Source organism: Pseudophryne corroboree, chromosome 6, assembly GCF_028390025.1.
Source record: "Pseudophryne corroboree isolate aPseCor3 chromosome 6, aPseCor3.hap2, whole genome shotgun sequence".
Taxonomy (NCBI): Eukaryota; Metazoa; Chordata; class Amphibia; order Anura; family Myobatrachidae; genus Pseudophryne; species Pseudophryne corroboree.
The window spans coordinates 19,195,347-19,267,435 of record NC_086449.1 but is presented as its reverse complement, the minus strand read 5'-3'; positions in this window follow the sequence as shown (position 1 = coordinate 19,267,435).

Sequence of the window (72,089 nt, the reverse complement as noted above, 5' to 3'; positions counted from 1 at the left end):
GTATCTTGCACTCTAGGGGCATATTATATGTATCTGGCACTGTGGGGGCATATTAGGTGTATCTGACAATGTGGGGGCATATTATATGTATCTGGCACTGTGGGGGCATATTATGTTTATCTACCATTGTGTGGGCATATTATGAGTATCTGGCACTGTGGGGGCATATAATGTGTATCTGGCACTGCTGGGGGCACATAATGTGTATCTGGCACTAATGGGGGCATATAATGTGTATCTGGCATTGCTGGGGGCATATAGTTTGTATCTGGCACTAATGGGGCATATAATGTGTATCTGGCACAGTGGGGCATATTATGTGTATCTGGCACTGTGGGGGAATATTATGTGTATGTGACAATGTGGGGGCATATTATGTGTATCTGGCACTTTGGGGGCATATTATGTGTATCTGACAATGTGGAGGCATATTATTTGTATCTGGCACTGTGAGGGTATATTATGTGTATTTAATACTATGGGGGCATATTATGTGTATCTCGCACTACGGGGGCATATTATGTGTATCTGGCACTGCACTGCTGAGGGCATATAATGTGTATCTGGCACTGATGGGGGCATGTAATGTGTAACTGGCACTGCTGGGGGCATATAATGTGTAACTGGCACTGCTGGGGGCATTTAATGTGTATCTGGAAATACTAAGGTCATATAATGTGTATCTGGCACTGCTGGGGCATATAATGTGCATCTGTCACTGCTGGGGGCATGTAATGTGTATCTGGCACTGCTGGGGCATATAATGTGTATCAGGCACTTCTGGGGACATATAATGTGTATTTGGCACTGCAGGGGGAGTATAATGTGTAACTGGAAATACTAAGGTCATATAATGTGTATCTGGCACTGCTGGGGCATATAATGTGCATCTGTCACTGCTGGGGGTATGTAATGTGTATCTGGCACTGCTGGGGCATATAATGTTTATCAGGCACTGCTGGGGACATTTAATGTGTATTTGGCACTGCAGGGGGAGTATATGTTTCGGGCACTACTGGGGACATATGTGTACCTGAAACTATACTGGCCCTGTCTGAATTTTTACAGCATACAGGATTGGGTCAGCACCCCTGTAATTTACAGCATACAGGGCCAGTGTAGCTTTATTTTAACAGCAGTACCCCAAATTTTTACAGCACACCGGTCCAGTGTACTTTTATTTTAACAATAGCTGCCGTAATGTGTAAAAAGGGGAGACTGTCTGCTGTAATGTGTAATAAAGGGACGCTGTCTTCCGTAATGTGTAAAAAGGGGATGCTGTCTGCCGTAATGTGTAAAAAGAAGACGATGTATGCCGTAATGTGTAAAAAGAGGATGCTGTATGCCATAATGTGTAAAAAGGGGGCGCTGTCTGCCGTAATGCGTAAAAAGGGGACGCTGTCTGTCGTAATGTGTAAAAAGTGGATGCTGTCTGCCGTAATGTGTAAAAAGGGGATGCTGTCTGCCGTAATGTGTAAAAAGGGATGCTGTCTGCTGTAATGTGTAAAAAGGGGACGCTGTCTGCCGTAATGTGTAAAAAGGGGATGCTGTATGCCGTAATGTGTAAAAAGGGGACGCTGTCTGCCGTAATGTGTAAAAAGGAAACGCTGACTGCCGTAATGTGTAAAAAGGGGACGCTGACTGCCGTAATGTGTAAAAAGGGGACGCTGTCTGCCGTAATGTGTAAAAAGGGGACGCTGCCTGTCATAATGTGTAAAAAGGGGACGCTGTCTGCCGCAATGTGTAAAAAGGGGACGTTGTCTGCCGTAATGTGTAAAAAGGGGACACTGTTTACCGTAATGTGTAAAAAGGGGACGCTGTCTGCCGTAATGTGTAAAAAGGGGGCTGGCTGCCGTAATGTGTAAAAAGGGGAAGCTGTGTGCCGTAATGTGTAAAATGGGGACACTGTCTGCTGTAATGTGTAAAAAGGAAACATTAACTGCAGTAATGTGTAAAAAGAGGACACTGTCTGCAAAAATGTGTAAAAAGGGGACGCTGTCTGCCGTACTGTGTAAAAAGGGGATGCTGTCTGCCGTAATGTGTAAAAAGAAGACACTGTCTGCCGTAATGTGTAAAAAGAGGATGCTGTATGCCGTAATGTGTAAAAAGAGGACGCTATTTGCCGTAATGTGTAAAAAGTGGACGCTGTTTGCCGTAATGTGTAAAAAGGGGATGCTGTCTGTCGTAATGTGTAAAAAGGGGATGCTGTCTGCCGTAATGTGTAAAAAGGGGACGCTGTCTGCCGTAATGTGTAAAAAGGGATGATGTCTGCTGTAATGTGTAAAAAGGGGACGCTGTCTGCCGTAATGTGTAAAAAGGGATGCTGTATGCCGTAATGTGTAAAAAAAGGGGATGCTGTCTGTCGCAATGTGTAAAAAGGAAATGCTGACTGCCGTAATTTGTAAAAAGGGGATGCTGTATGCCGTAATGTGTAAAAAGGAAACGCTGACTGCCGTAATGCGTAAAAAGGGGACGCTGTCTGCCGTAATCTGTAAAAAGGGATTCTGTCTGCTGTAATGTGTAAAAAGGGGACGCTGTCTGCCGTAATGTGTAAAAAGGGGATGCTGTATGCCGTAATGTGTAAAAAGGGACGCTGTTTGCCGTAATGTGTCAAAAGGAAATGCTGACTACCATAATGTGTAAAAAGGGGATGCTGACTGCCGTAATGTGAAAAAAGGGGATGCTGACTGCCGTAATGTGTAAAAAGGGGATGCTGTCTGCCGTAATGTGTAAAAAGGGGATGCTGTCTGCCGTAATGTGTAAAAAGGGGATGATGTCTGCTGTAATGTGTAAAAAGGGGACGCTGTTTGCCGTAATGTGTAAAAAGGGCACGCTGTCTGCCGTAATGTGTAAAAAGGGGACGCTGTCTGACATAATGTGTAAAAAGGGGGACTGGCTGCCGTAATGTGTAAAAAGGGGAAGCTGTGTGCCGTAATGTGTAAAATGGGTACGCTGTCTGCCGTAATGTGTAAAAAGGAAACGCTAACTGCCGTAATGTGTAAAAATGGGACGCTGTCTGCCGTAATGTGTAAAAAGGGGATGATGTCTGCTGTAATGTGTAAAAAGGGGACGCTGTCTGCCGTAATGTGTAAAAAGGGGATGCTGTCTGCCGTAATGTGTAAAAAGGGGATGCTGTCTGCTGTAATGTTTAAAAAGGGTACGCTGTCTGCCTTAATTTGTAAAAAGGGGATGCTGTATGTTGTAATGTGTAAAAAGGGGACGCTGCTTGCCGTAATGTGTAAAAAGAGGGACTGGCTGCCGTAATGTGTAAAAGGGGCTCTACCTGGTGTAGTGGCGCTACTCTGCGGCAATATTTGAATAATGGAGACCATTGTGCACCGTAATATGAAATGGTATTATTTTGTGGCCACACACCTTCCCCATGAAGCCACCACCTATATTATTTTTGCACGCCTACGATGCGCACTGCCTCTATTTTATATAAAGGGGGGGTGGCACCAATGCTGTTTCTTGCATACAGTGCTGAAATGTCTAGTTACGGCACTGGAGGAACTATATGGTCTGGAATACCCTGTCTTCTGTTTGAGCAGGATAACTCTACAGTGGGAGGTGGGGTATGCCACAACTAAAAAAGAGTGATTGGCAATTGTGCAGCTAACACTCCACAGTTGTAACTGATCACCATACTTTTGAGTGGCTGCAACATTTCTTGGATAAAAAATTAAGACTATTGTGGTGCAGTTTTGCATTTCAGGATGACTATTTGGACATTGTTTACCAACAAGTAAAGGACCTCTACAATATGGATCTACTGTAAAGGCTACAATCAAAGCCCCCTATGTAGCTATGTTTAGCCCCAAGAGATGTAGGACCAGAGCCAAATCTCTGGGACGTGGATTGCTGGTGGCCTACATGGATGGAATGGGTAATGTGGCCAGAGACCTGACCCACATGGCTAAAATGACAGCTGGGACACTGGTTGATGCGTGCCATTTTTAAAAGAACTAGTGAGTGCTAAGATCAATTTTAAAATGTATTACTGTTCTTTCTATGTCCTCTTTTCTGATTGGTGGACTGTGTTGTCCGTCTTTTCAGAGAGGAAGGAGGAGGGCTTTTCTAAAAGGAACACTACATTGCTGCCTGCTTCTGACAGACTTCCTATGTGATTTCTGCAGACTGAGGGCTTTAATTTAAGAAAACAGAACTTGGGCCAAAGGATTACACCTTTCCTTTCTAACATGCAGGCAAGTCCTAGAGGTCCCTTTCCCTTACCTCCTCACATAAACCCCTTTCTTAAATCAAGTAGACAGGCTTGGTCCCAATGTTGGAGTCGTGACTGTCAAATCGGCCCACAGGTCTGTGTTGCATGGAATTTGTTTCCTCACAACTGGATATTCCACCAGTGTTGTGATGGTCCCATTCCTTTTTGTGAGAAATGGAAAATTTGAAAACTTATAATGTCAAACTCCACCTCAACAACCTTCCATGTTCCCCTGAGGTTCTATTTAGCCAACTCAACAGGTTATGATCAGTAAGAACAGTGGATTCTTTCCCATAGAGGTATGGTTGTAGTATATTTAAGGCCCAGACTATGGCTAGACATTCCTTTTGGATAGTGGCATAGGCTATCCTTCGGTCAGCTAGCTTACGAGAAAGATACATGATTGGGAGTTTTCTACCATCTTCTCCCACCTGGCTCAATACTGCCCCAAGTCCATACTACGAAGCATCTGTCTGCACAAGTAACTTTATATTGCTGTCAGGTGCAGCCAGCACTGGGGCTCAAGTCAGCATGTGTTTTATGGTGCTAAAGGCTTGCTCACACTCACTGGTCCATTCAATCTTCTGAGCATATCTCTGTTTGGTCAAGTCATTTAAGGCCTTGGCCACAGTGCTGTCATTTGGTATGAATTTTCTGTAATATCCTGCAACTCCAAGGAAAGCACATACTTGCTTCTCGTAGACAGGTCGGGGATAATTTGCAATTGCCTCCACCTTTGCTGGATCTGGTCTTATATTGCCTCCTCCAACCTGATGTCCTAGATACTGAACCTCAACTATCCCCATCTTACATTTATCTGCATGTATTGCGAGCTGGCCTGTCTGATCCTCTTGAGCACTTCTGCCACATGAATTAAATGCTCCTCCCATGTATGGCTGAAGATGGCGATATCACGAGGTAGGCTTGGGTGTAATCTTGACATCTCTCCAGTAGGTCATTCAACATTTGCTGGAATGTGGCAGGAGCATTCTTCATCCCAAAAGGCATTGTAGTACACTCAAAGAACCCTATGGGCTTGATGAAGGCAGAATGCTCCTGGGCTTCTTTGGTAAGTGGGATTTGCCAGTAACCCTTGCTTAATTCCAGCGTTGACATGAACTTTGCCCCTCTAATCCGGTCCAGCAGCTCCTCGACATGGGGCATAGGGTAGGCTTCAATTGTGGTTACTTCATTCAATTTGCTATAGTCCAGGCAAAACTATGGAGTCCCATCTTTGTTGGGAACCAACACAACCCCAGTTGTCCATGGGTTTTTAGATGGCACAATAACCCCCAAAGTGAGCATCTCCTTCTTCTCAGTCTCTATCTGCCTCATAACATCTGTGGTCATTCGGTAAGTGACTTGTCGGATGGGCTTACCACTCCCAGTGTCCACATGGTGAGTGGTCAGTTGAGTTCGACCGGTTTGACAAGAAAACTGGGTTTGTTCAGCCTCTAAGATCCTTTAACATACAAACAGAATTTGACAGCAGATAAGAACCACTTGGCCCATCTAGTCTGCCCTTTTTTTTACCATATTTTTATCTCAAAACTTATTTGATCCTTATTTCTTTGTAAGGATATCCTTATGTCTATCCCATGCATATTTAAATTGCTCTACTGCCTTAGCCTCTACTATCACTGATGGGAGGCTATTATACTTGTCCACTACCCTTTCTGAGAAGTATTTTTTCGTCATTTTTCTCCTGAAACTCCCCCCTCCAGTCTCAGTGCATGTTCTCGTGTCCTATTGCTTCTCTTCATGTGGAGAATGTTTCCCTCCTGGACTTTGTTAAAACCCTTGATATATTTGAAAGTTTCTATCATGTCCCCCCTTTCCCTTCTCTGCTCCAAACTATACATATTGAGATTTTTTAGTCTTTCTGTGTATGTTTTGTGATGTAGGCCATGCACCATTTTAGTTTTCCTTCTTTATACATTCTCTAATGTATTAATATCCTTTTGAAGAGTTGGCCTCTAGAATTGAACACAATATTCAAGATGAGGCCGTAACAATGACCTATAGAGTGGCATTATTACGTCTTTCTTTCTGCTGCTGATTCCTCTCCCAATGCAGCTAAGCATCTGACTAGCCTTCCTTGTTGCTTTTTTTACATTGCTTACCTGCCTTTAAGTAAAAAAATAGTAACTCCTAGATCCCTTTCCTCCTCAGTAGTTTCCAGTAAAAGGCCATTAATACTATATTTAGCCTTTGAATTATTGAGACCTAAGTGCATGATTTTGCAATTTTGGGCATTAAACTGTAATTGCCACACTCTTGACCACTCCGCTATTATATATAGATCCTCAGTTATTTGTTTTAAGCCACCTGGTGTGTCTACTCTGTTGCATACCTTTGTGTCATCGGCAAAAGGCATACTTTCCATTTAATGCCATTTGCAATGTCACCAATAAAGATATTAAAAAGCAATGGTCCAAGTACAGATCCCTGGGGTACTCCACTGGTAACATTTCCCTTCTGTGAATGCACTCCATTTAACACAACTCTCTGTTTTCTTTCTTGCAACCAAGATCTTATCCATTCAATAATCCTAGTATCCAATTCCAAGCTTCCAAGTCTATTTAGCAGTCTGCGATGTGGAACAGTGTCAAAAGCCTCACTAAAATCTAGATAAGCCATATCCACGGCTCCACCTTTATCCATCACTTTAGTCACAGTCAAAAAAGTCAAATAGATTTGTTTGACATGATCTCCCCCCAATGAATCCATGCTGTTTGGGATCCTGTAAATTGCTGGATTTGAGATAATCTACAACTCTTTCTTTTAAGAGTGTTTCTGTCACACTTCTGGTTCCGGGTTCATGCTGTGAACAGCGTGTCCGTGCAGCTCCCGGGACGAACCCACCGCAATCAACTTGTAACGGCTCCCCGGAGCCTTCATCGACCAGGGACGAACCTCCCCACTCTCCCCCAGTGCATGGAGAAGTTTCTTGCTCCGTCCACCTCCGCCCGCACGCAATTGTTTCGGTAGGAGAAGCGCCGAGCAGAATCAAAGATGGCGCCGGACACAGACTCACCGCCAGCGTCTCCGGCACACAAGAAAGCTGCTCCTGAAACAGATAAGTCTGCCACACAGAGACACCCTGATTCCCCAATTACACACTCTGATTTGGCCCAAGCTATAACGGCCACAATGGGACCTCTTTTATCACAGGCTGTCAATGACATATCCACACAGCTTAAAATCCTCACCCACAGAGTGACCGCAAATGAGACACATATGGGGAAAATAGCACATGACATGGCAGATGTGCAGCACGACATAATACGCTTGCAAAAGGAAAATTATCACCTTTTAAATAAGCTTGATAATATTGAAAATAGAACCAGGAGAAACAATTTGAGAATAATTGGTATTCCTGAATCAGTGAAAGACACTGCGCTGGAGAGTTTTGTGAGCAACACGCTACCGCAGCTGCTTCATATCTCAGACGCTTGCAAAGATATTGTCATAGAAAGGGTACATAGAAGTGGCCCCAACCTGCGTCCCGCGGACACCCGTCCCAGAGTGGTCATTCTCCGCTGCTTAAACTACCTCCATAAGCAAGCCATTTGGACTGCCTCTAGACAAATACGCCCGCTGTTATGGGAAAAAAATAAGTTGTTAATATTCCAAGACTTCTCCCCTGAGCTCACAAGGGCCAGAAAGGCCTTCTCACCTATTTGTGCTCAGCTGGTACAGATGAAACGAAAATTCGCCCTCCAAAATCCAGCAAAATTACGTATATTCATAGGGGATTCTTTCTATGACTTCTCCACCCCTGGTGACGCGGATGCATTCCTCAAAGATGAAGCTCAAGGGCACCATGATGACATTTCTGACACCACATAGCAATTTTAATAGTTATCAGAGTCTGCTACTATCCTCCTGAGCTCAAACTACGAGTGACTGCTTAGTGGATATTTACCTCTGTTGATCGACATTTACCATTGATGATTGACACCATTCCTCCGACCATCCACCCAATCTTTGCAGACCAATCTTTGTGAGTCTACTCAGGCACAAGCACCTCCTTGTTACATTTGTCTTTTCTGTCATTATTACATGCGTAATTAAGTATTTCATAGGTTGTTGTGCTGCCTTTTGATGTCACTAATGATATACAGTTCTCAGTTGCAGTGTATACTCATAACCCCTTCTCATCATTCCCTCCTCATCCCTCCCTTTCCATTATACCTCCTTCCCTCCACCCTCCCCCTCTTCCCACCCTTCCTTTTAATTCAGTAGCATATTATGTTTACAAAAGGTTTGTTCCCTCCTCCTTGGTGGGTTTGCCCCGAGCAGCTAGGTTCCACCCGAAGTTATCCCTTCCTTTATACTGATGAATCGGAAGCTAGTATGCTGGTCATGCCGTCAAACACCTAGGCTTCCTCCTAGTGAAGTCCTATACAGGACATTATTGCAATATGTTTTGTCTCTCACAATTCTGTTATCTCTTCTCTTTCTCATCTATCCCTTTCCCTTCCGTCTATACACTTCTACCTACCTAAAATATGGCATACGTAGCTCCATCTCTCTGTCTCCCCTCTACATGGTAAATTTTTCTTATGACAACCTCCCACCTTAAGGTGGGCTCTCTGAACGTGGGCGGCATAAACTCCCCAGCCAAGCGTCGGAAAATCCTGCAATACCTGACCAAGCAACACTTAGATTTAGCATACCTACAAGAAACATACCTGACAGATCTGGAGTCGAACAAACTCGGCACCATGGGCTGGACGGTTGTTGCGGTAGCTCCCTTTTCTTCTAAGGCTCGTGGAGTTATAATTTTAGCCAGATCATCCCTACCTCTAAAGGTGACCAGGGTTACACCCGACCCTAATGGTAGATTTATCATAGCCCAAGCTATCTTACAGGGCACATCATATGTACTATGTAACATATACGCACCCAACACCTTCACGAAGTCATTTTTCTCCACTTTGATAACCAAATTATCCCCTAATCTTCAAGACAGACTAATTATTGGGGGGAACCTTAATCTTATCTCATCCTCACTCCTTGACCGATCCAACACTACCTCTAAACCCACCTCTTTACCAAAATTCGGGATACCACACTTTGCCTCATCCCTCCAAACCACAGATGTCTGGAGAGCCTTCAATCCTATTGACAGAGAATACACATGCCTCTCGGCCGAACATGGTACCCTGTCAATAGATTACTTCCTAATTTCACACATCCTAATCCCTGATATCATTTCCACTAATATAGAATCCATCTCTCTCTCTGACCATGCCCTTATTTGGTTTGATCTCCAACTCTCACATGACCCCTCTACCACAAAAGTCTGGAGATTCCCCACCCATCTATCACACTCACAATCATTCTGTGAAGCATTAATGGAGAAATGGGATGAACTTTCAGCTAATAACATATCACACCTCACCTCTAATCCTCCAATTTTTTGGCAAACTGCCAAATCAATAATGCGGGGCATGATCATTTCTTACACATCCAGATCCAAAAAACATATAGCCTCATCCTACTTACAACTACAGTCTGATTTAACATGCTCATTCCAAAGATTCAAGACATCACCCTCTCCTGAAAACAAAGATTCATACACAAAAGCAAAAACCAAATTTGAAGACCATCTTCAAGTTCTAGGTGATAAACATCTGTTTAATATAAATTATAAATACCACAAATTTGGCAACAAAACAGGCAAGCTCTTGACCAACCTACTTCATGGCTCTCGACCTCCTGTGCTTATACACCCTCTAAAAACACAGGAGGGCAAAATAACAACCTCTAACCAACAAGTAACTGAGGTGATGAGATCATTCTATGAATCACTACACTCTGCCCCTACTTCTTCCCCTCTTACAGACATCCCATCCCAGGATGCATCCCCTCCTTCACCCACATGCGAATATCCATCACTCCCTACCATTCCACAATCTCTTTCTGACACCCTGATGGCACCCATAACGGACGAAGAGATCCTTTCAGTTATCAAACATCTCCAACGAGACAAGGCCCCAGGCCCTGACGGATTCTCAGGCGAATTTTACAAATTGCTAGCCCCCAAAATTATTAACACTCTAGTACTGCTATACAACCATCTCCTCACAAATCTACACCCCCCACTCTACTTCACCTCAGCAATAATAAAAACCCTACCCAAACCAAATCGCGACCTGTCTCTACCTAGTTCTTATAGGCCTATATCCTTGCTCAATCTTGACTACAAAATCTTGACTAAGATCCTATCTAACCACCTCCAACCGATTTTACCCCATATAATCCATCAAGACCAAACTGGCTTTGTTTCTGGCCGCCATTCGGTGATAAATCTGAGGAAGGTCTTCTCGGCCATCCAGTACATGAATACTTTCCCTCCCTCCAAACCAGCTATTATTCTATCACTGGACGCCGAGAAGGCCTTCGATCTTGTCCTATGGCCTCACTTACATCACACGTTACATAAATTTGGTTTCCCTAAGAAATGTATCGATATAATATCAGCCTTATACTTAAATTCTACCTCCCAAATCTCCTACAATGGATTCCTCTCCTCTCCCTTCCCTATAGCTAGAGGCACTAGACAAGGGTGCCCGCTATCACCCTTACTATTCAACATAGCCATTGAACCTCTCGCAATAGCCATCCGTAACTCGACCAATATATCTGGAATTGCTATAGGGCCCACGGAATTAAAGATTTCTCTGTTCGCAGATGATATGATTCTATTCCTTTCCGACCCCTCCTCCTCAGTACCACATGTTATGTCCCTTATCTCAGTTTTTGGCCAAATTGCAGGCCTCAAAATAAACGTATCCAAATCTGAAATCTTACCCATTAATGGCCCGCCCTCCATCATTCAAAATATCTCATCTCTCTCGACCTTTCACCTAGCCAAAGAAGGTATAAAATACCTAGGAATCAATATCCCACCGTCCACAGCCAACATCTATAAACTTAACTACACCCCCTTACTAACTAAAATAGCCACTCTTTATGATAACTGGAAGGATCTCCCATTATCACTCTTGGGTCGCCTCGCTGCTGTAAAGAGTATTATTTTCCCCAAATTTTTTTACCTCATTCAAATGCTGCCACTCTCTTTGAAATCCTCAGACTTTACCGCCTTTGACAAATTAACCTCCAGATTTCTATGGAAACATAAAAAATCCAGAATTTCACTGACCAAATTACAAAATCCCATCAAACAAGGAGGTCTCAAAGCCCCCAATCTCCGCATGTATACACATTCGGTCATGTTCCGCTACATCTCGGATTGGATTTTGGAATCCTCCACATATACAGATGTATATCTTGACATGGCCATGTTTGCACCCTACTCCCCATGTGCATTACTCCGCTCCAGTAAGCAAGAAATCCCAACACATATATACAACAACATCATTTTCACGGACACATACAAAACCTGGATCTCCATCAACAAAATCTTACACCGAAACAACTCTACATCCATACACATTCCACTATGGGGCAACCCAGGGTTTCCCCCATCCTTAACCAACTGCCTGTACCTTGAATGGAAGGCCAAGGGACTGTCGACAACTGCAAAAGTCTTTGACCCAGGGGGGAATACCACTCTCTTTCTCCACCCTCCAACAGAAGTACCAACTTCCTAACTCCCAATTTTTCATGTTTCTTCAAGCACGCCATTTCGCAATATCTCTTCATACACACACTTTCCATGCAGACAAACAAGATCTCATAATCTCACTACTCCAATCTCTGTCACACAGACCGTACAAGACTAACCTTCTTTATCCTAAACTGATGCTCGCCAGGGACCTTGCCTTCTCCTCATCAAACACAGCTAGCTGGGCTCAAGATATACCAATGGTCTCGAAAATCACTGATCTATGCCCTACCCTTAACTTAACAATGCGTTGGCTTAACTCCTCCTATTTACAGGAGGTCCACTTCAGAACTATCCATAGGGCTTATATATCCCCTGCACAGAGAAGCCACATGGTTTTGGAAGAATCGGGAGACTGCCCAAAATGCTCAGCACACCAAGCCAAATTTCTACATTCCTTCTGGTCATGTGGAAAGATCAAAAAATTCTGGCACAAAGTTATAGCTTACGTCAATAAACTATTTACTGCCAAGGTAAAACCTGACATCCTAGCATGCTTATGCGCAAATTTCACTAATTGGAGAATTGGTCCACATACATCTCAGATCAATCCTCTACTTACTATCATAGTCACAATTGCAAAAAAGATAATCCTCATCCATTGGACCACCAAATCCACTCCATCCCTTAATGAGGTAGAGCAGAAACTAAGACAGCTCTTTCTCTTTCACAGAAGATCTTTGATTTTGGCCAGAGGTGAGAATCTTTCCAAATTTATGAACAAATGGCACTTCTATATTCTATCTCTACCGGAAGACGTGAGAACATCACTAACCAAAGTGTTTGACATAACTCAATGGTCTTGCCACTGAAGTATAATGAGCATTTTGTTTTCTGTTTTTCAAAGTACAGAATCCATTGTAGGTTTGAAAGTTTATCACCCTCTGTACAATATCCCTCCCCGCTTCCTCTGGAGTGTCGCCCAGGTTCGGAGAGCTCGCCCCCTCTTAGTCACCTTTCTCTCATCCACACGGTTACCAACCCTCGTAGTATATTATCTGACAAAGACAGACAAGTATAATGTGCATTCCTTGTGATGTCAATAAAAGTTTCTTCAAGCACAAATACACCTAGGTAGAGCTATACTTCTTCTCTGACCTTTTTTCCTTTTCTACCCTTTTCTATTATCTCTCTCTTCCGCTCTTTTCCTTATTATCCCTATTCTCTATCTTACCTTTTCTTTCTCTCTATATATTCTTTCATCTCTCGCCCCTTTTTTATAGGCATACTCCATACCATCTAGTTTTATGGAGTAACACTCTAAGGCTACTATGTTTTGCAAAAGCCATTAAACATCCGGCAATCGCCTTCTCCAAAATCAATTCAGCAATAGCTCTTTCACAGAAACGGACGGCATTATAGTGACATGCCAGCCACTAATAGTGACAAGTATCTAGCTTGTAACAATGTTATGTTGTACTCTTTACTATATAAAAATGTTAAAAAGGGTTCCAGTTTGAAATGTCATGTTACAACATTGCCGTTTGGAGTTGTTTTTTACTATTTTAGTTATTGAAGTGCTTAATCGTCATATATTGACATCAAGATCCATTTTCAAACCGAGAACAACAAGATAAGACTAGCCTAAAGTTTTACTATTGTATATCCCCTGCTCCATGTCTCATTGAATACAAATGTTGCATTATGGATGTATACCATTAATAAAAATAAAAATTGTTATATAAAAAAGAGTGTTTCTATCAATTTCCCTACTACTGATGTAAAACTCACTGGTCTGTAGTTGTTTGCTTCTTCCTTGCTTCCACTTTTGTGCAGTGGAACTACGTTCGCTCTTTTCCAGTCCTCTGTAATTACTCCTGTAGCTAATGACTGGTTGAATAATTCTATCAATGGTGCTACCAGCACCTCTTTAAGTTGTTTTAGTATCCTTGGATGTATCCCATCTTGCCCCATAGATTTGTCCACTTTCAGCTTTGAGAGTTCTGTTAGGACCTTCCCCTCTGTAAATGTACTTGTTTCATTTTCTTGCATATCCCTGCAACTTAACTGTGGCCCCTTCCCCTCTCTTTCAGTAGTGAATACTGAGCAAAAATAATTATTAAGATGATCTGCTATTACATTGTCTACCTCTCTGTCTTTAGTTTTATATTTCCGCATTTTGTTTTTCTCCTTTTGCTTATATACCTAAAACAAGTTTTGCCTACTTTACCCACTGACTGGGCCATTTTCTCCTCAGCTTGTGCCTTTGCACATCTGATTACCTTCTTAGTCTCCTTCTGTCTAACAAGATATATCTCTTTGTCTTCATTATTTTGTGTCTGCTTATATTTCCTAAATGCCATATTTTTTTCTTTCACAATATTTGCTACTTCTTTTGCAAACCACACTGGCTTCCTTTTCCTTGTGTTTTTCCTAACACTTTTGATACAAAGGTCTGTTGCCTCTAGTATTGCACTTTTTTAATGTTTCCCACCTCTCCGGCACTGCTTTCAAGTTCCTCCACTCTGCCAAAGAATTGCTTACACATTTTCCCATTCCTACAAAATCAGCCTTCCTAAAATTCAACACCTTTGTTTTTGTATGGGATGAGTCAGTCTCTGTCTTTATGCTGCATCATACTGCTTGATGATCACTGGATCCAAGGTTTTCACCCACTTTTACATCCAATATTCTGTCTCCATTTGTAAGTATTAAGTCTAATATTGTGTCTTTCCGAATAAGCTCCCTCACCAATTGGTGGAGGGATGCTCCCTGAAGGGAATTTAAAATGTTTCTACATCTAGTGGAACTAGCAACAGACACCTCCCAGTTTACATCAGGAAGATTAAAGTCTCCCATGATTATTACCTCTCTTTTTAATGCCATATCTTGCTGCGGGGCCACGTTCAATTCTTGTCCCACCTGGACTGATTACACTCTTTCCTTCTCCTTAGTAGTTCCAAAAAGTTCAGGCAATGGATCAGTTTATGGTGTCTCAATCAGACGTCAAAATACTGTCATGGTCACTACTAGACAATCTCGATAAGCCTTGATTCAATTTATATGGAAGGTGTGCAGGTACTTCTCTCCCTTATCCAGGGTTATCAAATAATTGCCTGGTCCGTTGGGCCTTACCACTGTATATGGCCCATCCAGCTGTCTTGCAGTTTCTTTCTCCACACTGAGATAAACACCATGACCATTTGCCCCAGATGTAACTCGCAGTCTTGAGAGTGGGCGTCATACCTTTCCATAAGTTTCTCTTCCCAGAGGTGCTCTTGGGTTAACTGTAGCAATATTCTCATTCGTTTCCACATGTTCTCTAAATACTGTAAAATGGTCTGCTGGTGTTCTTGAAAACATTCCTCCCAACTTTCTTTGACCAGATCTTGAGGAACCTTTACTTTTTGGCCATACAAGAGTTCAAACAGGGAATATCCAGTAGATGCCTGCAGTACTTTCTGATAAGCAAATTGAAGCTGTTGCATGGCTCTCTCCCAGTCCCTCCCCTCAGACTGTACATAAGCTTGTAGGATTCTTTTCAGTATTCCATTAAATCATTCTCAGAGTACATTAGTCTATGGATGGTAAGGGGTGGTCCGAAGAGGCCTATCCCCTGCTTTTCCCACAGGGTTTGCTAAAGTTCACTTTGAAATTGTGGCCCTTGATCTGTGACTACTTTCTGTGTTTATCTTACCAGACTGAAGATGTCCATCAGTGCTTGTGCAACATGTTCAGTGTCAATGGTTGATTGGGTCACAACCTCAGGGTAACGTGTAGCAAAGTCCACCAGCATTAAGATGTACTTCTTGCACGTATGACTAGGAATAGCTAATGGTCCGTCTAGGTTTATGGCAACATGGGCAAAGTGCAACCCTATAAAAAGTAATGGGTGCAGTGGAGTCTCTGGCAGGTATCACATGTGTTCCAATACTGCTTAACATCTCTAGAATTCTCTGGCTAGAAAAATTCCGCAACAGTTGAGCCATTGTTTTACAGGGGCAAAAAGGCCATTTGTGTGGATGTCATGGGCAAGAGCTAGTAATTGTGCTCTGTATTGTGAAGGTACCACCAACTTTTTAGTAGGCATGACTGAATCCTTTCCAGGTTGAGGAGTGACTAATCAGTACAGTAATTCCTCATCCCACACTATCTTGCTTCCATTGGCTATTTCCAACCCCAGGTTAGCTGCACTCCTCAATTTACTCAGGGAGCAGTCAGTGCGCTGGGCCTGTTGGAACTCACTCTAGTCTACTGCCCCCAAGTCTACCTCTAAAGTACTGGACAAGGGACTGGAGTCAGTCACCATTGGTCTCTGGGTAGGTTGGTTCTATACCATATCTGTCACCTGGGTCACTGCTCTTTGTGTTTGGCTTCTGGTCACCACCTGGATGAAGTGTGTCACCAGTCTTTGTCCCAGATCATTGCCAAAGTTGTCCTTGGCTGGTAGCCCTTTGGTACTCCAACCTCCATGATTCCTTGGTCAGCTCCCCAGTCAAGATGTATCTTGGCAATGGGGCCTTTTGTCCCCTGGAAGTGGCAATTCATACATAATCTCCAGGAATCACCCGGGAGGTTGGAAACAAGTCTGACTGAATCAACATGAGTGATGCCCCAGAATCTCATAGGTCCTGTAATCACTTTTTCTCCACTGTCACAGTATGTAAGTGCCTTTGCATGTTCCAGGGAGTATTTTGCTCCTCCCCCAGAACCAGGTCCACAATATACACCCCATCCATCATCCCATCCACATTTGACTGGAAGACCTCCTATCCATAATCTTCCATATGGGAAACCACAGAGACTGGAGTCGGTCTAGACCAAGGGAATGGCCCTGTCATGCTTGGACAGTCACTCCAAATGTGCCCTGGTTGGTTACAGCATAACACTTCCGAGGTTCTGGGTTTGCCACTCTGAATCTGGGCATCTCATAGCAATGCTTTTTATAGGGCTTCCTTTATTACTATCATTGACCTGCGGATCTTTGTCAGGGACCTTTTCCACTCATAGGGATCTAGTACTACTTGCTGCACTGAACTATCTTAATTGGTACGATTTACCATATATTCATCAGCCCATTCTTCAGCTTGCTCAGGTGTACCGGCTTCTTGTCCATAAAATACTCCCATACGTACCTTTGGTGCTATCTTAATCATTAGTTGTTCTACCACAATTAGGTTGATGATCTGCTCCACAGTAGAGGCCTGGCTTCTTCAAGCCATTTTTAGACAGGCTTGTTGTAGCTGTCTAGCAAACTACTGGTAGGAAGCAGTACCACCTTTGTTCAGCATCCTAACTTTGAGACGATAAGATTCTGCAGTGATCTGGAACTTAGCTAGCAATGCCTTATTTACAGTATTCAGGCATAGACTCCACATTCCTGGGGAGTTAGAGAGTGGTAGGATTCCAAAGCCCTGCCAGTGAGACTAGCGCCCAAGTACTTTGGCCAGTTAGCTGGCTCTATTAAATACACCCCAAAGAGATTTTGAAAGATCTGGAGGTGAGTGCTGATGTCTGTTTCAGTCTCCAGAATTGTGGGAACATCCTTTAATCCCTTCTCTTGTGCAGTACTTTGTAGTGACTCCAGAATCCCACTGATGCCACCAAAATGTGAGGATACTGGGTGACCTGGGTATACTAGGTTTCAGGGATCACACAGTGGAGTGGGTTATAATGAAGCAAGATAAGCTTTATTCAGGGAGACCCAGAAATTCAGTGAACAGCAAGCAGGATTATACTAAAAAAGGTTCACTCAGAGTTCAGCAAAGTCCTTTCCAGCTGGTATATATCTCTTCCAGTCCTGGGCAGCAATGTCAGCTGTAGCAGGGCACACATAGTGGCTGATCACTGATGACAGTGAGGGGGGACGACACCCCAGCCTCCAGTGAGTCTATCTGTGTACTCTTATCTCCCCACAACACATTCTCTTTCTCACCGAAACTCCCAGACTTCTAAAATCGCCCCCTTACTAGTTTTTTCTATCTCCTCCTTTCTGATTTGTGGAATGTTTTGTCAGTCTTTTAAGAGGGGAAGGAGGGCTTTTCTAAAAAGAACACTACCTTGCTACCTGCTTCTGACAGACTTCCTATGTGCTTTCTGCAGACCGAGGGCTTCAATTTAAGAAAACAGAACTTGGGCCATAGGAATAAAGGGGTAATTCAGATCTGATTGTAGATGTGCTAAATTTAGCATATCCATGATAAGTTTCTCAGACATGTGGGGTGATGCCGAGCAAAGGGCTTGTCCATCCCCGCATGTCTGGCACTACCCCTGCAAGGGTGCAAAAGCATCGCACAGCGGCGATGCTTTTGCACCCGCTGAGTAGCTCCCTGCCAGCGCAGCTCCTGTGGACTGGCAGACCGCTACTAGCCGCATCCCGGGTCACAGCTGCTGCGTGGCACGCCCTCTCCCACCCCGCGACTGCCTGTGTCTGTCAATCAGGCAGAGGCAATTGCAGCCCTGAGTTGCCTTTAGCATCTCACTGGGCTCCTGGGCTGCGCGAACGCACTCCACATAGGGATACAGACTGTAATCTCTGCCTCTGCAGTGATCCAGTCTGATTTAGGCCCTATGTCTTTCCTTTCGAACATGCATGCAAATCCTAGAGGTCCCTTTCCCTTGCCTCCTCACACCAGGGCCTATATTTACTAATAATCCGAGTTTGACCGATTTGTGGCTTTTTTTCTAAGTCCTGACAATGCTAAATTCCTTTGTCGTATAACAACCCTTTATGAAGCTAAGAACACTGTACGCTGTTTACTTAAGAAGTACCGTAATGGTACGCTATTGGCGTAGCGATCGCTCAGCCGTAGGCGAGACGCTCAAGCGTCACGTTCGCTCACGGCCCAGTGATCACAGGACACGTTATTGGTTATGTCTAGGGTAATGATTCGCTATGGCGTAGCTTACGCTCGAGACCACGAGGAGGTCACCAGCGATGCAGACGCTCACAACACTATACCTTTATGATAAAACCTTATACCAATGAAATACACTGAATACCTTAATGTGAGTACAGGGTGTAAGTGCAACCTTGTGTAACCTGACTAACTACAAAGCTGCTTGAGCGTCACCGACGCTCAAGTGAACACTTAACACTATAGAAAATACACAGATGCTGGTTTAGGTTCCAAAGCCTATTAACTGTATTATATCTAATATACTTGTAAAAGGGGATAACAGTACAAATGATACACTACAATATAACAGAGACTTCCTAACCACAGAACTAAACAATAAATACAAAAAGACGATACTACACTGACCTAAATGCAATACAATACAATACTATCTAATACAATACAATACTAGCCTAGTCTAGGGGAGATATGAGAGAACAGGACAGAGAGAGAGAGAGAGCGAGAGAGAGAGAGAGATTGGCTCACAGAAAGACAATGATAACGGAGAGAAACTTACGCACAAAGGGTATGGTCGCCTGCGCCTCGATATCCAGCTCCCGGCTATCAGCAGATAACCGTTGATGAGAGAGTGAGAGCTGGATGTGGTCGGCCTGCCTATTTATGCCCCACACACAATGCAATCTCCTGGTCCTACAATCCCATTGTCCATTGGCCGAAGGAATTCGGCCCTGCATCATAACAAAAGGTCATAGGGTGATTCATACAGGTGGGCTGTGACGATTTCCAACAGCTCAGGTGGGTGGGAAACTGGGTTTCCCGCCGCATACCTGAGTATGTGTAATTAATAGAAATGGACATAAACTTCTTATGTCCATAACTATTCGCACGAGCGATTAATACGCTCCAAACCAACACCGGAATATTGCTAATTAAATACTCTTCCGATGGGTACCAAACACTGCTGTATGATTCCTGTTAGACCCTTCGTACGATATAAAGAGGGATTCCTCAGCTCTGGGACATTGTATTTTAACCAAACTTTCAGAATCTATCAAAGGGACCATGATCTATAAACTACATTAATTGTGAACATTTGTAACGAATGAGTCGCACGCTACGACTACATAAACTCTACCGTAAATACGCATACCGCGCCTGCGAGTGCACGCTATTGCGGGTATGCGCCTCCACGGGAGAGCGTATGCACGCGCAGCGCGGACCAGTGTGCGGTGCAAATATGGCAACGTGCATAGAGACATTTTTCTGACTTTGACAGTCCACCCTTTGGCAGTCAATAATAACTGCCACAAAACATTTAAGGAGAAAAATGTAAGTCAGGGGTTAATTGATTTCCATGGTTGGGTAGGGGAGAAGAGAGGAGAAGGTGTGAAGAGGGTATGACCTAGTGAGATAGCAGAAGCGTGTGTGTATGAATCCATGTTTGGGGGGGTCATGTATCATCGTGCCGTACGTGTTGTAAATCAAGCTTCGAGGTATTGCGAAGTATACATTTGAATTCCTTCTTATCCTGTGGTACAGGTCTGTGGATGGGCTGTCAAACTTTACCGAGCTCTTTTCGGATTTTGAACAAAATGGGGAGCACATTTTAGTTGATGATACATGAATGGGGGAGGTATGTGGTTGCTGGTATCTGTGCCTGTATTCCCTATCGTCTATGTGTGTCGTTACCTGAGGGTTGTAGAGATGAAGATAAAGAACACTTACGAAAAATGCAATGATATTCTATGTCAGGGAAATGTACATCTGTTGTTGAAGTTGTGTTCGGTATCTGTTGAGAGTCGTCTTCTTTGCGCTGTTTTGCTCCTTAGGCATGAGCAACAAGCTTTGTCAGTGCCATCAGATTTACAAAAATGTTGGGCTAGCGTGAGTTTAAAAATACTAGGGAAACTGGGGATCCATGGCAAAGTTCATCAAGTGTCCATATTTAAAGTTGTCAAATCTTCTTCTTTGGTCAATCCGTTGTCTGTATACATCTCGTCTCGTCAGCTTCCTCGTCCAAGGGGGTCTTTGTATCTTGGAGAAAAGCAGAAAAACAGGTGAAAGAAACGGACCGTATAATCGCATTTTCATCACATCCTGGTTTCTATCATTGGGTCATAAATCAAATCCAGGTTAATTACGGTTTCCTCACTCCTCAAGCTCATCACTTTTGTACTTTGTTTGCACCTCGTTAAAGCCTGCCCGCATCTAAATATCAATCCAATCGATATAACGACACCCAAGATACATAGTAGAAACTTTCCAACATCCATTATGACTCCTTGAGCCCAGTCTCCCAAACCGGAGAACCAGTTTCGCGGGTTCAACCATGACACCCAACCAGTCAGCTCATTACCTACAGCAGCAAGGGTGAGATTGTGTTTTCGACGAAATTCCCACTTCAATTGGAGAATATCGTCCATCTTTTGGTCTATGACCTCTACCGGATCCTCGGTGCTATTTGTGATGTACGTGCAACACTTTATGCCGTACTGTGTTGCTAATGTAACACAATATCCGCCTGTTACTGCTGTAAGATAATTAAGAACCATCCTATGCTGAACTAGTTCTGTTTTATAAGCTTGAAGTTCTCTTCCAGTGTATCTAAACGTGTCATCATACATTTCAGTGATATTATCTAACAAATTGGCGAGTGCGGAAATGTATCTATAATTCATCACTCCCCGAGCGGTACGAGTGAAATCTAACGCTACCAGAACCTGAATCCCGGTGGATTCATGGATAAGATCAGAGGCCGGATGCTCTAACCTTTCTGACAGTTGTCTTTTAACTCGGTGCTCGTAATGAGTGTGAGTATAAGGAGCTTGGGCACCACGGTGTATGTCCTTCATTTTGTCATGTGTTACAGTCATCACTTCAGGCAATACTTTTCCAATATAACACAATCCTTCAGAGTTTGGGGCAAGCCACTTGTACGCCTTTCTCCCGCATATGAAATATGCATCATCGGGGAGAACATATGGGACGGAGAAGGACATGACCATGTTACAAACCTTCCAGGTGAAATCTCCTGACCCTAATTCTTCCATCTGCTTAATGCACGTATCGGTTTGTACGATATGTGCACAGTATCCTGGTGATACCTCTCCAACTCTAGTAATCCTATTTCCTAAGGTATATCGATACCGGAAAGATTTTCCTCTACTGGCTATGTGGCGTACGAGCTCTGTATCTGTAGGCATTCTATCTGCTCTGTGTGAAAAGGTCATGGTAAGGTTGCTCCATGACACCTCCCAATTTCCCGGTTTTCTGGGATTGGAGATGTTAAAACATAAGAGGGACCTATCCACATGGTATTGGTGGAGCTTCAAACTAGGAGGGCTGGAGATGTTAAACCTCCGGTCCACCGGTCTCCCACCACTTAGCTCAAGTACCTCCCCTAACGTTAAAGGAAATGGTACTAGCCCTGATTTGCTGTGACCCTGAGGTACTTGAGAGCATACCCAACAATCTGTTTGGTTTAACACGTTACCCACTAAGGAGTGATAGTCACTCAATGGATGCCGGTCTATATGGATATTAAAACTAGATTGGCATTTCTTTATGCATCCATCTTCGACCAGATTATCACAGAGCCTACAGATACAATTTTCTTCAGCTAACAATCCATCACAATTTCTTCTATCGGATCGTTTTCTGATACTCGCCTTTGCTTGTTGGTTTGGTTGATCTTGGAAAACTACGCCTCCATCATCATAATCGGAACCCATTCCAGAACCTCTTTCGACCTCTATGGTACTCTCGCCGGAACAGACTGCTCTGGTCAACATCATGGTTAACATCAAAATCCGGATCACAGTCTCTTGGGGCAAGTCCATCTTTGAGGAGGAAATAGAGAAGAATGAGAAGGGGGAAAAAGAAATTTTAAGGGAGAGGGGCTGGGAAGTGGAGAAAAACAATAAAAGGGAGAAGGGAGTCGACAACTGCTTTCGGTCTTCAAGGCTCAGGTGCCGCCTCAGTCCTCCTGGAACAGACACTCCAGTGATACAACCTCTACCGTCTGTTCCTTATCACGGGACTTCTCTGGACCAGCAACCTTTTTGCAGTGGGATGAATGGACCCAAGTCTCTCTCTCAGCAACCTTCAATGCTGTGGTGCTAGTCAATAAGACCTGGTATGGTCCTTCCCATCTATCAATAAGACAACCTGAGCGTAGAAAATTTCGTATCATTACATAATCCCCAGGTTCAATGTCATGACAATTACTATCTGGTAAATCAGGAATCATCAACTTCAGATTATCATTTTGATTCCTCAACTGCTTACTCATGTTAATCAAGTACTTTACAGTTACTTCATTGTTACATTTCAAATCATCCTGAGGGTTAATCATGACATGCGGTTGTCGACCAAACAAGATTTCAAAAGGAGACAGATTAAGAGGAGACCTGGGAGTGGTTCTGATGCTATACAAAACAATGGGTAAAGCTTCTGGCCACGTCAATCCTGTCTCTGCCATTACTTTACTCAATTTATTTTTAATAGTGCTGTTCACTCTTTCGACCTTTGCACTCGCCTGTGGACGGTACGGAGTGTGCAGCTTACTATCAATTCCCATCAACTTACACATTCCTTGAAAGACATCACCTGTAAAATGGGTACCCCTATCACTTTCAATGATTCTAGGGATACCATATCTACATACAAATTCCTGCACAATTTTCTTAGCTGTAAACATAGCGGTATTTGTAGCTGCTGGAAAAGCCTCGACCCAATTCGAGAAAACATCTATACAAACAAGTACATATTTCAAATTTCGACATGGGGGCAATTGAATGAAGTCAATTTGTATTACCTGGAAAGGGCCGCCGGCAGGTGGGATATGGGATGGTTCTGTAGGTATTGCTTTTCCAATATTCTTTCTCAGACAGGTAAGGCATGACATTGCTCTTTTACTCGCATGAGAGGAGAATCCTGGGGCGCACCAGTATGCTCTTACCAATTTGCACATCCCCTCCTTGCCTAGATGAGTCAGCCCGTGAGCTGCTTCAGCCAGACATGGAAGGTATGCCCTGGGGGCCACTGGTTTACCATGTCCATCCGTCCAGAGCCCTGAGGACTCCTGGCCATATCCCTTTGCCTTCCAGACTGCTCTTTCCTGTGTGGAACACAAATTCTGCATCTCACACAACTTCTGTGTGTTGATGGTATTAAATACCATCAACTGTGTGGTGTTTGTCTGTATGGGGGTAGCAGCTGCAAGCTTTGCGGCTTCGTCTGCTCGGCTGTTACCAAGGGATACTGGGTCTTGGCTATATGTATGTGCTTTACATTTGATAACAGCCACTCTGTCGGGTTCCTGTATCGCTGTTAGAAGCCTTTTTATGTGAGCTGCATGCGCTATCGGTGTACCAGCTGCCGTCATGAAATTTCTGAGACGCCATAGCGCTCCGAAATCATGTACTACCCCGAACGCGTATCTAGAATCGGTGTAGATATTGGCAGACTTACCCTTAGCCAATTCACATGCTCTGGTTAGGGCGACCAGTTCAGCAACCTGGGCTGAGTGAGGTGGGCCTAGCGGTTCCGCTTCTATGGTGTCTTGGTCATCTACGACTGCGTATCCAGTACACAAGTCTCCCGAGTCTGACTGTCTGTGACAACTACCGTCCGTGTAGAACGTGAGTTCTGCATCTTCCAGTGGATTGTCACTGATGTCAGGCCTTGCGGTAAAATTTTGGGTCAAATATTCCATACAATCATGTGTATCTTCCTTTGCATTAAATCCTCCTTCCCCATCACTCTCACCTTCCACCCTTTGTGTCTGACCAGGCACACCTGGGAGAAATGTTGCAGGATTTAATGCGCTGCATCTCCTTATGGTGATGTTTACGGGGGCCATTAATGCCAATTCCCATCTTGTAAACCTTGCTGATGTCTGGTTTGGGCAGAATTCAATAAGGCAGATACCGCATGCGGTGTATGGATTGTGAGGTTGTGGCCTAGCACGACATCTTCGCTTTTCGTCACTAGCAATGCTATCGCCGCAACGCTACGCAAGCATGTGGGGAGGGATCGCGCTACCGTATCTAGCTGAGCGCTGTAGTATGCAATTGGCCTGCTGGCATCACCGTGTTTTTGTGTTAGTACACCTGCTGCGCACCCAGCACTTTCTGTTCCGTATAGTTCAAAGGGTTTCCCATAGTCTGGCATACCTAGTGCTGGTGCCTGCGTTAGGCACTGTTTGAGTCTCTCAAATGCTGTTTCGGATTCGTCTGTATGCGAAATCCGATCAGGTTTGTTTGAAGAGACCATTTCCTGCAAAGGTAGCGCCAATATGGAAAACCCTGGGATCCAATTACGGCAATACCCACACATTCCTAAAAACGTCCTGATCTGTTGCTGGGTTTGTGGCAGTGTCATGTCTCTAATGGCTTGGATTCTATCAGCGGTCAGGTGTCTCAGTCCTTGTGTTAGACAGTGTCCCAAATATTTTACCTTAGCTTGGCATAATTGCAACTTGTCTTTGGAAACCTTGTGACCTGTGTCTGAAAGATGAAACAGGAGCTGTTTCGTATCCTTCAGAGATGTTTCCAGTGAATCTGAACACAGTAATAAATCGTCCACATACTGTATCAATACTGATCCACTGTCTGGTTGGAAAGACTGTAAACAATCATGCAAAGCCTGAGAAAATATACTTGGACTATCTATGAAACCTTGGGGTAACCGAGTCCACGTGTATTGGACTCCTCTGTATGTGAATGCAAACAAATATTGGCTGTCAGGGTGCAGAGGTACCGAAAAGAATGCGGAGCAGAGGTCAATAACAGTGAAAAATTTGGCAGTGGGAGGAATTTGCATTAGGATGACAGCTGGATTAGGCACTACGGGGAACTGACTCTCAACTATTTTGTTAATCCCCCTTAGATCCTGCACTAGCCTGTAACCCCTCCCCCCACTCTTTTTAACAGGGAAGATGGGACTATTTGCGGTGCTGGACGTTCTTACTAGAATGCCCTGTTGTAGCAAGCGCTCTATTACTGGGAAAACTCCTAACTCCACCTCTGGCTTCAGAGGATACTGTGGGATTTTTGGAGCTATCCTACCATCTTTTACTTGTACAACTACTGGAGCTACGTTTGCCATTAATCCAGTGTCCTGTCCATCTTTTGTCCAAAGTGACTCTGGTATCTGAGATATCATCTCTTCTACTTGGGATGGATTCCTATTTGTCATAATGGAATGTGACATTAATTTTGATGGGGAGTCTAGCATGTCTCGTACTTCCTGAGCGTGATTCTCAGGAATGTCCAAGAATACACCTTCAGGAGTACAATAAATGACGCAACCCATTTTACATAGTAAGTCTCTCCCCAGGAGATTAGTTGGTGCCGATGCAGCCAGCAAAAAGGAATGCTTGGTATGCAAAGGCCCTATTGTAATCTCGGCTGGTTTGCTAACAGGGTAGTGCTGGACTACTCCTGTTACTCCCATGGCTGGAACTGTCCTACCAGTGGTTCTCATGCCCACTGTCGAATTTATCACTGACTTGGCCGCCCCTGTGTCTACAAGAAAGTTTAAAGTTTTACCAGCTACATTGATTGCAATTTCTGGTTCGCTTCCAAGACTAGCAATCAACTTAACTGGGTGCAGATTACAGGTATGGCCACACCCCTATTGGGTATGCTGACCTCCCTGAATCCCGCTGGCAGCAACTACTTGTGAGGGAGTTAGCTGGGAACTACCAGAGGCATGCCAATCTCTGTTCGGGGGATATCTTTTTGTTTCCCCTGTATGTGGCTCAAAACTCCGCCTCTGTGGACCCTGCTCCCAATGTCGTGTGTTGTGTTGTTGTCTAGGGGGTTGAAAAGATCTTTGTACATTCTTTGTTCTACATTCTCGTGCAAAGTGTCCCGGTCTGTTACAAGAAAAACATGTTATTACACTTGCCTTACCCACAGGATTCGGTGGTACATACGCAGGCTGCCTTGTGGTCAGCGCCTGTATACTTACGGACATCAACTTATCACTTTGCGATTCCCTGTGCCTAGTGATGTTTCTGTCGTGATCAATAGCAGCCTCTCTCAATGTGGACACTGACAGACCTCGCCAACATGGCTGCGTGGTCTGTACCCTAGCTTTTAATGTTTCTTTCAAACCATCCATCAGTACAGATACTGCTACTTCTCGATGGTTTGGGTTGGTCTTAATGTCTTCTATACCAGTGTACTTTGCCATTTCTAATAGTGCCCGGTGAAAATATTCTGTTGCCGTTTCGGACTCCTTTTGCTTAATGGAAAATATTTTATTCCATTTAACAACGGCTGGGAAATACTCTTTTAGCTGTAAATTTATCCTTTTTACATTATCCTTGTTGTACACGTCTGTAAGCGGTACATCTTTATCCAATGCACAATCAGCTAAAAACTGAGTTGCATCAACATTGGAAGGTAAACAAGCTCTTAGCAGTATCTGCCAATCCTTGTTGTTGGGTTCTACAGTGTTACCTAGATCCCTGATGTATTTTTGGCTAGCAACTAAATCCTTCCTGGGGTCAGGAAATTCGGACACTATTGTTCTTAATTCCATTCTGGAAAATGGAGTGTACATGGCAATGTTCCTTATGGGAGTGGCTCCAGACACATCTGTTTTTCCATTGGGAACTGCTATTACCCTTACAGGAGCAATTCTAACAGCCTCTTCCTGTGTAGATTCTACAGCTTGTTGTGGTACAATTGTTTCAGTGTAGTGCATGGTGCCGTACTTACCCGTTGACACGACCTCACCTATCCCTCCGCTAGGGGCTTTCACTAATCTCGTGGGTGTCGCTGTGCCTACTGTGGTCTCTGCTATGGTGGCTGCAAGAGAGAGAGCTGAAATTGTTGCTGAATCGTCTTCTTGATCACACTCCTGAGGAAGGTTCAAAACAGGGTACATCTTGCACGGGTTAATACTTGCATGAGTTATTTGGTTAACATCATTAACATTTACAGTGTTACTAAGAGTTTGTGTTTTACAACCCAGTGCGTTTCTCTCCGCAATCAACCTCTCTCCTGCAATGTATGGTGGAGGAGGAGCTGTGGCAATCAACTTCCTGACTGCCCCAGATCCTGCCGCCAGAGCCAAACCTCTCTGTATCTCACCTTCCTGGTGCCATAACTGTAAACAATCATGATGTTGAATTCGTCTCTTTGTTGATTTTACGAGACATATCCTCCTCCTTAAATTTTGTAACACTTCTGGACTGAAGCTACCTATTCTTGTGAATTTGTCCCTGTCTTGTACAGTCATTCTCTCCCATTCATCACATAAAGATTCGGTGTGAATTCCATATTTTTCACACATTACATATCGTGCCGACCCAATTGGTCGGTTCACAGAATCAACCTGAACCAGGGTTGATCGCCCCCTACCTGAGCAACTGGCCCCCATAATCTGCAGGCGTTGCTTATTCCTCCTTGGATCTCTGTATCAAGGTTTTCAGCAAGCCTTTACAGACAACCAAATTACTCCACAGTAGGCCGGCGGTGGCGGTTTACCGAGTACCCCACTCACTCGCCCACCTCGACCAATACGACCTGATCACACCGATATGGTGCTGGCGTACTCGATACAGGGCCCCTATGGAACCTTCAGTTTACTGGAACATATGAGGGTTACCCGCAGGACACTTACTCTTTCCAGTAAAGTTGGGGTTGTTAGATAGTTCCTGAGTGACCAGCGAACTTCCCTTCCAAAAATAAAAAATTACACAAATCACGTCAGAATGTACAGATAGCGTTTGTGACCACTTTACTCTAATGGTATTAGGTCAGATTACTAACTACTGCACACAATTACGTGTGGTCCAATCGTTCAGTACACGAGCACTACTTGTCATGTACTGAAAGATCAATGGAATCGATGTTTCCGGCCGCGATTCCTTCAGCAAGAGCTTATGGCCTATATGGGTTCTGCACCAACACCCCAGGCGTTGTGCCACTGGACTTTTATAGCGGACCTTTTACCTTACGACCTCCTGGTCTTGTTACCTTATGGTCCGCTATACTCTAATGCTCAAATATTATTTAACCAGGGATGCCTCCCTAGCCACCGTATATGTCACTTACACGTATGTCCCTTGACGAGTACTCGGCTTTCCTTGTGGTTCCACCTTTAAAATTGTATAAACTTTTGTATACAAAACACACTCACTCAACACATGTACACTTTTGTTTCTATATCTATTTCTGCGCAGAAATTGTCTTTAGGCCAAAAGTGTTACCAATTAGGAGCAGGATCTGTTAAACTAAATTTCAGATTTTCCAAAAATAGATTTGCGCTATTTACCGCTTCGCGTTATCTACCGCTGTGCGTTACTTATCGCCTTGCGCTAATTATCGCTTTGCGCTAATTCAACTTTTTCGTGACTTGAGCTACGTGAGCGTAACCGGATGCTACGTTGCGTAATGAACGCTGCGTGCGTCTGCCTTTGGATTGCGTACGCTAGTCTTTGTTAGCGACACGTGTACGCAATATAAAGATCCACCGTAACACAATATATACTTTTATCAATGTAAATGATCCCTGATCATCTACCGCAATCCACACTGACTGCCTTGTATCTCAGACAAACCGTGTGTTGTTCTATACTTTAACTATTACCTTTATTATGAAATAACAGCAAATCTCTTTTTAGCACTTTCTATCAACTATAAAATTGGCAAACAGGAATAGTGATATACGAAAATGAAACAGAAATGCAGATATATGCGTGCGTACGCAAGACAAAAGAAAAATAAACAGTTTTAAAAAGACACAAGCGTTTTGTTCTTACTTCCGGTTCCCGGATTCCTTCAGCACTCTTTATCTAAGCGAAGCAGACGCTTATCCCGCCAGCACTATGAGACAACCTCCCACCCTTTGCTGGAGGGATAATGTCTGCTGATCTACCTAGTGCAGATATGAGAAGGATAGGACGAGTCCCCAATTGACAATGCTAAATTCCTTTGTCGTATAACAACCCTTTATGAAGCTAAGAACACTGTACGCTGTTTACTTAAGAAGTACCGTAATGGTACGCTATTGGCGTAGCGATCGCTCAGCCGTAGGCGAGACGCTCAAGCGTCACGTTCGCTCACGGCCCAGTGATCACAGGACACGTTATTGGTTATGTCTAGGGTAATGATTCGCTATGGCGTAGCTTACGCTCGAGACCACGAGGAGGTCACCAGCGATGCAGACGCTCACAACACTATACCTTTATGATAAAACCTTATACCAATGAAATACACTGAATACCTTAATGTGAGTACAGGGTGTAAGTGCAACCTTGTGTAACCTGACTAACTACAAAGCTGCTTGAGCGTCACCGACGCTCAAGTGAACACTTAACACTATAGAAAATACACAGATGCTGGTTTAGGTTCCAAAGCCTATTAACTGTATTATATCTAATATACTTGTAAAAGGGGATAACAGTACAAATGATACACTACAATATAACAGAGACTTCCTAACCACAGAACTAAACAATAAATACAAAAAGACGATACTACACTGACCTAAATGCAATACAATACAATACTATCTAATACAATACAATACTAGCCTAGTCTAGGGGAGATATGAGAGAACAGGACAGAGAGAGAGAGAGAGCGAGAGAGAGAGAGAGATTGGCTCACAGAAAGACAATGATAACGGAGAGAAACTTACGCACAAAGGGTATGGTCGCCTGCGCCTCGATATCCAGCTCCCGGCTATCAGCAGATAACCGTTGATGAGAGAGTGAGAGCTGGATGTGGTCGGCCTGCCTATTTATGCCCCACACACAATGCAATCTCCTGGTCCTACAATCCCATTGTCCATTGGCCGAAGGAATTCGGCCCTGCATCATAACAAAAGGTCATAGGGTGATTCATACAGGTGGGCTGTGACGATTTCCAACAGCTCAGGTGGGTGGGAAACTGGGTTTCCCGCCGCATACCTGAGTATGTGTAATTAATAGAAATGGACATAAACTTCTTATGTCCATAACTATTCGCACGAGCGATTAATACGCTCCAAACCAACACCGGAATATTGCTAATTAAATACTCTTCCGATGGGTACCAAACACTGCTGTATGATTCCTGTTAGACCCTTCGTACGATATAAAGAGGGATTCCTCAGCTCTGGGACATTGTATTTTAACCAAACTTTCAGAATCTATCAAAGGGACCATGATCTATAAACTACATTAATTGTGAACATTTGTAACGAATGAGTCGCACGCTACGACTACATAAACTCTACCGTAAATACGCATACCGCGCCTGCGAGTGCACGCTATTGCGGGTATGCGCCTCCACGGGAGAGCGTATGCACGCGCAGCGCGGACCAGTGTGCGGTGCAAATATGGCAACGTGCATAGAGACATTTTTCTGACTTTGACAGTCCCAACACGGGAATTCACTAAGCACAAATCTCGGCAGTGTTTGGGCTATTCGTAATGGTTTGAATGGCAAAGTTCAGAAATACGAATGAATAGACCATCGGTCAAACACGGCTGTTATTTCATACCACACGGATATTCACTATTCATTCGTATTTGGGTGTTAGTCTCTGAGTGCTCAAGTGCGGGTGTATATTTTTTCGAATCGTTAAAAAAAGCAGCAAAAAAATAGACCTGCTTTTTCCGGGCGAGTTTGGATAACCACGCACGGATCAGTGAGATCTGTGCATGGTTATCTATGGGAAAGGGTCTGTTTACTGTAAAAACTGGAAAAAATAAATTGCGTGGGGTCCCCCCTCCAAACCAGCCTCGGGGTCTTTGAGCCGTCCTGGTTGTAAAAATATGGGAAAAATTTGACAGTGGATCCCCCATATTTAAACAACCAGCACCGGGCTCTGCACCAGGTCCTGGTGCCAAAAATACGGGGGACCAAAAGCGTATTTTTAACACCAGCACCGGGCTCCACTAGTCAGAGAGATAATGCCACAGCCGGGGGACACTTTTATCTTGGTCCCTGCGGCCCTGGCATTAAATCACTAACTAGTCACCCCTGGCCGGGGTACCCTGGAGGAGTGGGGACCCCTTAAATCAAGGGGACACCCCTCCAGCCACCCAAGGGCCAGGGGTGAAGCCCGAGGCTGTCTCCCCCATCCAAGGGCGGCGGATGGGGGGCTGATAGCCAAGTGTAAAAAGAAGAATATTGTTTTATGTAGCAGTACTACAAGTCCCACCAATGGTGGGAACCTTGCGGTCAGCGGTTGAGGATACACGCGGTCAACCGCTGACCGCAAAGTTCCCACCATTGGATACAATGGAGCGCCTATGCGCTACATTGTATCTTCAGTGAGCAGCCTCACTGACACTACAGGAGCGCACAGCCAATCAGGAGAGTGCCACGACGTGGCGCTCCCTGATTGGCTGAAGGGACCCTCTTTGACAGGAGTCAGGGGGGGTCCCAGCAGTTGGGGAAAAGGGTCCCATGTGTAAACAGTGTGTGGTTTGGCTTTTTCGGTTTGTTTTTTTTGCCAAGTACGTGGATTACAAAGAGGACAGAAGCTACCCTGGATTATGTGAGTATAATTATTTTCACAGGTACCCCGCGGAGTTTACATGGAGAAGTGGACCGAGCCTCGTGTGAACGTAGGTAAGTATGTATGTATGTAGGTGTGCAAGTATGTAATAAAGTTTTACTGTCACGGTGTGTGTGTCCTGTTTTTTGTTGGGTATTTTTTTGTAGTAGTACTACAGGTACCAGCGGGCCCATTTTTTCACCGCATGCTGGTACTAGTGGTTCTCCAAGTACCAGCTTGCGGGGGAGGCTTGCTGGGACTTGTAGTACTGCTACAAAAAACAATATTCTTCTTTTTACACTTGGCTATCAGCCCCCCATCCGCCGCCCTTGGATGGGGGGGACAGCCTCAGGCTTCACCCCTGGCCCTTGGGTGGCTGGAGGGGGGGACCCCTTGATTTAAGGGGTCCCCACTCCTCCAGGGTACCCCGGCCAGGGGTGGCTAATTAGTGATTTAATGCCAGGGCCGCAGGGACCAAGATATAAGTGTCCCCCGGCTGTGGCATTATCTCTCTGACTAGTGGAGCCCGGTGCTGGTGTTAAAAATACGGGGGACCCCTACGCTTTTTGTCCCCCATATTTTTGGCACCAGCACCTGGCACAGAGCCCAGTGCTGGTTGTTTAAATATGGGGGATCCCCTGTCAAATTTTTCCGCGTATTTTTACAACCAGGACTGGCTCAAAGAGCCCGAGGCTGGTTATGCTTGGAGAGGGGACCCCACGCAATTGTTTTCTAATTTTTAAACACTATAAACACCTTTTTAAGGTACACAATGAAGCCCTGCACGGATCTCACAGATCCGGCCGGGATTCCTTGTGTTTTGTCAGGCAGTGTTTTACTCATCACTCCCGTAAAACACTGCCTGACATTACGAATCACATCGACATCGGAAAATACGAATTTGGAAAAGTCGGCAGCTTAGTGAATGACCGTATCAGGATTCAAAAAGTTGCATTAAAATGCACCCGATACCATTCGAGATCAAACACCCTTAAAAACTGCAAAAACACGAGTCTTAGTAAATATGCCCCCAGGTATTTCCCCTTGATACACATTATGCCAGATAGAAACCACATTATGCAAGGTAGAGCCCCTGATATACATTATGCCAGGTAGAGACCACAATATGCCAGGTTATGACATGTTGTATATTATGCTAGGTAGAGTGAGGGTGTGTGTGTTGTCTGACCCCCTCCGCCAAGAGCACACAACTTTACCTCATAACTAAACCACAATTGCTAGAGCATATAAACACAACCAGGGGTTGATCCATAGCAAAATGACATGGTGGGGGCATCATGACAGGAGAATGTGTGGTTATTTGTGCACACCAAAGATGCACACATTCCGGTAAAGTATATGTTGCCTCAGAACAAGGGGCATTTCTTCACAGGGAATGCATTATCCATATGATGGGGAAAGAGCGATGCCTTGGAGAGGCAGAGGGTAGAGATAAGTGAAGAAGGGGAGAAGCAGAGATTGATGAGGAGAGAGAGTGGGAGATGGAGAGGCAGTGGGTGACATGGAGAGGCATAGTATGACAGGAGAGGCAGTGGGTGACATGGAGATGCATAGTATGACAGGAGAGGCAGTGGGTGACATGGAGAGGCATAGTATGACAGGAGAGGAAGTGGGTTACAGAGAAAGTGTGACAGGAGAGAGAGTTGACAAGGAGAGTTAGTGGGAGATGTATAGTCTGCGGATGTCAGGAAAGGGTGACAGGGAAAGGCAGTGGGGGACAGAGAGAAGCAGAGGGTGACAGGGAGAGGGTGATACCTTAGAGAGGGAAAGTAATGCAGGAGAGAAGCAGTGTGCGATTGAATGAGATTGTAGGAGATAGAGAAGCAGTGGGTGATATAAAGTCCCATCTACTCAAGAGATGCGCAGATAAATCCTGGGCATATGCTCCAGCTGCTCCCATTGCAATGCACATAGGACAGACCTAGAAGAGGAGGACCAGCTGCCTAGAATGGGCTAGTGCCCCTTATACACATAATGCCCACAGTATTAGTGCACCTTACACATTTTGCCCGACATAGTAGCGCCTCTTATACAATAATGCCCACGATTGTAGCACCTCTTATACACATATTGACCACTGTAGTAGTGATCCATACACATAATGCCCAGAGTAGTGCCTCTTATACATAATGTCCATCAAAGTATTGCCCTTATACACATAATGCTACCATAGAAATATCCCTTACACACTTAATGCCACAGTAGTAGTGCCCCTTATACACATACAGAAGTGTCTCTTTACATGTTTGACATAATGGTATAGCAGGCACCAGTGATCGTATGCTCCTACTATGCCATAGACTTGAATGGCATGCACCCACCTCCCATTCATTTTAATGGCAGCAATGCGAACAAGTGCAGCATTTGCACTGCATTCACATAATTTCCTGCTACAGCACGCTGCTAACAGCAGCAGAGCTGTAGCAGGACACATCTGTACAATGGGTTACATTGCACTGCTCAAGCACACACACATACTGGTTTACACTTCAATGCTCCAGCACACAGACACAGCTACACTGTATTGCTCCAGCACACACACAAACAGGGTTACACTGCACTGCTCCATCATACACTGCGTAGGATAACATACATAGGTGGTTACCCACACTGCACAAGGGCAAACAGTAGGTGGGCTGGATGGGGCGAATAGCCCTTCCATAACACTTCAATTTGCCTGCCACTGGCATATCATGCAGGTAGCAGCAGCCCATCTCAACAGCAGCAACCTTCATTCTCAGGCTGCAGCCTCTTCAGCTGTGCTGCCTCTGCTGGATTTGGCAAGAGGAGCTCAGCCTGACTGTGTCATGTTGGCTAACTCATCACCATGCCTGGAGCTGCACTGTAGATAAAGTCTTTCAGAGGGGTGTATCAGGAGACCAAAGCAGTGGTGCGGAGACGGCACCTGTCCATGCTGGCTCTGGTTGCAGTCTGATTCGCCATGTTGGGGGATGGAGAAGGCTTCACGATCATATGGCCAGAAGTAATCAGGACATGTTGCGGTAGGAGCTGTAGGTTCAGGGTGCCAGTAGGTCCCTCTGACAAACACAACAATGCCAAGTGATTAAACAAAAAAAAAATCTAAACATTATGGTAGGAACACAACCTGCAGTCATAGCCAAATTAAGGGGTGGGTGCAGGGCATACTGTACTCCGTGCCCCCCATTTGTCAGGGGGCCCCCTGGCTAGAGCACACTGACATCACTAGCTTTACCTCTTAAGCAGCAGCAGAACCAGAAGCCAGAATGCAAGCAGGACAGTGTGCAGTGAAGGCAGAGATGCAGGAGTATCCTGTTTCATGAGCTACCGACAGAGCTTCCAACTAGAGGAGAGATAGAAGGGAGGAGAGCACTGTAAGTGACACAGAGATCCCAGCTTCTCCTCTTCCCTTCTTGGGTATCTGAGTCTTGTGTAAACTGTTATGCAACTAAACCATTTGGGTCTAGAGATAGAGACATACACAGAGAGTCCTCCTGAGTCCTGTCCCAGTGTGTAAATAATACATAGGCTGCTGCTATTCTTGCATGTGACAAGATAAATAATTACATTTTTCTATGTGTATTCTAAAGTTAAGTTGTCTTTGTTACACTACAAGAAAATTTTATAAAATAGTCGTCTTTCTATTAGGTGGAGCTATTAGTTTAAAACTAATATGTTGCGTCTGAGGAATCTTGTGGAACTGGTTTTGGGGAAGATGACTCTTGAGCACCTGGATTTCTAAATAACAAATGAGCGGGACGGATGAAGGTCTTGCGCATTTATAACTTCCGATAAGTTTAACTGGTTCGCCAAAGACAGTTGTATAGAGACACGAAACTGAAGGTTTAGTGGGTGGCTAGAGATACCGGTACCATGACCCAGAGCTTAGTGTAGAATTCCCGAAAGAGGGTAACCACGGCATCCGGAATTGGGTAGCCAGGTGGACCACGGGGACTGAGTCGGCAGACTGCGTAGAACTGTAACAAGAGGCTCGGGTAGTTTGCGGCTAACAGGAACCTGACACTGGAGATGCTGTGGGAGCATAGAGAACTAGCTTCACAGATACTGTAAAAGACATTGCACTGGCAAATTTCGCTCCTCCAGGCCTTCCTGTCTTATAGCAGCTGCTAAAAGCTAATTGGTCACAGGAATGTGATAAATAGGCGAAGTGTGGACAAGACAGGCTTTTTTCCCACATCCAAGATGGCGCCACCAATAAATACTGTAAGCGACCATAACGAATTCGGGAGTCTAGTACTTTTTTAACCTCAAACTCTATTCCACTTTGTTTGAGTACTTTAGGTGGTCGTGGTAACAATCTCTGGAATCAGTTCAAAACTAAAGGTTTTAACAAGGAAACATGGAAAGAAGAAGACATTTTGAGGTAAGGGGGTAATTGGAGTTTATAGGCAACTGGATTAATTATCTCCACAATTGGAAAAGGACCTATAAAGTGTGTGTGTGTGTGGGGGGGGGGGCAAACTTCATTGAAGTTATTCATAAGCGCAAGTTTCTCGTAGAAAGCCAGACTTGGTCTCCTACCTTGAGACTAGGGATTGTTCTTTGTTTCCTATCAGCCTATTTCTTGTAACGAAGGAAAGACTTTCGAAGATTGGTATGAACCCGATTCCAAATGTTCAAGAAACACTTGGGCGCACTTAACGCAGGAGGAAATGAAAGCTGTCACATATGCTTTCAGCGTGGGCCACCAATAGGATCTTTGCAGAAATTCTATTGTCTTGTGTACACCTTGATGACCTGAAAATCGAGAAGTGTGAGCAAAAGTTATGAGTTTCTTCCGTAATTGGGGAGCGACAAAAGTTTTCTCTGCAGGAGGTTGCAGACAAGTGAAGGCAAAAAAAATTGCATCTAGAACGGGGTGTGTTTGAGGAGGTTCTTAAGACTCAAAGGAAGAAGTTGACCGTGACAGAGCATCCGCTTTCTGATTCTGTGAACCGGGCGATAAGTCAGGATGAACGAAAAGCGGCAGAAGAAAATGGTCCAATGAGCAAGACGCGGACTAAGACATTGTAGATCTTTCAGAAAGATTAAATTCCGATGATCTGTAGAAATGGAGATAGGGAAGTTTGCTCCTTCCAGAAAATATCGCCATTCTTCCAGGGCCAGCTTGATCGCCATTAACTCCTGCTCCCCGATAGTGTAGTTCTTCTCGGCGGGAAGAAAGGGAAGAAACTTCTTCGAGAAGTACCCACAAGGATGAAGCTTATGATCTTCACACCTTTGAGAGAGTACCACTCCTACGGCTTCCGAGGAGGCATCAACTTTGAGAAAAAAGGGTTTATTAATATCTGGTTGTCTTAATACTGGTGCTGATATAAATGCTTGTTTAAGTAGGTGAAAAGCAGACTCTGCTTCCGGTGACCAATGAGACGGGTCTGCTCCTTTCCGAGTAAGGGCAGTGATGGGGGCTACCAAGTCGGAGAACCCTCTAATAAATTTCCTATAGTAGATAGAGAAACCTAGTAAACGCTGCACCGCTTTAAGAGAAGAAGGTCTTGACCAATTCAATATGGCTTGTACTTTCTCCGGATCCACCTGTAATCCAGAGCCAGAAATGATATACCATAGGAAGGGAACGGAAACCTGCTTGAATATGCATTTCTCCAACTTACAATACAGATCCCGCAGTCTACGTAGTACTTCTAGAACGTTTCATCAATGTGTTCCAAGGTCTGAGAAGATTAAGATGTCGTCTAGATAGACCATGACAGATTGATATAAAAGATCTCGGAAAATCTTGTTGATTAAATTTTGGAATACGGCAGGGGCGTTACTCAGACCAAATGGCATGATGACATATTCGAAATGACCATCCCTGGTATTGAACGCGGTCTTCCACTCGTCACCTGCTCGTATCCAGATAAGATTGTAGACTCCTCTTAGGTCTAGATTGGAGAAGATGGTCGCTCCCTTGACTCGGTCAAATAATTCAGAAATGAGGGGTAATGGGTAAAGTTTTTTTACCGTGATGTTGTTCAGGCCCTGGTAATCTATACAAGGTCTTAACCCCCATCTTTTTTTCTGGACAAAGAAGAACCCAGCTCCGGCTGGTGAGGTAGTTGGCCGAATGAACCCCTTGGCTCAGTTTTCTCGGATATACTCGGACATTGCCTTAGCTTCAGGAATTGATAGAGGGTAGGTCCGACCTCTGGGTGGATCTTTCCCTGGGTTGAGGTCTATAGGACAGTCCCAGTTCATATGGGGTGGGAAGAGATCAACTCCCTGTTTACTGAAGACATCGGAGAAGGAAGCGTACTGAGAAGGAATCTGCAGGGATGATGTGACAAGAATTTTATTGAGTGGTTTGATACACGGCAGACAAGAGGACAAAAAAGTATTCCCCCAGGATAAGATTTGCATGGACTGCCAATCGATATGCGGGTTATGCCTGCTAAACCAAGGGTAACCCAGCACAATTTCATGTGACGCCTTTGGTATAACTAAAAGTTCCAATTGCTCTTTATGAAGAGCACCAATACCAACTGAAATAGGAAGAGTCCGTTGAGAAATTATTCCACTGGGAATATGGCTTCCATCAACCGCAGATAACGAAATTGAATGGGATAAGTCTCGCACAGGGATCCGAAGCTGCTGAACCAGATGGGCCATGATGAAATTATCTGCTTCTTCTTTATCTAAAAGAGAGAGAACAGACTTAGTACCTTGCGAGATAGTGACTGGTAGAGTAGGTTCAGAGGGATTTGGAGACCGAGACAATACTCCTAACCTGGTGTCTCCTAGCCCAGTTAGGAGCTGGAGTTTCTCTGACTGTGTGGGGACGATGCCACCATGTGTCCTGGTGCCCCACAGGATAGGCACAAATTATCTCGCCGCCGTTTTTGATGATCCTTAGGACTAAGTCGGGCCCGGTTCAGCTGCATGGGTTCGTCAGGCGAATCCGCTGCTGGAGGTGTAGGTGCCAGAGGTGCAGGACGGAAACGATAGCGATCGCCCTTGTTTTTTTCAGCCTGCCTCTCACGGAATCGTAGATCGACTTTATTACATAATGAAATGAGAACATCCAGCCTTGGTGGTAAGTCTCGAGTTGCTAAATCATCCTTCAAACGGTCAGATAAGCCACTCCAAAAAGCCGAGATTAAAGCCTCCTCATTCCATTGTAATTCAAAGGCATAGGTTTGAAACTGGACTATATACTGGCCGACTGGCCTGTTCCCTTGACATAAACGCATAATCTCAATGGATGCTGATGTCTAGCGTCCCGGTTCGTCAAAGATCTTCCTAAAAGTAGCTTTGAGTTTTGTATAGTCGTTCAGCAGGGCATCATCTCTTTCCCAGAGCGGTAAGACCCATTCCTGGGCTGCCCCCGAGAGTAAGGAAACTATGTACGCCACCTCTGCCTTCTGAGTTGGGAAATTGGCTGACTGTAACATAAAGTGCACATCGCTCTGATTTAAGGAATCTACGACAGAGTTTTGAGTTTCCGTCAAACTTGCTTGGGGTTGGTAAATTGAGAGATGATGGTGATGACCCCAATAATGCCAGGACGGGCTGAGAAACTTGTGACTCCAGTCGACGGACAGAAGTAGCATTTGCTAGAGAGGCTTGGATAGAATCCTGCTGAGTGGATATTTCTTGGAGGCACTGCGCCAAATTCCGCTGCAAATTTTCCAATCCTTTCAGACGTCTTGCTGTGTAAGAGATCCGAGCCAGAATCCTGTCCAGTTCCCGGATCCATGTGGCCAGTTCAAACTGTCACGTCTGAGGAATCTTGTGGATCTGGTTTTGGGGAAGATGACTCTTGAGCACCTGGATCTCTAAATGACAAACGAGCGGGACGGATGAAGGTCTTGCGCATTTATTACTTCCGAGAAGTTTAACAGGTTCGCCAAAGACAGTTCTATAGAGACACGAAACTGAAGGTTTAGCGGGTGGCTGGAAATACCGGTACCGTGACCCAGAGCTTAGTGGAGAAATCCCGAAGGCTGGTAACTGCGGCATCCGGAATTGGGTAGCCAGGTAGGCCACAGGGACTGAGTCGGCAGACTGAGTAGAACTGTAAAAAGAGGCTCGGTTAGTTTGTGGCTAACAGGAACCTGACACTGGAGACGCTGCAGGGGCACAGAGAACTAGCTTCAAAGATACTGTGAAAGATGTTGCACTGGCAAATTCCTTCCTCCAGGCTTTCCTGTCTTATAGCAGCTGCTCAAAGCTAATTGGTCACAGGAATGAGATAAATAGGCGAAGTGTGGACAAGACAGGCTTTTTGCCCACATCCGAGATGGCGCCACCAGATCCCGGCGCCGGGAGCACAGCCCAGCCTGATCACTGGAGCCCTGGCTCAATAGCAGCACAGCCCACTCCGCCGGAGTAATGCGCTGTCGGTCCGCAGAGCCGCCATCCAGTGCCCCTGACCAACCTCCTGGTTTACCCCGCCCGGCGCCAGCAGCCCGCACCTCCACCAGCTGGACCATACAGAGGGCCCGGACAGGTAAGAGCCGGCTCCCCTGTACATACCACCGCTGGACCGTGACACTAATATACAACATTGGCTTACATTTAATATACACAATCAATACCTCCCACTTTGACCCATTCCAGGAGAGACAAAATGCTCTCAACCTGGTCTTACTTCTTAATTTATAATTGCAATCACCTGTGTTGATAAACTTTTCTTATCAATTAAATAGTTCAACACAGGTAATGCCAATCATATATTAAGTGGAAAGTCCAGATAGAGAACTTTTTGTCCCTCCTGGAATGGGACATGTTGGGAGGTATACACACCCCACCTTCCACCAGGGCCCCCCTGTCTTATGTGCCCCGGGCACCCCCAAGGCCTAATCCGGCCCTGCCTGCATTACTAACCGGCTACCGGTCTATGTATCGCTTTACAAGTAGCCAGGTGCTGCAGCTACTGTCATTCGTGTGGACACACAGTGTGGCACTGCAGACATGTGAGTAGTGCCAGTGGTCCTGTGCCTACAGTGTACGTGTGTTGTGTGCCAGCAAACAACTGGCACACACCTAGTTACATCCCTGCCAATTATTTTCCCTAGTAAAATACTGTTGAGGATAAAGCAATGGCAAGTGTTCTAATCAATACCTGACATACAGTACTTACAGTACTTACAGTACACACACACACACACACACACACACACACACACACACAGTACACACATTACACACATAAGCACACCCCTCTAGAACTGTTGCAGTGCTCCTATCACGGCACTAATGAGTCAGTAAGGGCTGAGAGCTGTAGTAAGTAACGGAGGAGAGTGTGGGGCACAAATGTGTCCTGGCCAGCGGGAACTGTGCAAAGAACCCAGTGGCCCAAACCACCCTACCCCCCCAGCCCGCACACCAGCCTCACCTGCCAGATGACCATACACATCATGGCTTCCTTTGCATTCTGTCCTCCCAAAGAGATGCAGGTGTCCGCCCACTAACCAAACTAGTTGACTGGCCCACCCAGTCCCAGCCATGTCTGCAGTAGGGGCAGACTCTTGAGAGTTCTCTCTGGCAGTGCAGGACATATTAATTTTATTTGTCTTCATTAGTAGTTCACTTACTGCGCTGTTATGGGAGTGCTACTACTATTGCAAGAGCTGGGTCAATCCAGCTGTAGCCAAAGGACCCCTGGAGAAAGGAGGGCCCAGGGGTACCCACTCACCATTGGAGGCCAAGCTCCAGCCATCCCAAAAGCCACATATTGTCCCTGGACCTGCCACCTATCCCTGAAGCCTCCAACTTCTGATCTGACCCACTAATGAAGCCGTGAGCCAGACCCTTGTGTCATTGCCCATCTCTGGATATTCCAGCCAGTATTGAATGGATGACCATCTCCACCTGCTGTAGTACCCAATGCTCACTCTGGACTAGCCACCCACAACACCCCATTCCCCTGTGATTCCATTGGGATCCATGCCTGGTGACTGCAACCTTCTCTGTTGGATCTGCCATCATGGGCACCTCCCTGCTCAAAATGGTTCATTCATGGGCAGGATGTACCTCACAGGGATCTACCCATACAGGATATATCATACTACTACACACATGTGCCAGTTTCCCCATATACTGTATGTCTAGACTCACTGTATACAAAATATTTGTATCTCTGATTTCCATTGATATTATAATCATACAGGAAAACAAATGTACTTTATTTTTAATTTGCAAATATATAAGTAAGAAAATAAAGAAGAATATCAATGATACAATTTGTAAATATTTCCCTATTTTACATCAGTCCGTTGTTAGTAATACATTTCATCATTCAGTCTATTGATTACACAGAGATCTAGTTAAACATCTGGGGATCTCTAACATCATAACCATTCTCTACATTGCATGTCTCTAATCACCTCCTGCTAATAACTCTCACAAGATCTGTAGTCTCTTCTGTTGTATAATGAGACAGACACAATCAGCTCACTATCTGTCCCTCTTCTCGTTACGCTGTAACAGTGCAATCATCAGAGGTTTTGCATTGAGGATTAGATCGGCATCATTCATTATCACTTTGTCTTTCTGCTGTGTCCCTAAACTCTTGTTAGTGACTCAGTTTCTGTACATCCAGTATTGCCAATAGTAAACCATAGAATCATGTTGACATTTGCTATGAATCCAACTTTCTACGTTATACCTGCTGTATAGCTGCAATGCAGTTGTGTCATAAGCATCAGAAAGCAGATAAGAGAAACTCAAATAAAGTAAAATCCTCCAAACATTAACAAAGTTATAGAACTGAAGTTGAGCTACTAAGTTACTGGGATTTAAATGGCTCAGGTTAACTTTATAATATAATCATAAGCTGTTTTATATACTGATGACTTCCCTACAAGACGTCATTACAAATACAAATCTAAATAAATTATCAATAACATTTTAAACAGATTTAGAACCTGACAGATATTTTGGTTCATTGTTAAACTGTGGATCTGAGTAGTTGCTGCTGAGTTACAGAACATGTTAAAAAATATATACAGTAGCTGTGAACCAAAATGTGATAAATACTGAGTACATTGAGTCTTGCTGACGAAACTGTGGGTGCAGCACAATAGCACAGTATGAATATTATTTTTTATTATGATTTGGATACAAGTTAATAAAATTATTTAACATTTTATTATTGTCTGTGAACCACTGATGCCCATTATAGATTCTTGTCTTGCTTTATTGCATTCATTTGGCTTCCGTTTGTTTAATAAAATAAAATGCATGTTTGTGGCTTGGGCAACCAGTATTCATGTTTCCCCCAGGTCTCTGTCCATACTGTAGTTGGGCCCCCTATGCAAGTGGTTGTGCACATACAGCAGTAGATTGGGAAAGACAGGCAGCCCACCCTTTGTGTATGCCTCAAAGCACCCAGTAAATGGTGCTCTGTCCATCTGTTGGACAGGTAGCGGAGAAGGTGGTAAGAGGAGACCTTGGTGGCAAAGTAGATTTCCAAGTCATAGGTTGCTACAATAAAATTGTAGATCAGGACTGACAGTTAGGACCAGATAGAAATGACAGAGGAACAGTGAATGGGGAATAGAGTTGGCAGAGGCACTGATAGGCCCAAAACAATGACAGTAGAGACAACCAGAGACTGTCCTCAGCTCAAACCCCAAGACCCCTAAGGAACTGTAGGAACTAGGGATGTGCGGCGGACACTTTTCATGTTTTGTGTTTTGGTTGTGGATCTGGATTCCCATTTGTATTTTGGATCTGGATTGGTTTTCCAAAACCACACTTTCGGGTATTGGTTTTGGTTTTGGATCTGGATGATTTTTGAAAAATACATAAAAACAGCTAAAATCACAGAATTTGGGGGTAATTTTGATTCTATGATATTATTAAACTCAACAGCTTTCATTTCCACTTATTTCCAGTCTATTTTGAACATCTCACAATATAGTTTTTAGGTCAAAAGGTTGCACCGAGGTCGCTGGATGACTAAGTTAAGTGACACAAGTGTGAAGCACAAACACGTGGCCCATCTAGGAGTGGCACTGCAGTGGCAGACAGGATGGCAGTTTAAAAAACTAGGACCCAAACAACACATAATGCAAAGGAAAAAAAAGAGGTGCAAGATGGAATTCTCCTTGGGTCCTCTCACCCATCCTTATGTTGTATAAAAAGGACATGCACACTTTAACAAAACAATCATTTCAGTGACTGTGACTGTGGCTGAAAGGATTGGTTTGTTTGGCCCCCACCAAAAAAGAAGAAATTAATCTCTCCTTGCACAAATTGGCTCTACAGAGGCAAGATGTCTCCCTCATCCTCCGATTCCTCACCCCTTTCAGTGTGTACATCCTCCTCCTCACATAGTATTTATTCGTCCCCACTGGAATTCACCAGCACAGGTCCCTGTGTACTTTCTGGAGGCAATTGCTGGTAAAGGTCTTCCTGGAGGAATTTATAATTAATTTTGATGAATATCATCTTCTCCACATATTGTGGAAGTAACCTCCTACGCGTTTCACTGACAAGGTTACTAAACACTCTTTCAGAGTACACACTGGAGGGGGGGCAACTTAGGTAAAATAAAGCCAGTTTGTGCAAGGGCCTCCAAATTGCCTCTTTTTCCTGCCAGTATACATACTGACATCCCTACAGTGATGCTGTCACCCATATAATCTTTCAATGGTGACAGCATCATATGCAGTGACAGTAGACATGTCAGTAATTGTTGCAGGTCCTTCAGTCCGGACCAGATGTCAACACTTGCTCCTGACTGCTTGCATCACTGCCAGGAAATTTTATCCTTTTCCTCACAGCCCCATTTGCAGGAGAAAATGAAGGAGGAGCTGTTGACAGGTCACAAACCACTTGTGTTGACAATTATCTCACCAGCAGGTCTTTATACCTCTGAATACTTGTATCTGCTGGAAAGAGAGATAGAACGTAGGCTTTAAACCTAGGATCGAGCATGGTGGCCAAAATGTAGTGCTCTGATTTCAACAGATTGACCACCCTTTAAATCCTGGCAAAGCGAATGAAGGGCTTTATCCACAAGTCCCACATACTTAGCGGAATCGCACCATCTTAGCTCCTCCATCAATTTGTCCAGCTGCTTCTGCAATATCCTGATGAGGGGAATAACCTAACTCAAGCTGGCAGTGTCTGAACTGACTTCACGTGTGGCAAGTTCGAAGGAGAACCTTGCACAAGATGGAAACCATTCTCAACTGCACTTCATCAGGTGCATTCCCCCTCCTCTGTCTATATCATAGGTGGATGTATAGATTTGAATGGCCTTTTGCTGCTCCTCTATCCTCTGAAGCATATACAGGGTTGAATTCCACCTCGTTACCACCTCTTGCTTCAGGTGATGGGAGGGCAGGTTCAGGAGTGTTTGCTGTGGCTCTTATCTTCAGCACGCAGTTGCTGAATGTCGAAAGTGGCCCTCAATTTTTCAGGCTACCGACAGCATTTCCTGCATACCCCTGTCATTTTAAAAAAAAAATCTGCACCACCAAATTAATTGTATGTGCAAAACATGGGACGTGCTGGAATTTGCCCAGATGTAATGCACGCACAATATTGGTGTCATTGTCAGATATCACAAATCCCCAGGAGAGTCTAAGTAAGGTAAGCTATTGTGCAATGATGTCCCTCAATTTCTGTAGGAGGTTGTCAGTGGTGTGCCTCTTACGGAAATTGGTGATAAACAGCATAGCCTGCCTAGGAACGAATTGGCATTTGTGAGATGCTGCAACTGGTGCAGCTGCTGTTGTTGCTGCGGGAGGCGATACATCTACCCAGTGGGCTGTCACAGTCATGTAGTCCTTAGATTCCCCTGCTCTACTTGTCCACATGTCCACGGTTAAGTGGACACTGGGTACTACTGTATTTTTCAGGACACTGAGGACACGTTTCTTAATGTTCCTGTACAGTCCGGGAATTGCTTGCCTAGTGAAATGGAATCTAAACATTATTTGGTACTGGGGACACAGTCTGTCCATAAACTGTATAAATCCCACTGCGCTATTGGCGGATACCAGATGCACGTTTACCACCAGCATAGTTGTTATGGCTTCAGTAATCCACTTTGCAACAGGGTGACTGCTGTCATATTTAATCTTCCTCGCAAAGGACGTTTGGACAGTCAATTGCTTAGTTGAAGTAGTACAAGTGGTCTTCTGACTTCCTATATGGGATGATGATTGCTTCCTAGTAGCAACAAGAACAGCGGCAGCAGCAGTTTGCGCACCACTCAAGGATCCTCCAGAGGAATCCCAGTTAGGAGAGGACTTGTCAGTTATGCAAGTGATATGGTCTGCAGGATTACTTATGTTCCTGACTGAGGAAGAAAATGACGTTGAGGGAGTTGATGGTGTGAATTGCAGGAGCTTGGGTACAACAGGAAAAAGGTATTTAGGTGTCAGTGGACTGCTTACGCTCTTACCCAAAGTTTCTGAACTTCTGAGGATTGCGATGCAGGTGACATACTGTATAAGGGAGGATGTTCCTAGGTCATTAATGTCCTTACCCCTACTAATTATGGATTGACAAAGGCAACACACGGCTTGACACCTGTTGTCCAGATTTGCGGAGAAATAATTCCAGACCGAAGAGGTGTTTTTTTTTGGTATTTTGCCCAGGCATCACAATGGGCTTTTTCATCCCATGGACAACAACTGTCTCCACTGGTGCCTTATTCAAACAAACCATATCACCATCAGAATCTTCATCGTCAACTTCCTCCTCAGCACCAGCTACAACAATATCCTCCTCATCCTGGCGTACATCTACAGTGACATCCTCAATTTCAATATCAGCAACTGGACTGGCGGTGCTCCTCCCAGCACTTATAGGGTGCGTGTTAATGGTAGTAGGAGCCTGCTCTTTCCATATAGTCTTAGGAAGGTCAGGCCTAGACATCGCAACCATGGACACACTTGGATTTTCCTTGGGGATTTGTGATATCTCTGAATGCACAGTTGTTTTTTCCTGTGATTTAACAAGCTTAATATTTTACATTTTTCGAGAGGTAGGAGGGCTTCCATTCTCATGAGAAGCTGAGCCACCAGACATAAACATAGGCTTTGTGTCATGAATGGCATATTGACAATTTTACTTTTCTCATCAGATTTTTTTTCTGATTATTAATATTTGCTTATTGGATTTTACATGCCCTCTATGACATTAGGCATCGGCCTTAGCAGATGATGTTGATGGAATTGCATCATCAATGTCATGGCTGGTGGTAGCATCAGCTTCAGCACTAGTACTAGGAACTGGAAGTGGTTCCTGATCTTCCACTATTTTTCCCTCCAAATTGTTGTTCTCCATTTCACATGACAGCACCCCTTTATTATTATTATAGCACACAGAACAGTGCCCCTTTATTCTCACAGCACCCCTGTATTTTTAAAGCTTACAGGACCAGTGTACTTTTATTTTAACAAGAGCACACCTGGATTTTTACAAAACACAGGGCCAGTGTACTTTTATTTTAACAAGATCACCCCTGTGTTATGCACACCAGTGCCTGCAGGAATGTACTGGTGTCAGAACTGTTATGCACTCCAGTGCCTGCAGGAATGTACTGGTGTTTGAACTGTTATGCACACCAGTGCCTGCAGGAATGTACTGGTGTCTGAATGGATAGGTATGCAAAACAAATGAACTCACAGACAGACTGGGGAATATGACATTACGTACACAGAAGGTGATAGGGTAACAAAATAAACACAAAGTGAACAGAGAAGCCCAGAGGCTAAGGAACTGGGTGTCTCCCTAGTATTAGGAATGCTCAGATGGAAAGAAGCGAGATGTTGTGATTTAATACGTAGAGAACCCGAAATGCTGTTGCTAAGGGCAACAGCAAAACCCTAAAGGGTTACCAACGGGTGTGGCAGTAAACTCCTTGGTCAGAGATGGAATGATAGACACAAGGAGAGTCTCCACAATCCTAATTCTCACTTGCAGTGCACAGGTTCAGCTTACTGCCACTAAACTGACACCTGACACCTTGCACAGTGAGACAGGATTTAGGCAGGCAAGTCTTAGAATACAGCCGCAAACTTGCTAAGTTCACAGAGTAGTAAAAGAACCCCAGCAAGCTAAACGACTGACTCCAGTCTTACTGCTAGGTCTGGATTGGCAGAGTGTAGTACCAAATCCCCAGGCCTATTTGCAGTAAGCAACAACAAATACAAAGCTACACAGTACTGGCTAACTTTCAGGAACTGACTAACCAACAAAGATTCAGCAGCATCTGCTTAACCTGAGAAGAGGCCTTATAAAGCAGGTGCTGTCCACGCCCCACTCAGACCTCACAGACTGTGAGCACAAAAACCAGCACCGGATCCCCTGCCATGCACAGAGCCTGTAACCACTGCACAGCAAAAGACCCGAACCGGAGTATCAGGTTACTCCGCTAGCACTTGTCTCCCGGTTGCCATGACGACGTGGCAGCACAGGGCAGGAGACCCTAACAGTACCCCCCCTCTGACGAGGGGTCAAAGAACCCCTACCACCGGGTTTATCGGGGAACTGCGAGAAGAAAGAGCGTATCAGTCTGGGGGCATGAAGATCACAACTGCGCACCCACGACCGCTCCTCCGGGCCATACCCCTTCCAGTGCACCAAAAATGACAGCCGACCCCGAACCATCTTGGAGTCAAGAATCCTTTCAACAACAAACTCCCTCTGGCCACGTATCAGAAGAGGGGAAGGTCTTCCACTGGAAGAAGGATTACTAATCGCCCGTTTTAAAAGGGAACAATGAAATGTTTTATTGATACCCAAAGAACGGGGCAGATCTAACTGAAATGCCACCGGATTGATAACCCTGGTGATCTTATAAGGGCCGATGAACCGGGGGCCTAACTTATGAGATGGCTGTCTCAACTTCAAATTCTTGGTAGACAACCAGACGAAGTCTCCTAATTTGAAGCTGCAGGGTCTTTTCCGCTTATCAAAAACCCTTTTGGTCACTAATGACACAGACACAAGGGCTTTCTTCACTTTCCGCCAAATACCTCTAAGGACCGAAACCACAGAGGAACCACCAGGCGTGGAGTCCAGGGGGTCAAAAGAATTGGCCTTAGGATGATGCCCATACACACAAAGGAAGGGAGAGATCCCTGTAGCAGAGTGAGCCGCGTTGTTATAGGCAAACTCCGCCATGGACAGATGAGCAACCCAGTCAGTCTGACACTTGGAGACATAGCACCTGAGGAACTGCTCCAAGGACTGGTTCACCCTTTCAGTCTGCCCATTAGACTGCTGATGGTAGCCTGACGACAAGCTGACAGAAATATGGAGATCGGAACAAAATGCCCTCCAGAATTTGGCCACAAACTGGGATCCGCGGTCAGAGACCACATCAAGTGGCAACCCGTGGAGACGCACTACATGCAGCATAAATAATTCAGACAGGCGTCTGGCCGATGGCAGCCCAACCAGTGGAACGAAGTGCGCCATCTTCAAAAACCTGTCAACGACAACCCAGATGGCTGTCATCCCCGAGGATTTGGGCAAGTCCACCACAAAATCCATTGAAATGTGGGTCCATGGCTTAGATGGGATAGAGAGTGGATGTAATGGGCCAACAGGAACCCCTCTAGGAGTCTTATTTCGGGCACAGATGTCACATGCCCGAACCCACTGATCCACATCCTTAGCCACCGAGGGCCACCACACCGCCCTACATAGCAACTCCCGAGTTCTGGCAATACCCGGGTGACCTGCCGACTTCTTGGCATGGAATTCCAGGAACACTCGCTGTCTTAACCTAGGAGGCACAAACAAAAGACCTACCGGAAGGTCTGGAGGAGCCTGCTCCTGTGCTCTAAGGACTAATGATAAGAGGTCCTGGGTAATGCCCACTTTAATACATGATGGGGACACAATGGGCAACGGCTCCTCGGTGGTCTCCTGGATTGGAGCAAAACTCCGCGAGAGCGCATCAGCCTTGATGTTTTTTGACCCAGGGCGATATGTTATCAAAAAATTAAAGCGAGCAAAAAACAAAGCCCATCGTGCCTGCCTGACATTGAGACGCTTCGCTGACTCTAAATATGCCAGATTCTTATGGTCGGTGAGAATTGAGACCACAAACTTAGGCCCCTCAAGCAAGTGTCTCCACTCCTCGAGTGCATCCTTAATAGCCAACAATTCCCGGTTACCCACGTCATAATTCATCTCGGCAGGCAAAAATTTACGGGAAAAGTAAGCACAGGGATGAAGGCGATTATCAGACACTCCCATCTGAGAAAGCACTGCCCCAATACCCATCTCAGAGGCATCCACCTCCACCACAAAAGGACGCTCTGGATCTGGGTGTCGCAGCACCTTGGCCGATACAAATGTCCTTTTGAGACGGACAAAAGCCGCTTTAGCCTCACAAGACCAGTGAGCAACATCCGCCCCTTTCTTAGTGAGTGCCACCAAGGGCGCCACTATAGACGAAAATCCAGCGATAAATCGTCTATAAAAATTCGCAAAGCCCAGGAAACGCTGAAGCGCCTTCAAACTAGTGGGCTGCACCCAATCCAGGACTGCCTGTACCTTGGAACCCTCCATTTGGAAACCTTCTGGGGAGATAATATATCCTAGAAATGCGATTTGCTGAACTTCAAATTCGCACTTCTCCAGCTTCGCCCCAAGCCGGTGGTCTCTGAGTTTCTGGAGGACTAAGCGTACATGCTTCCGATGTTCCTCCAGGGAATGGGAGAAGATTAGGATGTCATCTAAGTATACAACTAAGAATCTATCCAAATATTCCCTGAGCACATCATTCATGAAATCCTGGAAGACTGCCGGGGCATTACAGAGCCCAAAATGCATCACCAAATATTCATAATGCCCTGAGTGGGTATTAAAGGCAGTCTTCCATTCATCCCCCTCTCTTATTCGGATTAGATTGTACGCACCGCGTAGGTCAATCTTAGAAAAAATGGTGGCAGTACGAAGCTGGTCAAACAAGACCGAAATGAGAGGCAGTGGGTATGAGTTTTTAATCGTGATACGGTTCAATTCCCTGAAGTCGATGCAGGGTCGCAACGAACCGTCCTTTTTACCCACGAAGAAGAACCCCGACCCAACTGGAGACTGTGAAGGTCTGATAAATCCCTTAGCCAAGTTCTCCTGAATGTACTCTGCCATAGCCTGAGTCTCAGGACGTGACAGGGAGTACAACCTGCTCTTGGGAAGCTTAGCATTTGGCAACAAATCAATGGCACAGTCATAGGGGCGATGGGGAGGTAGTACCTCTGCAACTTTTTTGGAGAACACGTCCGCAAAATCTGCATAAACCCTGGCAATCCTGGCAAACTTAGCTGCGAGAGCCTGACTGGAAGGCTCAAGCAACTCCTGAAACAATCAGTACCCCAACTAAGAATCTCCCCAGAGACCCAGTCAAATTGAGGATTGTGGGCCCTTAACCAGGGTAACCCCAACACCAATAAACAAAGAAATCTGGCTAGTGCAAGAGGTAATTTTACCTTGGGATAATGGTTCCCCGTTTAACCCACAAATCTCAATTTCCGATGCCAAGGGTACTAAGGGAACAGAGTGTTTCAGGGCGAATTGGCGGTCCATAAAAACCCCGTCGGCCCCACTGTCCACAAAGGCCTCAGTCTTGACAGTTTGACCAAGGATCTTCAAGGTCACCGGAATGATAAAAGTCTTCTTGGGAAATTCTGACTTCTGGCCTGACATGATATTTCCCATCACCCTCAGGCCCTGAAGTTTTCTGGCTTTTCTGGGCATGATACTACCACATGATCTTTATTCCCACAGTACAAACACAACCCCTGCTGTCTCCTCCGCGTCTTCTCACGCGAGGAGAGGCGGGTAGCCCCAATCTGCATAGGCTCCTTGGAAAATTCCTCAGAGTCTGAGGTTCCCTTGGGAAAGAAGGAAACCTCAGTCTCCCTTTCAAGCCTACGCTCTCTCAGCCGTCTATCCACCCGGATGGATAACTGCATGAGCTGATCCAAGCTATCAGGCAAGGGATATTGTACCAGTTGGTCCTTTATCTGGTTAGAAAGACCTCTTCGGTACTGGTGTCTCAGGGCTGGGTCATTCCACTGGGTATCATGGGCCAACCTCCGAAACTCCGTACAGTAAACCTCAACTGGCCTTCGCCCTTGCTTATGGATCGAAAGCTGAGCCTCGGCTGAGGCCGTCTTGTCAGGGTCATCATACAACATGCCCAGTGCCGTAAAAAAAGCATCAACACTTTTAAGCGACGGACAGTCAGGCTGCAACCCATATGCCCAGACCTGTGGGTCTCCTTGTAGCAAGGAAATCACTATGCCCACCCGCTGAATCTCCGACCCAGAAGACTGAGGCCTAAGCCGGAAGTATAGCTTGCAGCTCTCCTTGAAACAAAAGAACTGCGAGCGATCTCCAGAAAAACGATCCGGGAGATTTACTTTCAGCTCCTTAACCCCTGAAGGTGCAGCTGCTGCGGGAGCTCCGCCAGCGGCCTGGGAGGTGTGCATTTTAATGGACAAATCATTAAATTGTCGAGTCAGGACCTGCACCTGATCGACCACCTGTTGCAACTTATTTTGAGGGGTATGCTCCATATTCCCACAAAATTTCAACAGGAGTATTTGGCTGCTGAATATGTTATGCACACCAGTGCCTGCAGGAATGTATTGGTGTCAGAACTGTTATGCACTCCAGTGCCTGCAGGAATGTACTGGTGTTTGAACTGTTATGCACACCAGTGCTAAGGGCAACAGCAAAACCCTAAAGGGTTACCAACGGGTGTGGCAGTAAACTCCTTGGTCAGAGATGGAATGATAGACACAAGGAGAGTCTCCACAATCCTAATTCTCACTTGCAGTGCACAGGTTCAGCTTACTGCCACTAAACTGACACCTGACACCTTGCACAGTGAGACAGGATTTAGGCAGGCAAGTCTTAGAATACAGCCGCAAACTTGCTAAATTCACAGAGTAGTACAAGAACCCCAGCAAGCTAAATGACTGACTCCAGTCTTACTGCTAGGTCTGGATTGGCAGAGTGTAGTACCAAATCCCCAGGCCTATTTGCAGTAAGCAACAACAAATACAAAGCTACACAGTACTGGCTAACTTTCAGGCACTGACTAACCAACAAAGATTCAGCAGCATCTGCTTAACCTGAGAAGAGGCCTTATAAAGCAGGTGCTGTCCACGCCCCACTCAGACCTCACAGACTGTGAGCACAAAAACCAGCACCGGATCCCCTGCCGTGCACAGAGCCTGTAACCACTGCACAGCAAAAGACCCGAACCGGAGTATCAGGTTACTCCGCTAGCACTTGTCTCCCGGTTGCCATGACGACGTGGCAGCACAGGGCAGGAGACCCTAACACCCTGTATTTTCACAGCATACAGGGCCAGTGTACTTTTATTTATACAACTGCACCCTTAAATTTTTACAGCATACAGGACCAGTGTGCTTTTATTTTAACAACAGAAACACCCCCCCATACACACCAAATTTTTACAGTACACAAGATTGGGCCAGAACCTTTGTATTTTCACAGCATAAAGGACCAGGGTGTTTTTATTTTAACAACAGACGCACCCCTGAATTTTTACAGCATACATGATTGGGCCAGCACCAGTGGCGTAACTACTGCCCCCGCAGTCCTCGCGGTGGCTTGGGGGCGAGGGGCTGCGGGGGCGCCACTGATTTACAGCAGACTGACATGCGGACGAGCGTCCGCATGTCAGTCTGCAGTCTCCTTCCCTCCGCCGCTTGTTGGAGGGACACGGAGGGCACACAGCGCGCCTCCCTGTGTCCCTCCTGCTGCATCATCTCCGGCGGCCGCGGGTCTAATAGGGGGAAGTGCCGTCCGTGAGCTCTAATTGGCTCACGAACCGGCACTTCCCCCTAATAGACCCGCGGCCGCCGGAGATGATGCAGCAGGAGGGACACAGGAGAGGCGAGCTGTGTGCCCTCCGTGTCCCTCCAAAAAGCGACGGGGGGGTAAATATCTGGCACTGGGGGCATATATGGCACTGGGGGGGGGGGAGGAATATCTGGCACTGGGGCATTTCTGGCACTGGGGGGAATATCTGGCACTGGGGGCATATCTGGCACTGGGGGGAATATCTGGCACTGGGGGCATATCTGGCACGGGGGGAAAATCTGGCACTGGGGGGGAATATCTGGCACTGGGGGCATATATGGCACTGGGGGGGATATCTGGCACTGGGGGCATATATGGCACGGGGGGCATATATGGCACTGGGGGGGAATATCTGGCACTGGGGGCATATATGGCACTGGGGGGGGGATATCTGTCACTGGGGCATACATGGCACTGGGGGGAATATCTGGCACTGTGGGCATATATGGCACGGGGGGAATATCTGGCACTGGGGGCATATATGGCACGGGGGGAATATCTGGCACTGGGGGGGAAATATCTTGCACTGGGGGCATATATGGCACTGGGGGCATATTTGGCACTGGGGGGGAATATATGGCACTGGGGGCATATCTGGCACTGGGGGCATATGTGGCACTGGGGGGGAATATCTGGCACTGGGGGCATATGTGGCACTGGGGGGGTATATGTGTACCTGGCACATGGGGGGGGGACACTATATTTGGCACTGGGGCATGTAAGTACCTGGCACCGTGGGGGAATATCTGGCACTGGGGACATTTGTGGCACTGGGAGCACAGCCCTAGCAACAAGGACTACCTCCTAGCAACGAGCATGACACCCAGTGCATGAAACACCTGGCAACGAGCATGACACCCAGTGCATGAAACACCTGGCAACGAGCATGACACCCAGTGCATGAAACCCCTGGCAACGAGCATGACACCCTGAGCATGAAAATCCCTGGCACCGTGCATGGAACCAAGAGCATGAAACCCCTGGCAACGAGCATGGCACCCAGTGCATGAAACCCCTGACAACGAGCAGGTAATTGAAAAGTAATTAGAAGCCTTACTGTAGGACTTAATGTGTAATGGGCATTACGGTGTGTGGCATAATGTATCACGGACATTGCGGTGTGTGTCATAATGTGTCACAGGCATTACGGTGTATGGTATACTATACCGCGGCCATTGTGATATGTGGTATAATGTCTCAGGGTCATTGCAGTGTGTGGCATAATGTATCACGGACATTGCGGTGTGTGTCATAATGTGTCAGGCATTACGGTGTGTGGTATACTATATCACGGGCATTGTGGTATGTGGTATAATGTCTCAGGGTCATTGCAGTGTGGCATAATACATAACGGGCATTGCGATGTGTGGCATAGGGTATAACGGGCAGGGCATTGCGGTATGTGTCACAGGCATTACGGTGTATGGTATACTATATCACGGGCATTGTGGTATAATGTCTCAAGGTCATTGCAGTGTGTGGCATAATGTGTCACAGGCATTGTATGTGCTATAATGTATCGGGCATTGCAGTGTGTGGCATAATGTATCACGGACATTGCGGTGTGTGTCATAATGTGTCACAGACATTGTACAGTATGTGCTATAATGTATCAGGGGCATTGCAGTGTGTAGCATAATGTATAACGGGCATTGCGATTCCTGTCATAATGTGTCACAGACATTACGGTGTGTGGCATAATGTGTCGGGGGCATTACAGTGTGTGCATATTGTGTCGTGCATTATTGTGTGCGGCATAATGTCTAAGGGCCATTGCAGTATGTGGCATAATGTATACTGGGCATTACTATAAGGAGGAAAAATGACAAATAATGTAAGGGGCATGAATCAGGATTATTTTTCTTTCCTGTGGTGGCCAACGTATGGGCGTGCAGGTTGCAAACTGGGGTATAAGGTAGTCTTTTCCTGCAATACCACGCCCCTTTATGCGAAACCACGCCCACTCCAACAAAACCACTCCCCTTTTTTTTGGCGCGCGCGCCTTCGACGCGCGCATATTTATCCCTTTCTTGCTCCCAATTATGGAGCATGAAGGGGGGGGGGGGGGGGCGCCGAAGAATTTTTTGGCTTGGGGGAGAAAAATTTCTAGTTACGCCACTGGCCAGCACGCCTGTATTTTCACAGCATACAGGACCAGTGTGCTTTTATTTTAACAACAGAAGCACCCCTGAATTTTTACAGCATACAAGATTGGGCCAGCACCCCTGTATTTTCACAGCATCCAGGACCATTGTGCTTTTATTTTTAAAGAAGCACTCTTGAATTTTTACAGCATACAAGATTGGGCCAGCACCCCTGTATTTTCACAGCATACAGGGCCAGTGTACTTTTATTTTTACAACAGCGCCCCAAAATGTTTACAGCATACAGGGCTAGTGTACTTTTCTTTTAACAACAGCCACCCAAAATTTTTACAGCATACAGGGCCTGTGTACTTTTATTTTAACAACAGCACCCCAAAATTTTTACTGCAAACAGGGCCAGTGTATTTTTATTTTAACAGCGCACCAAAATTTTTACAGCATACAGGACCAGTGTACTTTTATTTTAACAACAGCACTTCAGAATTTTTACATCATACAGGGCCATTGTACTTTTATTTTAGCAACAACGCCCCAAATTTTTACAGCATACATGGCCAGTGTACTTTTATTTCAACAACAGCATCCCAAAATTATTACAACATACAAGATCATTTATTTACATTGCACCCTTGAATTTTTACAGCCAACACGCCTGTATTTTCATTGCATACAGGAGGACAGTGCCCCTGCCTCCTTTACTGCATAGTGACAGCCAGGACAGCAACACCCATGTACAGCTGCAGCACCACTAACAGCACATGAAACATCAGTGACAGCCAGAACAGCATCCCTAACAGCACAGGGACATCACAGTGACAGGAACAGCACCCCTTTAGAGCACACACTTACCCCACCTGAAACCACCACCCACAGAGAGACAGAGGTCTGTCTCCCTCACTCTCCAAGGCCAGAGTGAAAATGTCAGCGACGCGCGGCTGATTATATGGAATCCAAAGCCTAAGAGAATCTGACAGCGGGATGATGTTTTGCCTCGTTCTGGTATCTGAGTCTGTTGGAAAGTTTCGAGCTGGACTCAGAACTGGGCTCCGAGCGTGAAGTTCGGGGGGTGCAGATCTCAGAGATCTGAACCCACTCATCTCTAGTTATGATAATGATCTTTGGTATTGCTGTACAGTTGAAAAACATTGCACAAGAAAAAAAACACACAGTGCCCCAACTAGGAGAGTGAAAAGTAGAGATGAGCGCCTGAAATTTTTCGGGTTTAGTGTTTTGGTTTTGGGTTCGGTTCCGCGGCCGTGTTTTGGGTTCGACCGCGTTTTGGCAAAACCTCACCGAATTTTTTTTGTCGGATTCGGGTGTGTTTTGGATTCGGGTGTTTTTTTCAAAAAACACTAAAAAACTGCTTAAATCATAGAATTTGGGGGTCATTTTGATCCCAAAGTATTATTAACCTCAAAAACCATAATTTACACTCATTTTCAGTCTATTCTGAATACCTCACACCTCACAATATTATTTTTAGTCCTAAAATTTGCACCGAGGTCGCTGTGTGAGTAAGATAAGCGACCCTAGTGGCCGACACAAACACCGGGCCCATCTAGGAGTGGCACTGCAGTGTCACGCAGGATGTCCCTTCCAAAAAACCCTCCCCAAACAGCACATGACGCAAAGAAAAAAAGAGGCGCAATGAGGTAGCTGTGTGAGTAAGATTAGCGACCCTAGTGGCCGACACAAACACCGGGCCCATCTAGGAGTGGCACTGCAGTGTCACGCAGGATGGCCCTTCCAAAAAACCCTCCCCAAACAGCACATGACGCAAAGAAAAAAAGAGGCGCAATGAGGTAGCTGTGTGAGTAAGATTAGCGACCCTAGTGGCCGACACAAACACCGGGCCCATCTAGGAGTGGCACTGCAGTGTCACGCAGGATGTCCCTTCCAAAAAACCCTCCCCAAACAGCACATGACGCAAAGAAAAAAAGAGGCGCAATGAGGTAGCTGACTGTGTGAGTAAGATTAGCGACCCTAGTGGCCGACACAAACACCGGGCCCATCTAGGAGTGGCACTGCAGTGTCACGCAGGATGGCCCTTCCAAAAAACCCTCCCCAAACAGCACATGACGCAAAGAAAAAAAGAGGCGCAATGAGGTAGCTGTGTGAGTAAGATTAGCGACCCTAGTGGCCGACACAAACACCGGGCCCATCTAGGAGTGGCACTGCAGTGTCACGCAGGATGGCCCTTCCAAAAAACCCTCCCCAAACAGCACATGACGCAAAGAAAAAAAGAGGCGCAATGAGGTAGCTGTGTGAGTAAGATTAGCGACCCTAGTGGCCGACACAAACACCGGGCCCATCTAGGAGTGGCACTGCAGTGTCACGCAGGATGTCCCTTCCAAAAAACCCTCCCCAAACAGCACATGACGCAAAGAAAAAAAGAGGCGCAATGAGGTAGCTGTGTGAGTAAGATTAGCGACCCTAGTGGCCGACACAAACACCGGGCCCATCTAGGAGTGGCACTGCAGTGTCACGCAGGATGTCCCTTCCAAAAAACCCTCCCCAAACAGCACATGACGCAAAGAAAAAAAGAGGCGCAATGAGGTAGCTGACTGTGAGTAAGATTAGCGACCCTAGTGGCCGACACAAACACCGGGCCCATCTAGGAGTGGCACTGCAGTGTCACGCAGGATGTCCCTTCCAAAAAACCCTCCCCAAACAGCACATGACGCAAAGAAAAAAAGAGGCGCAATGAGGTAGCTGACTGTGTGAGTAAGATTAGCGACCCTAGTGGCCGACACAAACACCGGGCCCATCTAGGAGTGGCACTGCAGTGTCACGCAGGATGTCCCTTCCAAAAAACCCTCCCCAATCAGCACATGATGCAAAGAAAAAGAAAAGAAAAAAGAGGTGCAAGATGGAATTGTCCTTGGGCCCTCCCACCCACCCTTATGTTGTGTAAACAAAACAGGACATGCACACTTTAACCAACCCATCATTTCAGTGACAGGGTCTGCCACACGACTGTGACTGATATGACGGGTTGGTTTGGACCCCCCCCAAAAAAGAAGCAATTAATCTCTCCTTGCACAAACTGGCTCTACAGAGGCAAGATGTCCACCTCATCTTCACCCTCCGATATATCACCGTGTACATCCCCCTCCTCACAGATTATCAATTCGTCCCCACTGGAATCCACCATCTCAGCTCCCTGTGTACTTTGTGGAGGCAATTGCTGCTGGTCAATGTCTCCGCGGAGGAATTGATTATAATTCATTTTAATGAACATCATCTTCTCCACATTTTCTGGATGTAACCTCGTACGCCGATTGCTGACAAGGTGAGCGGCGGCACTAAACACTCTTTCGGAGTACACACTTGTGGGAGGGCAACTTAGGTAGAATAAAGCCAGTTTGTGCAAGGGCCTCCAAATTGCCTCTTTTTCCTGCCAGTATAAGTACGGACTGTGTGACGTGCCTACTTGGATGCGGTCACTCATATAATCCTCCACCATTCTATCAATGTTGAGAGAATCATATGCAGTGACAGTAGACGACATGTCCGTAATCGTTGTCAGGTCCTTCAGTCCGGACCAGATGTCAGCATCAGCAGTCGCTCCAGACTGCCCTGCATCACCGCCAGCGGGTGGGCTCGGAATTCTGAGCCTTTTCCTCGCACCCCCAGTTGCGGGAGAATGTGAAGGAGGAGATGTTGACAGGTCGCGTTCCGCTTGACTTGACAATTTTGTCACCAGCAGGTCTTTCAACCCCAGCAGACCTGTGTCTGCCGGAAAGAGAGATCCAAGGTAGGCTTTAAATCTAGGATCGAGCACGGTGGCCAAAATGTAGTGCTCTGATTTCAACAGATTGACCACCCGTGAATCCTTGTTAAGCGAATTAAGGGCTGCATCCACAAGTCCCACATGCCTAGCGGAATCGCTCCCTTTTAGCTCCTTCTTCAATGCCTCCAGCTTCTTCTGCAAAAGCCTGATGAGGGGAATGACCTGACTCAGGCTGGCAGTGTCTGAACTGACTTCACGTGTGGCAAGTTCAAAGGGCATCAGAACCTTGCACAACGTTGAAATCATTCTCCACTGCACTTGAGACAGGTGCATTCCACCTACTATATCGTGCTCAATTGTATAGGCTTGAATGGCCTTTTGCTGCTCCTCCAACCTCTGAAGCATATAGAGGGTTGAATTCCACCTCGTTACCACTTCTTGCTTCAGATGATGGCAGGGCAGGTTCAGTAGTTTTTGGTGGTGCTCCAGTCTTCTGTACGTGGTGCCTGTACGCCGAAAGTGTCCCGCAATTCTTCTGGCCACCGACAGCATCTCTTGCACGCCCCTGTCGTTTTTTAAAAAATTCTGCACCACCAAATTCAAGGTATGTGCAAAACATGGGACGTGCTGGAATTTGCCCATATTTAATGCACACACAATATTGCTGGCGTTGTCCGATGCCACAAATCCACAGGAGAGTCCAATTGGGGTAAGCCATTCCGCGATGATCTTCCTCAGTTGCCGTAAGAGGTTTTCAGCTGTGTGCGTATTCTGGAAAGCGGTGATACAAAGCGTAGCCTGCCTAGGAAAGAGTTGGCGTTTGCGAGATGCTGCTACTGGTGCCGCCGCTGCTGTTCTTGCGGCGGGAGTCCATACATCTACCCAGTGGGCTGTCACAGTCATATAGTCCTGACCCTGCCATGCTCCACTTGTCCACATGTCCGTGGTTAAGTGGACATTGGGTACAACTGCATTTTTTAGGACACTGGTGAGTCTTTTTCTGACGTCCGTGTACATTCTCGGTATCGCCTGCCTAGAGAAGTGGAACCTAGATGGTATTTGGTAACGGGGGCACACTGCCTCAATAAATTGTCTAGTTCCCTGTGAACTAACGGCGGATACCGGACGCACGTCTAACACCAACATAGTTGTCAAGGACTCAGTTATCCGCTTTGCAGTAGGATGACTGCTGTGATATTTCATCTTCCTCGCAAAGGACTGTTGAACAGTCAATTGCTTACTGGAAGTAGTACAAGTGGGCTTACGACTTCCCCTCTGGGATGACCATCGACTCCCAGCGGCAACAACAGCAGCGCCAGCAGCAGTAGGCGTTACACGCAAGGATGCATCGGAGGAATCCCAGGCAGGAGAGGACTCGTCAGAATTGCCAGTGACATGGCCTGCAGGACTATTGGCATTCCTGGGGAAGGAGGAAATTGACACTGAGGGAGTTGGTGGGGTGGTTTGCGTGAGCTTGGTTACAAGAGGAAGGGATTTACTGGTCAGTGGACTGCTTCCGCTGTCACCCAAAGTTTTTGAACTTGTCACTGACTTATTATGAATGCGCTGCAGGTGACGTATAAGGGAGGATGTTCCGAGGTGGTTAACGTCCTTACCCCTACTTATTACAGCTTGACAAAGGGAACACACGGCTTGACACCTGTTGTCCGCATTTCTGGTGAAATACCTCCACACCGAAGAGCTGATTTTTTTGGTATTTTCACCTGGCATGTCAACGGCCATATTCCTCCCACGGACAACAGGTGTCTCCCCGGGTGCCTGACTTAAACAAACCACCTCACCATCAGAATCCTCCTGGTCAATTTCCTCCCCAGCGCCAGCAACACCAATATCCTCCTCATCCTGGTGTACTTCAACACTGACATCTTCAATCTGACTATCAGGAACTGGACTGCGGGTGCTCCTTCCAGCACTTGCAGGGGGCGTGCAAATGGTGGAAGGCGCATGCTCTTCAAGTCCAGTGTTGGGAAGGTCAGGCATCGCAACCGACACAATTGGACTCTCCTTGTGGATTTGGGATTTCAAAGAACGCACAGTTCTTTGCGGTGCTTTTGCCAGCTTGAGTCTTTTCAGTTTTCTAGCGAGAGGCTGAGTGCTTCCATCCTCATGTGAAGCTGAACCACTAGCCATGAACATAGGCCAGGGCCTCAGCCGTTCCTTGCCACTCCGTGTGGTAAATGGCATATTGGCAAGTTTACGCTTCTCCTCCGACAATTTTATTTTAGGTTTTGGAGTCCTTTTTTTACTGATATTTGGTGTTTTGGTTTTGACATGCTCTGTACTATGCCATTGGGCATCGGCCTTGGCAGACGACGTTGCTGGCATTTCATCGTCTCGGCCATGACTAGTGGCAGCAGCTTCAGCACGAGGTGGAAGTGGATCTTGATCTTTCCCTAATTTTGGAACCTCAACATTTTTGTTCTCCATATTTTAATAGGCACAACTAAAAGGCACCTCAGGTAAACAATGGAGATGGATGGATTGGATACTAGTATACAATTATGGACGGGCTGCCGAGTGCCGACACAGAGGTAGCCACAGCCGTGAACTACCGCACTGTACTGTGTCTGCTGCTAATATATAGACTGGTTGATAAAGAGATAGTATACTCGTAACTAGTATGTATGTATAAAGAAAGAAAAAAAAACCACGGTTAGGTGGTATATACAATTATGGACGGCTGCCGAGTGCCGACACAGAGGTAGCCACAGCCGTGAACTACCGCACTGTACTGTGTCTGCTGCTAATATATAGACTGGTTGATAAAGAGATAGTATACTCGTAACTAGTATGTATGTATAAAGAAAGAAAAAAAAAAACACGGTTAGGTGGTATATACAATTATGGACGGGCTGCCGAGTGCCGACACAGAGGTAGCCACAGCCGTGAACTACCGCACTGTACTGTGTCTGCTGCTAATATAGACTGGTTGATAAAGAGATAGTATACTCGTAACTAGTATGTATGTATAAAGAAAGAAAAAAAAACCACGGTTAGGTGGTATATACAATTATGGACGGGCTGCCGAGTGCCGACACAGAGGTAGCCACAGCCGTGAACTACCGCACTGTACTGTGTCTGCTGCTAATATAGACTGGTTGATAAAGAGATAGTATACTCGTAACTAGTATGTATGTATAAAGAAAGAAAAAAAAAACACGGTTAGGTGGTATATACAATTATGGATGGGCTGCCGAGTGCCGACACAGAGGTAGCCACAGCCGTGAACTACCGCACTGTACTGTGTCTGCTGCTAATATATAGACTGGTTGATAAAGAGATAGTATACTCGTAACTAGTATGTATGTATAAAGAAAGAAAAAAAAACCACGGTTAGGTGGTATATACAATTATGGACGGGCTGCCGAGTGCCGACACAGAGGTAGCCACAGCCGTGAACTACCGCACTGTACTGTGTCTGCTGCTAATATATAGACTGGTTGATAAAGAGATAGTATACTCGTAACTAGTATGTATGTATAAAGAAAGAAAAAAAAACCACGGTTAGGTGGTATATACAATTATGGACGGGCTGCCGAGTGCCGACACAGAGGTAGCCACAGCCGTGAACTACCGCACTGTACTGTGTCTGCTGCTAATATATAGACTGGTTGATAAAGAGATAGTATACTCGTAACTAGTATGTATGTATAAAGAAAGAAAAAAAAAACCACGGTTAGGTGGTATATACAATTATGGACGGGCTGCCGAGTGCCGACACAGAGGTAGCCACAGCCATGAACTACCGCACTGTACTGTGTCTGCTGCTAATATATAGACTGGTTGATAAAGAGATAGTATACTCGTAACTAGTATGTATGTATAAAGAAAGAAAAAAAAACCACGGTTCGGTGGTATATACAATTATGGACGGGCTGCCGAGTGCCGACACAGAGGTAGCCACAGCCGTGAACTACCGCACTGTACTGTGTCTGCTGCTAATATAGACTGGTTGATAAAGAGATAGTATACTACTAATATTATATATACTGGTGGTCAGGTCACTGGTCACTAGTCACACTGGCAGTGGCACTCCTGCAGCAAAAGTGTGCACTGTTTAATTTTAATATAATATTATGTACTCCTGGCTCCTGCTATAACCTATAACTGGCACTGCAGTAGTGCTCCCCAGTCTCCCCCACAATTATAAGCTGTGTGAGCTGAGCAGTCAGACAGATATATAATATATATAGTAGAGATGAGCGCCTGAAATTTTTCGGGTTTTGTGTTTTGGTTTTGGGTTCGGTTCCGCGGCCGTGTTTTGGGTTCGAACGCGTTTTGGCAAAACCTCACCGAATTATTTTTGTCGGATTCGGGTGTGTTTTGGATTCGGGTGTTTTTTTCAAAAAACCCTAAAAAACAGCTTAAATCATAGAATTTGGGGGTAATTTTGATCCCAAAGTATTATTAACCTCAAAAAACATAATTTACACTCATTTTCAGCCTATTCTGAACACATCACACCTCACAATATTATTTTTAGTCCTAAAATTTGCACCGAGGTCGCTGTGTGAGTAAGATAAGCGACCCTAGTGGCCGACACAAACACCGGGCCCATCTAGGAGTGGCACTGCAGTGTCACGCAGGATGTCCCTTCCAAAAAACCCTCCCCAAACAGCACATGACGCAAAGAAAAAAAGAGGCGCAATGAGGTAGCTGTGTGAGTAAGATTAGCGACCCTAGTGGCCGACACAAACACCGGGCCCATCTAGGAGTGGCACTGCAGTGTCACGCAGGATGGCCCTTCCAAAAAACCCTCCCCAAACAGCACATGACGCAAAGAAAAAAAGAGGCGCAATGAGGTAGCTGTGTGAGTAAGATTAGCGACCCTAGTGGCCGACACAAACACCGGGCCCATCTAGGAGTGGCACTGCAGTGTCACGCAGGATGGCCCTTCCAAAAAACCCTCCCCAAACAGCACATGACGCAAAGAAAAAAAGAGGCGCAATGAGGTAGCTGACTGTGTGAGTAAGATTAGCGACCCTAGTGGCCGACACAAACACCGGGCACATCTAGGAGTGGCACTGCAGTGTCACGCAGGATGTCCCTTCCAAAAAACCCTCCCCAAACAGCACATGACGCAAAGAAAAAAAGAGGCGCAATGAGGTAGCTGTGTGAGTAAGATTAGCGACCCTAGTGGCCGACACAAACACCGGGCCCATCTAGGAGTGGCACTGCAGTGTCACGCAGGATGTCCCTTCCAAAAAACCCTCCCCAATCAGCACATGATGCAAAGAAAAAGAAAAGAAAAAAGAGGTGCAAGATGGAATTATCCTTGGGCCCTCCCACCCACCCTTATGTTGTATAAACAAAACAGGACATGCACACTTTAACCAACCCATCATTTCAGTGACAGGGTCTGCCACACGACTGTGACTGATATGACGGGTTGGTTTGGACCCCCCCCAAAAAAGAAGCAATTAATCTCTCCTTGCACAAACTGGCTCTACAGAGGCAAGATGTCCACCTCATCTTCACCCTCCGATATATCACCGTGTACATCCCCCTCCTCACAGATTATCAATTCGTCCCCACTGGAATCCACCATCTCAGCTCCCTGTGTACTTTGTGGAGGCAATTGCTGCTGGTCAATGTCTCCGCGGAGGAATTGATTATAATTCATTTTAATGAACATCATCTTCTCCACATTTTCTGGATGTAACCTCGTACGCCGATTGCTGACAAGGTGAGCGGCGGCACTAAACACTCTTTCGGAGTACACACTTGTGGGAGGGCAACTTAGGTAGAATAAAGCCAGTTTGTGCAAGGGCCTCCAAATTGCCTCTTTTTCCTGCCAGTATAAGTACGGACTGTGTGACGTGCCTACTTGGATGCGGTCACTCATATAATCCTCCACCATTCTATCAATGTTGAGAGAATCATATGCAGTGACAGTAGACGACATGTCCGTAATCGTTGTCAGGTCCTTCAGTCCGGACCAGATGTCAGCATCAGCAGTCGCTCCAGACTGCCCTGCATCACCGCCAGCGGGTGGGCTCGGAATTCTGAGCCTTTTCCTCGCACCCCCAGTTGCGGGAGAATGTGAAGGAGGAGATGTTGACAGGTCGCGTTCCGCTTGACTTGACAATTTTGTCACCAGCAGGTCTTTCAACCCCAGCAGACCTGTGTCTGCCGGAAAGAGAGATCCAAGGTAGGCTTTAAATCTAGGATCGAGCACGGTGGCCAAAATGTAGTGCTCTGATTTCAACAGATTGACCACCCGTGAATCCTTGTTAAGCGAATTAAGGGCTGCATCCACAAGTCCCACATGCCTAGCGGAATCGCTCCGTGTTAGCTCCTTCTTCAATGCCTCCAGCTTCTTCTGCAAAAGCCTGATGAGGGGAATGACCTGACTCAGGCTGGCAGTGTCTGAACTGACTTCACGTGTGGCAAGTTCAAAGGGCATCAGAACCTTGCACAACGTTGAAATCATTCTCCACTGCACTTGAGACAGGTGCATTCCATCTCCTATATCGTGCTCAATTGTATAGGCTTGAATGGCCTTTTGCTGCTCCTCCAACCTCTGAAGCATATAGAGGGTTGAATTCCACCTCGTTACCACTTCTTGCTTCAGATGATGGCAGGGCAGGTTCAGTAGTTTTTGGTGGTGCTCCAGTCTTCTGTACGTGGTGCCTGTACGCCGAAAGTGTCCCGCAATTTTTCTGGCCACCGACAGCATCTCTTGCACGCCCCTGTCGTTTTTTAAAAAATTCTGCACCACCAAATTCAAGGTATGTGCAAAACATGGGACGTGCTGGAATTTGCCCATATTTAATGCACACACAATATTGCTGGCGTTGTCCGATGCCACAAATCCACAGGAGAGTCCAATTGGGGTAAGCCATTCCGCGATGATCTTCCTCAGTTGCCGTAAGAGGTTTTCAGCTGTGTGCGTATTCTGGAAAGCGGTGATACAAAGCGTAGCCTGCCTAGGAAAGAGTTGGCGTTTGCGAGATGCTGCTACTGGTGCCGCCGCTGCTGTTCTTGCGGCGGGAGTCCATACATCTACCCAGTGGGCTGTCACAGTCATATAGTCCTGACCCTGCCCTGCTCCACTTGTCCACATGTCCGTGGTTAAGTGGACATTGGGTACAACTGCATTTTTTAGGACACTGGTGAGTCTTTTTCTGACGTCCGTGTACATTCTCGGTATCGCCTGCCTAGAGAAGTGGAACCTAGATGGTATTTGGTAACGGGGGCACACTGCCTCAATAAATTGTCTAGTTCCCTGTGAACTAACGGCGGATACCGGACGCACGTCTAACACCAACATGGTTGTCAAGGACTCAGTTATCCGCTTTGCAGTAGGATGACTGCTGTGATATTTCATCTTCCTCGCAAAGGACTGTTGAACAGTCAATTGCTTACTGGAAGTAGTACAAGTGGGCTTACGACTTCCCCTCTGGGATGACCATCGACTCCCAGCGGCAACAACAGCAGCGCCAGCAGCAGTAGGCGTTACACGCAAGGATGCATCGGAGGAATCCCAGGCAGGAAAGGACTCGTCAGACTTGCCAGTGACATGGCCTGCAGGACTATTGGCATTCCTGGGGAAGGAGGAAATTGACACTGAGGGAGTTGGTGGGGTGGTTTGCGTGAGCTTGGTTACAAGAGGAAGGGATTTACTGGTCAGTGGACTGCTTCCGCTGTCACCCAAAGTTTTTGAACTTGTCACTGACTTATTATGAATGCGCTGCAGGTGACGTATAAGGGAGATGTTCCGAGGTGGTTAACGTCCTTACCCCTACTTATTACAGCTTGACAAAGGGAACACACGGCTTGACACCTGTTGTCCGCATTTCTGGTGAAATACCTCCACACCGAAGAGCTGATTTTTTTGGTATTTTCACCTGGCATGTCAACGGCCATATTCCTCCCACGGACAACAGGTGTCTCCCCGGGTGCCTGACTTAAACAAACCACCTCACCATCAGAATCCTCCTGGTCAATTTCCTCCCCAGCGCCAGCAACACCCATATCCTCCTCATCCTGGTGTACTTCAACACTGACATCTTCAATCTGACTATCAGGAACTGGACTGCGGGTGCTCCTTCCAGCACTTGCAGGGGGCATGCAAATAGTGGAAGGCGCATGCTCTTCACGTCCAGTGTTGGGAAGGTCAGGCATCGCAAACGACACAATTGGACTCTCCTTGTGGATTTGGGATTTCAAAGAACGCACAGTTCTTTGCGGTGCTTTTGCCAGCTTGAGTCTTTTCAGTTTTCTAGCGAGAGTCTGAGTGCTTCCATCCTCATGTGAAGCTGAACCACTAGCCATGAACATAGGCCAGGGCCTCAGCCGTTCCTTGCCACTCCGTGTGGTAAATGGCATATTGGCAAGTTTACGCTTCTCCTCCGACAATTTTATTTTAGGTTTTGGAGTCCTTTTTTTTCTGATATTTGGTGTTTTGGATTTGACATGCTCTGTACTATGACATTGGGCATCGGCCTTGGCAGACGACGTTGCTGGCATTTCATCGTCTCGGCCATGACTAGTGGCAGCAGCTTCAGCACGAGGTGGAAGTGGATCTTGATCTTTCCCTAATTTTGGAACCTCAACTTTTTTGTTCTCCATATTTTATAGGCAGAACTAAAAGGCACCTCAGGTAAACAATGGAGATGGATGGATTGGATAGTTTACTAGTATACAATTATGGACGGACTGCCACGGTTAGGTGGTATAAAAAAACCACGGTTAGGTGGTATATATTATAATAATAATACAATTATGGATGGACGGACTGCCTGCCGACTGCCGACACAGAGGTAGCCACAGCCGTGAACTACCGCACTGTACACTGGTTGATAAAGAGATAGTAGTATACTCGTAACAACTAGTATGACACTATGACGACGGTATAAAGAATGGAAAAAAAACCACGGTTAGGTGGTATATATTATAATAATAATACAATTATGGATGGACGGACTGCCTGCCGACTGCCGACACAGAGGTAGCCACAGCCGTGAACTACCGCACTGTACACTGGTTGATAAAGAGATAGTAGTATACTCGTAACAACTAGTATGACACTATGACGACGGTATAAAGAATGGAAAAAAAACCACGGTTAGGTGGTATATATTATAATAATAATACAATTATGGATGGACGGACTGCCTGCCGACTGCCGACACAGAGGTAGCCACAGCCGTGAACTACCGCACTGTACACTGGTTGATAAAGAGATAGTAGTATACTCGTAACAACTAGTATGACACTATGACGACGGTATAAAGAATGGAAAAAAAACCACGGTTAGGTGGTATATATTATAATAATAATACAATTATGGATGGACGGACTGCCTGCCGACTGCCGACACAGAGGTAGCCACAGCCGTGAACTACCGCACTGTACACTGGTTGATAAAGAGATAGTAGTATACTCGTAACAACTAGTATGACACTATGACGACGGTATAAAGAAAGAAAAAAAAATACCACGGTTAGGTGGTATATATTGTAATACAATTATGGATGGACGGACTGCCTGCCGAGTTCCGACTGCCGACACAGAGGTAGCCACAGCCGTGAACTACCGCACTGTACTGTGTCTGCTGCTAATATAGACTGGTTGATAAAGAGATAGTATACAATACATACAACAATGAATATACTACTATACTGGTGGTCAGGCACTGGTCACCACTAGTCACACTGGCAGTGGCACTCCTGCAGCAAAAGTGTGCACTGTTTAATTTTAAATTAATATAATATTATGTACTCCTGGGGGCTCCTGCTATAACAACCTGCAGTGCTCCCCAGTCTCCCCCACAATTATTATAAGCTTTGCCTTTTATACATTGATGTGCAGCACACTGGGCTGAGCTGAGTGCACACAGACTGAGTCACACTGTGTGACTGGCTGCTGCTGTGTATCGTTTTTTTTCAGGCAGAGAACGGATATAGCAGAGAACGGATATATATTAAAATAAATAAAAGTTAACTAACAACAACTGCACTGGTCACTGTGGTAAACTCTGTCTGACTCTGCACAATCTCTCTCTCTCTTCTAATCTAATTTCTAATGGAGAGGACGCCAGCCACGTCCTCTCCCTATCAATCTCAATGCACGTGTGAAAATGGCGGCGACGCGCGGCTCCTTATATAGAATCCGAGTCTCGCGAGAATCCGACAGCGTCATGATGACGTTCGGGCGCGCTCGGGTTAACCGAGCAAGGCGGGAGGATCCGAGTCTGCTCGGACCCGTGAAAAAAACATGAAGTTCGTGCGGGTTCGGTTTCAGAGAAACCGAACCCGCTCATCTCTAATATATAGATGATGCAGCACACTGGCCTGAGCCTGAGCAGTGCACACAGATATGGTATGTGATTGACTGAGTCACTGTGTGTATCGCTTTTTTCAGGCAGAGAACGGATATATTAAATAAACTGCACTGTGTGTCTGGTGGTCACTCACTATATAATATATTATGTACTCCTGGCTCCTGCTATAACCTATAACTGGCACTGCAGTAGTGCTCCCCAGTCTCCCCCACAATTATAAGCTGTGTGAGCTGAGCAGTCAGACAGATATATATAATATTATATATAGATAATAGATGATGCAGCACACTGGCCTGAGCAGTGCACACAGATATGGTATGTGACTGAGTCACTGTGTGCTGTGTATCGCTTTTTTCAGGCAGAGAACGGATTATAAATAAAACTGGTGGTCACTGGTCACTATCAGCAAAACTCTGCACTGTACACTACTGAGTACTCCTAATGCTCCCCAAAATTAGTAAATCAAGTGTCTCTCTAATCTATTCTAAACGGAGAGGACGCCAGCCACGTCCTCTCCCTATCAATCTCAATGCACGTGTGAAAATGGCGGCGACGCGCGGCTCCTTATATAGAATCCGAGTCTCGCGATAGAATCCGAGCCTCGCGAGAATCCAACAGCGTCATGATGACGTTCGGGCGCGCTCGGGTTAACCGAGCAAGGCGGGAAGATCCGAGTCGCTCGGACCCGTGAAAAAAAACATGAAGTTCTGGCGGGTTCGGATTCAGAGAAACCGAACCCGCTCATCTCTAGTGAAAAGTGGCATGCAGAAGAACTTTGGGGTTGGTCTCTCAGTCCAGTGCACTCAGTAACAGACAGTCAGTCTCACAGACAGTTGGGGTTATATTTACTAAAAGTAAATTTTTGTAGATGTTTGGTCAATTTGTGATCGATTTTATGTTTAAGGGTCTAACTCACAAAAATACTAACAGTTGATTAATGACATTTACTGTACATTACATATAAAAAATGGAAAAATACTGGCTGCTTTATTTTACACTGCAATTTAGACTTACGTTTGAACACTCCCCACCCAAACCTAACTCTCTCTGCACATGTTATATCTGCCCCCCTGCAGTGCACATGGTTTTGCCCATTAGTGTGATTTTTTAATTTGCTAATAAACCTGATGTCAAAGTCAAAAATATTACATAGAGAGAACATACAGATTCCACACATTATGAGTCGCTATGCTTGCAAATACGTGCAGCAAGCACAGCAATATATGGTAACATACCCATTTACACAGACATGCCACAGAGATAGATTCGACACATATTTCATACAACACATAATTATAACATATCAAGCGCCAGACATCATAATGTTTTAATTATGTAATGGAGTAACGTCATGTATGTGTATCATTGGAACGAAGCAAGATAGACATGTCATGTTTGGTATTAAAGCAACCAGATAAATGTGTATTTCAATTTGATGTCTGTTATTAAGTTGTAGCTCATTGCAACAAGTAGATATGTTTAAATGTATGAAAGCTGAAGTCACTCTTATTAGAACAATGGATTTCCTGGAAGACAGCATGCCTGACCAGTGGCTGTCTCCTGTGATTACACCATCAAGGCTGGACCTTGTTTGCATATGAAATGACCAGTGACTCATCATGAATGAGAAAGTTCCCTCCCCTAGACTAGATGTGTGCACTCCCCCAAACTACATAGTGTATTGCTGATCAGGCACACAGAAGTCTCTGTTTTCCCCTGGGTCCTGAGCGAGATGGAGTGTTGGTAATATTTTGCTTCTGTTAGCTGGAGTTGAGACACAGCTAAAGATGGAGGAGGGGGAGCGTAGAAAGCATTGAGGAAAATATGGTGATGTATTTGCTGGCTGTGGCTGTATTTTGAATAAGATTGTAATAACTGCTTACTGTATAAATTGCAATCAGTTAACTATATATATATATATATATATATATATGT